The sequence below is a fragment of the Zingiber officinale genome, chromosome 2B (assembly GCF_018446385.1).
Source record: "Zingiber officinale cultivar Zhangliang chromosome 2B, Zo_v1.1, whole genome shotgun sequence".
In the NCBI taxonomy this organism is placed as follows: Eukaryota; Viridiplantae; Streptophyta; class Magnoliopsida; order Zingiberales; family Zingiberaceae; genus Zingiber; species Zingiber officinale.
In genome coordinates, this window is record NC_055989.1 from 155,136,833 (window position 1) to 155,205,326 (window position 68,494).

General features: G+C 37.4%; 2 protein-coding genes across 2 annotated transcripts; one reads left to right on the plus strand and one right to left on the minus strand.

Moving 5' to 3' along the window:
• Positions 1 to 28,181: 28,181 nt before the first annotated feature.
• Positions 28,182 to 28,890, minus strand: LOC122049704 (dirigent protein 22-like). The gene has a single exon (XM_042611060.1). The coding sequence runs from the start codon at positions 28,813 to 28,815 to the stop codon at positions 28,306 to 28,308; it is 510 nt and encodes a 169-aa protein (XP_042466994.1). The 5' UTR covers positions 28,816 to 28,890; the 3' UTR covers positions 28,182 to 28,305.
• A 5,769-nt stretch (positions 28,891 to 34,659) lies between these two features.
• Positions 34,660 to 35,212, plus strand: LOC122049705 (dirigent protein 22-like). The gene has a single exon (XM_042611062.1). The coding sequence runs from the start codon at positions 34,661 to 34,663 to the stop codon at positions 35,171 to 35,173; it is 513 nt and encodes a 170-aa protein (XP_042466996.1). The 5' UTR covers position 34,660; the 3' UTR covers positions 35,174 to 35,212.
• The last annotated feature ends 33,282 nt before the right edge of the window (positions 35,213 to 68,494 follow it).

The window sequence follows — 68,494 nt, forward strand, 5'->3', positions numbered from 1 at the left end:
TTTGAAAATATGAAGTATTTTCATAGAAAACTAGTTTTCCTTGATAGTAAATGCCCTAAATAATGCCTACACGAAATTTCGTGATTTTTGGATTTTTGTAGAATTTTCTAGGGATTTCTGAAGTTGGCTGATGTTGAAATTCAGCAACTATCAGAGCTCCGATCGATCCATGGATCGATTGGAGTGCCTGAATCGATCCGTGGATTGATTCAGAAGGCAAGTCTCCCGCGAGCAGAAGCTCGCTGGATCGATCAGCCGATCGATCCAGGAAGTCTGAATCGATCAGTGGATCGATTCAGAAAGGTTCAATCGATTGGAACCCAACTCCAATCGATCCAAGTTGCTGATTTTGGCTGGGAAAGCCTGATTTCGGCATCTTTAAACCTATTTTAGTTTAGGTAACCTTTCCAAACCCCTAAAAATACATTTGTATACATTCAAAGGGTGTTTTCATGTGAAAACAAGGATGGATTGGTTAAGGAAGGCTAAGTTGAAGTTTAGGTTGAGGTTTGGTTCAAATTTTGAATATTTGAACCTCAAAACTTCTACAATGGGGTTTCCTAAAGTTTTAGGGATTCCAAGTCATTGTTGGTGCAATGACAGAAGTTACCACCATGTCTTTAGGGGGAGGGACTCTTTAAAGGCATGAAAACTATTTTTTTTCATAAACCTTGGAAGGTGGTTAATCTTCCGTTAAGTGAATAATGCTCAAGGATGTGCATTTGCCTACATTGAGGAAGAATGTAGGGTTAAGGATAAATGAAGGGTATGGGACCTTCATTATCGTTGTTGGTCACAACGAGTGATGTTGTGAACAACGATGAGCAACTCTTCAGGGGGAGAGTTTTTCAACAATGGGGCATTTGTTGAAATGTGTCCAAAATTGAGGCACGAGTTTATGTGTGCTCAGAGATGGGTTGATGTGTGCCAATAGGGGGAGAATGTGTTGTTTAAGTTAGGCCTTCATTACCTATGGGGGAGGTCATAGGGGGAGAATGAAGGGAACCAACATTCATACTTTGGCATGAATGGAGTTAAGGCTATGGGATTAGCTTAACTCAGAATGGTCCAAACTTAAAGGTATTGTCAAACATCAAAAAGGGGGAGATTGCTAGTGCAATATCCCTTAGGTCAAGGTTGACTGGTTTGACCAAGCTTGAGTCTTGGTCATAGTTTCGATGTTTGACAATACATGTAGACACATGGACAATGCAGGTGCAGTTGTTCATATGGGGAGATTCTGATCAGGGACTGATCAGTGTGAATGAAGAAGAGTCAAGTAGGTATACCTGACTGGAAGGAAACCCTGGTGAGTGAAGCCAGGTGAAAGTCCTAGTGAGTGAAGCTAGGCAGATGGAAATCCTGGTGAGTGAAGCCAGGTGAAAGTCCTAGTGAGTGAAGCTAGGCAGTATGGAAATCCTGGTGAGTGAAGCCAGGTGAAAGTCCTAGTGAGTGAAGCTAGGCAGTATGGAAATCCTGGTGAGTGAAGCCAGGTGAAAGTCCTAGTGAGTGAAGCTAGGCAGATTGAAAACCCTAGTGAGTGAAGCTAGGTAAAAGTCCAAGTAGGTCAAGAGAGTGACCGGATACTTGGCATGAAAGAAAAGTCCAAGTAGGTCAAGAGAATGACCGGATACTTGGCATGAAAGAAAAGTCTAAGTGGGTCAAAGGGATTGACCGGACACTTGGTGAGAGAGTCCTAGCAGGTCAAGGGAGTGACTAGATGCTAGGCATGACGTACCAACAGGTTAAGGTTGACCGGATGTTGGTTTGGGAGGTTTGGGACTTGGTTTTGGGCAAAAACCAAGTGCTGGATCGATCAGTGGATCGATCCAGGCTCTGGATCGATCAGTGGATCGATCCAGACCTTTCCCAGCGAACAGAAAGCTTCTGGATCGATCAGTGGATCGATCCAGAGGTCTCAATCGATCAGTGGATCGATTGGGACGCTGCTGCTTCGCGCGATAAGCGCTGGATCGATCCGTGGATCGATCCAGGCACTTTTCCAGAGCACAGAGGCGCTCTGGATCGATCCGTGGATCGATCCAAAGCCTCCCCGATCGATTGGGAAAAATCGAATCGATCGGGATCCGACCGTTGAGTCGTATTTGAGCCGCAGGCGAGCGTTGTCTTCGGCACTTCTTCACCGATTCATTTCAGATCTTCACCAGCTCCTCCACAGCTCTTCTCAAGCTCGAGATCGCCAGTTCTTGAAGGTTCTTGGAGGCTCTTCCAAGTCAAGAGGCGGATCAAAGCAAGAAGAAGAAACTAGGGTTAGGGTTTGTGCACTCATTGTAAGCTTGTAAGCTTGTATTTCTTTACTACCCTTTCTTCTTCTTGTATTGAGTCTTGTAGGGCTTCTCCGCCCTTGGTAGTTACCATAAAGGAGAGTTTCATTAGTGGAGGGTGTGTGTGTTGGTGTGGATCCTTGGACTAGTCACCTCTTGTGAGGTGGATACCAAATAAATCAACCGTGTTAGCGTTGTGTGATTTGTTTCTGTATTTTCCGCTGCACATCTTCGAAGGAACAAGCAACGCCGAACACCGGGCACGCGACGAGCTATTCCCCCCCCCCCCCCCCCCCCTCTAGCTACTTTTGGTCCTAACAAAACTAGCATTGAGCGAAATAATTTTACTTACAATATCGGTTGGCATAACTTTAGCTATAATAGATAAGTATAACATCGGCCGGGATAACTTTGTTTGTGATAAACAAGCGAATATCGATCGGCATAACGTCAGCTATAATAGGTAAGTATAACATCGGTCAGGATAGCCTTGTATATGATAAACGAGAGAATATTTGTCGAAATGACAATGTTTATAATATACAAGTGGATATTGGGCAAAGCATCACGTCTATTCTTATGAATTAGAGGGATTCAATAAAGTTACCCAATTCAATATAAAAGATTGTTTGAATTTACATTTAGAATATGATTAAATACATAACATTACATTTCCCCCTCAAAACATTAAACCTTGAAAGGTCAACAAAAATTACAAACATAAGCTCTCGGGATGCTTAGCAAATTTCAATCCCACCGGAGCCAAACTTACCAGGGAGCAGAAGTGGAAATATTTTACCTGGCACGAAGGAAGCTTGCCCAGGCAATAGAAGTGACAATATTTTGCCCGGGACGAAGGAAACTATGAAGCAGGGTAGTCTCAAGGGCAAGGGGAAGGGGACAGATCTATTCACGCCCTGGTGCAAAGGTGACTAAAAGAGTCTCTCCCCTGTTTGAGCCCTAGAGCTCTGCTTCCAGAGCAACCAAGCATAGCCCGAAGGTAACATGGGCTACACGTTCGTAGCGACACCCATGGGCTATTCAGTTGGCCCTCCATGAGTAGTGGAAACTCTTCTGAAACCCGTCGGGTTTGCAAAACAGTCTTGCCTCTGAATGGAGATCCTAGATCTCGAAAAACTTCATCCCTTGGGATAGTTTCTTGAACCATGGAGTTAGCTAAAGCAAAAACTTGAATGAACTCATGTATAGATCTCTCCTTGTCCAACAAGAGTCGCCCCCAAAGAGGGGGATCTAAGGCCATACTCTTAGCAGGAAAAGTTAGCGAGGAGGGAAAAGAACTGAGGTAGGTGATGAATGAAGAGAGGGTTGTAGCCCTATTTAAAGGACTCAAGGAATCACTGTACTAAGGTTCACAGGATCACTGTACTCAGGATAGCTACACAAAAAAATTTGTAAGGCCACTTCAGTACCCGTGGCAGAGTCACGGGTAAAGAAAAAATAAAATCAGACCTATGTCTAGTCAGTCGGCTACACCTCCTTCGACTAGACTTGAAGGAAAGGCTAGTGATATGGGTTAGGTTTTGTGGATCCCCGGTGAGGAAGGGAAAAGAGATAGCCGAGTTGAGAAGATAGATTAATATCGACCGAGACATACTGTTGGATCGTGAGAGTTCGATAGAGGGGGGTTGAATATCGATTCGAAAAGACAGCGTTAAAAAGAGTTAAGCGCAGCGGAATAAAAAAAATTTTAGACAAATGGACACGATGTTTTTTACTTCGTTCGGAGCCTGTGACGACTCCTACTCGAAGGCCCGTACTCCGTGAGTACTTTCGTTGGGCAATCACTAGCAGTTCGAAAACTATTACAATTTAAAGTACAGGAATGCTAATGAAAATAAAGCAAATACCGAAAAGAATTAAGGAAAAAGTAAAGGAGCGTATTGTCGGATCTTTGTTAGCGTCGCAGGAGCGCAGAGCAGTAGAGCAAGCAGTGGAAGACTTTCTTTTCGTTGTTGTTCTGAAGCTCCCCTCTGACCCTTCTTTTATATGAGGCTCGGGGTGCCCCGGATCCCTTCCGGGTGCCCTGGTGGGACGTGGCAGGTCCAACCAGCAAGCTCCACGTGGCAACGCGCAAGTTTGGATAAAACTTACCTCCGGGCGCCTGGACCTCCGGGCGCCCGGATCCCTTCTGGGCGCCCGGACCTCCTATTTCCAGGAACTCCTTCTCCTGCAAAATAGAGTTAGTCCGAGGCAAATATATATCCTGTAAAACAGATTGTTAGCACAGTTAAAGTTCAACAATGTAATAGAAAAGAGTATGACTTAGATTCCGTCTTTCAGAGACCGGAATCTAGTCACGATCTCGACTTAGATATCCAAAATGGATCTAAGTCGGATCGACGCCTAATATTCCCTTCCCGGGAACGCATTCTCGCAGTCACTCCCCTCCAGTGACTTACCTTACTTACCTGCCAGACGTCCGGTCAGCCCGTCGACCCGTCTGGACTTCGTGCCAGCTATCCGGTCAGCCCGTCGACCTAGCTGGACTTCGTGCCTAAGCGTCCGGTTAGCCCGTCGACCCGCTTGGACTTCGTGCCAGCTATCCGGTCAGCTCGTCGACCTAGATGGACTTCGTGCCTAAGCGTCCGGTCAGCTTGTCGACCCGCTTGGACTTCGTGCCAACTATCCGGTCAGCCCGTCGACCTAGCTGGGCTCGTGCCAGACATCCGGTCAGCCCGTCGACCTGTCTGGACTTCTCCTGCACACTCGATCAAAGTGTCAGACAACAATAAACTAACTTAACCTGATTTGTCATTCATCAAAACCTGGGTTAAATCGTTAGTGCTAACCGCACCAACAATCTCCCTCTTTTTGATGGAATGACAACCTGGTTAAGTTAGTGAAAACATATGCAAGAAACAACATGCATTTTATGTGGTTTTAAAGTTAGTTTGTATTTTCAAATTGGTTTAGCTAACTTAACCACCTAACCCTCCCCCTTTGGCATTCATCAAAAATAAGCATGGAGTAAGTAAGCATAAACATAGGCTTCAGACAAAGTAAGAAATAATGTCAAGTTAATCTGGGGGAGTTTAAAACATAGATTATTTTGCTTTTATTTCTTAAATCTTTGAAAAAAAAACTAAGTCTTGAAACATAACTGATTTATAACTTTGTAATTTTGAAAGATAGCTAATTTTTCAAGTATAGTTTTTAAGGTCAAAGTTAAGTTTTCAAACATAATTTTTCAAAATCAAAATTCCAAAACTAAGTTTGAAAGATAGCTAATTTTTCAGGTATAGTTTTTAAGGTCAAAGTTAAAAGTTCAAGTTTTCAAACATAAGTTTTCAAAATCCAAAACTGAGTTTGAAAGATCTATTTTTCAAAACTGATTGAAATTTATTTTTCAACACTAAGTTTGTAAAAGATTCAATTTTCAAAATTAAGGAAAATGATTTTGAGAAGCTTAGTTTGTAAACTTAAGTTTTGAAAGAAATCTAATTTCCATAATTTTCAATAACAAAGCAATTTTTAAAACTAATTTTTGTAAAATTTTAACTTTCAAATTAAAATGTCAAAATTAAGTAAAATCAAATTTTAAGAACTAGAGTTTTAAATTCAATTTTCAAAAACTAAGTTAAATCTAATCAATTTTCAATAAAAAGTAAAACAGCTTAGTTTTTCAAAAATAGGTTTAGGAAATTTTTAAGAAAACATTTTCCAAACATAAATTTAAAATATTTTTAAATAAAGGAAAATTTTTAATTAATTCCTCCCTCTGAACTTGACATAAAATTTTGAAAGTATTTGCTAAAAATATTCAAAGTAGAATTTTTTTTTTTAAAAAAAAATGAGGTAGAATTTTCTAGAGAGATTTTAAAGAGAAGATTAAAAAATAACGCTTAAAGAGATAATTAAAAAATAAACCTCCCCCTGAATTTGATACTCCTTTAATTTATTAATCCTCCTTATTTATTACTCCCCCTTAATATAAAATTTTACAACCGTAACATATTTTCGTACCTAAGTGCTTTAGGCGATTGTATAATTATCGTTATAAAATTGTTCATTTAAATTTGACTAAACGTAATTAACGTTAGATTCAGTTGAAATAAGTTAACCTTTAGTGTAATGTTAAGTAAGATAAGTTGTTATTAATTCAATAATTGATCAATATTAATAATTTATTGATTAAATTTTGCTTGATTCAATAAATTAATATAATCTAAATTTTGTATTAATTGATGAAGGTGTTAGTTATAATTTAACTTTTCATTTACTTCCTTTTAAGTTGGATTAACTTAGTTTAAAGTTGGTAGTAATTTGAAGTTAAACTCGTTATTAAACAAGGTTAAGTAAGGTTCAATTTAAGTCAAACTTTAATTATGTTTTAATAAAAATAATTAATATTTTAAAGGTTGATTAAAAAAATGACTTAGAGTAATTTTAATATTTTTACTAAGGTTAAACCTAGGTTCTAATCAAATCAAGCTTAGTTCTCAAATAAGGTTAGATTTAAAAAATTAGTTATTTACTTATTAATTACTTGATTAAGGTTAAAGTTAAAATTTTTAGTTTTAAATTTTATCTTAGGTAAGAATTTAAAGTTTTAATTCTAAGTTATATTAAGTCTTAAATTTAAGTTTTAAATTTAAGTTTTAAGTAATTTAAGTGCCTTAGTATTAAAATAATTTTTAACTAGATAATTTAAAATTGATTTTTAAAAGTTTTGAAATAATTTTTAAAAGTATTTTTTAAAATAATTTTGAGAGAATTTAAAATAATTTTGAAATAATTTTTAAAATAATTTTTAAAAGAAATTTTAAATTAATTTTTTAAAAAATAATTTTTAAAGGATTTTTAAAAGATTTTTAAAATAGTTTTAAAGTAATTGTTTAAAAAGTCTTTAAAAGAATTTTTAAATTTTTTAAAATGATTTTGAAAAGAATTTTTAAAATAAATTTTAAAATATTTTAAACTAATTTTAAAAAGAATTTTTAAAGTTTTTAAAATGATTTTTAAAAGAGTTTTTAAAATAATTTTAAAAATGTTTTAAAATAATTTTTAAAAGAATTTTTTAAAATACTTTTTAAAAGAGTTTTTAAAATAGTTTTTAAAGAATTTTGAAAATAATTTTAAAATAATTTTTAAGTTTAGAATAAAATTTTTAAAGTTTAATTTTTAAGTTAAATATAAAATTTTTAAAGTTAAAATTTTCAGTTAAATTTTTTCGTTTAAAATAATTTTTAAAGTTAAATTTTAAAATAATTTTTAAAGTTAATTTAGTTTTTAAAATAATTTTTAATGTTAATTTAATTTTTAAAATAATTTTTAAAGTTAATTTAATTTTAAAATAATTTTTAAAGTTAATTTAATTAAAATAATTTTTAAAGTTAATTTAATTAAAATAATTTTTAAAGTTAAATTAATTAAAATAAATTTTTCGTAATTAAAATTAATTTTAAGTTTAATTTAATTAATTTAATTCGAAAGTTAATTTAATTTAAAATAATTTTTAAAGTTAATTTAATTAAAATAATTTTTTTTATAAAAAAAATAGTTTTTAATGTTAATTTAATTTTTAAAATAATTTTTAAAGTTAATTTAATTTTAAAATAATTTTTAAAGTTAATTTAATTAAAATAATTTTTAAAGTTAATTTAATTAAAATAATTTTTTTAAAAAAAAAAAATTAATTTTAAAAAATAATAATTTAGTTTTAATTTAATTTTTAATTAATTCGAAATTTAATTTTAATTTGAAATTCAATTTGAAATTCGAAATTTAATTTTAATTAATTTTAATTTAATTTGAAATTCAAAATTTAATTTTAATTTGAAATTCAAAATTTAATTTTAATTTGAAATTTGAAATTCAAAATTTAATTTTAATTTGAAATTTGAAATTTAATTTTAATTTGAAATTCAAAATTTAATTTTAATTAATTTTAATTTAATTTGAAATTTGAAATTTAATTTTAATTTGAAATTCAAAATCTAATTTTAATTAATTTTAATTTAATTTGAAAATTAATTAATTTAATCCTTATTCATCTCACCCGATCTAGATTATCAATCAGGGAATCCTATAATTTTGTAAGATGAATTAGATTTAATTACAGAGTTTGGTTTAGCTTGTGTTAGATTCAGGTTTAGCTTGGTCTCAACAAATAGACATTCTTCGGATAAACTTCTAAGCTTGGTGAGTCACCTGGACATCATTAGAAGTAACCAACCCTTCGAGGTTTTCCGAATAGTCCTATCCACGGAGCTTAGTACTAAACCTTAGTCTACCTAGTTAGGATCCGTAAGGGGTAGCTTAAGTCAGTTCCACTTTGCCAAATGCACCAGATCGAAGCCATATCTTTCTAGACATGCGATGCCCAAGCTTCCCCAATGTACTATCATCCAAAACTTCACCAGTACTACTTGTCAAGTTAAACTTTTGTCCCTATTTATTCTATTCCTAACTACCCTGCCAGGTAGTCTACTCTTATTTTACCCTTGTCGGGTAGATTAATTTTGGAGGTGCCAGCTATTCTGGAGTCTCCCCTGAATTATTGGCCTTTAATTTAAGATTTTTGTATAATTAGAGTTGGTTTTAGTTAAGTTTTAATGTTTAATTTGTAATTTAAATTTAAGTTTTTAATTTTGAATTAATTAAATTGGTCAAATTGTCTTTCTTTAAGAGAGTGTATTTAATATTTGAATTTTCTTTCAATTTCAATTTTATTGGGTTAATTGAATTATCTTTCTTTAATAGCTTATTTTTAAAGTTTAAGTTTTTATTTATTTTTAAATTTGAATTAACTAAATTGTTTGAATTATATTTTCTTAACAGTTTATCTTTTAGCTTTTTATTAATTGTTAATTTTGAAATTTCTAGATTATTTTTGTTTAATATGTTATCTTTAACATTTAATTTTAAGTTTGTTAAATTTCGTTTTGATTTTATCAAAGTGTTGATTTTATCCTTATATTTTCTTTGTCTTTTAAATTGATATGGTTAATTGAATTTATTAGATTAGTTTTATCTTTAAAGTTTAATTTTTTATTAATTAAATTATCTTGGTTTTGGATAGCATTTTCTAGACTGATTTTATCTTGATTATTAAATATTTTATCAAGGTATTTATTGATTTTATCCATTTTCTCATTTTTAGCATTTAAATTCAAATTTATTTTAATGTTTGACTTATTTATATCTAAATGCTCACCTAATTTTAAATTTTCTGAATTAATTAAATTATTTGAATTGATTTGGTCATTGTTCTATTTGACCAAGTCAAGGTTGATGCCAAATTGATCAGAGTCTTGATTGACTTGATCAGAGTCTAGATTATCATGCACCATACTTGGACTAATTTCATACTTATCATCATGCTGATTATTTAAACTACTATTAGCAGGTGTATTTTGGTAAATATTACTAACCTTGAGCGCAACCCCTAATTCAGTAGGCTTCTCCGTTGGATTTGACTCGAGTCCATATTTGACTTTAACTTGATCTTCTAGCTCCATCGGTGTCTCGTGAAGCTTGATCAACTAGTTCCTCAGCTCATATGCATTTTTGTACTTTTCTAATCTACATAAAATATTGTTAGGTAAACATTACAAATAATGTTACTTACCTTTTTGTTCAGTTCCGAGTTTTGAGAAGGTTTCCTCAAAATTAGCATATAATCGATGTCTACGCTTCCTAAGAAGCATTCCATTAATCGTTTCCAGTAATTGAAGTCTTCATGATCGTAGGGTGGTGGTTCGCAGGGGTTCCGTCCTTCTAGAAGAGTCATAATTTCTTACACACAGAGAAACAAACAAAAGATCCCAAGACTTGGTCTTGGATTAGCAGTGCTGAAAAAAAATAATATTTCACTATTTTCGAAAAAACTAATAAAATATTATTAAAATATTAATAAAAAATATTATTTCAAATTTTTGAAAATGTAATATCTTGTCAATACTAAGCAATGGTGAAGAGATGACAATGTAATTTTCAAAAACGAAAGGTGTAAAGTTTTATTTTAAAGACAAACGATATTTAATTTTTCTTTCAAAAAGTCCCCCTTTGCCTGATTGGTGGTTGCACCAAATCAGAGCGGTACCTGCTCTGATACCACTTGTTGGATCGTGAGAGTTCGATAGAGGGGGGTGAATATCGATTCGAAAAGATAGCGTTAAAAAGAGTTAAGCGCAGCGGAATAAAAAAAACTTTAGACAAATGGACACGATGTTTTTTACTTTGTTCGGAGCCTGTGACGACTCCTACTCGAAGGCCCGTACTCCGTGAGTACTTTTGTTGGGAAATCACTAGCAGTTCGAAAACTATTACAATTTAAAGTACAGGAATGCTAATGAAAATAAAGCAAATACCGACAAGAATTAAGGAAAAAGGAAAGGAGCGTATTGTCGGATCTTTGTTAGCGTCGCAGGAACGCAGAGCAGTAGAGCAAGCAGTGGAAGACTTTCTTTTCGTTGTTGTTCTGAAGCTCCCCTCTGACCCTTCTTTTATATGAGGCTCGGGGCGCCCCGGATCCCTTCCTGGCGCCATGGTGGGACGTGGTAGGTCCAACCAGCAAGCTCCACGTGGCGACGCACAAGTTTGGATAAAACTTAGATCCGGGCGCTCGGACCTCCTATTTCCAGGAACTCCTTCTCCTGCAAAATAGAGTTAGTCCGAGGCAAATATATATCCTGTAAAACAGATTGTTAGCACAGTTAAAGTTCAACAATGTAATAGAAAAGAGTATGACTTAGATTCCGTCTTTCCGAGACCGGAATCTAGTCACGATCTCGACTTAGATATCCGAAATAGATCTAAGTCGGATCGACGCCTAATGTTCCCTTCCCGGGAACGCGTCCTCGCAGTCACTCCCCTCCAGTGACTTACCTTACTTACCTGCCAGACGTCCTGTCAGCCCGTCGACCCGTCTGGACTTCGTGCCAGCTATCCGGTCAGCCCGTCGACCTAGCTGGACTTCGTGCCTAAGCGTCCGGTCAGCCCGTCGACCTAGCTGGACTTCTTGCCTAAGCGTCCGGTCAGCCCGTCGACCCGCTTGGACTTCGTGCCAGCTATCCGGTCAGCCCGTCGACCTAGCTGGGCTTCGTTCCAGACATCCGGTCAGCCCGTCGACCTGTCTGGACTTCTCCTGCACACTCGATCAAAGTGTCAGACAACAATAAACTAACTTAACCTGATTTGTCATTCATCAAAACCTGGGTTAAATCATTAGTGCTAACCGCACCAACACATACCTCCGGGGAGGAAGACCAATACCGGTCAGAATATACTTCTGGAGAGGAAGGCCAATATCGGCCGAGATATACTTCCAAGTAGATAGGCCAGTATCGACCAAGATATACCTCCAAGGAGGTAGGATAATATCGGCCGGGATATACCTCAAATAAGGTAGGCCAATATCAATCGGAATATACCTCCAGAGAGGCAGGCCAATATCGGCCGGTATATGCCTCCAGGGAGGCAGACCAATATCGGCCGGTATATGCCTCCAGGGAGGCAGACCAATATTGACCGGTATATACCTTCAAGGAGGCAGACCAATATCGATCGAGATATACCTTCAGGGAGGAAGACAGACCAATATCGGCCGGTGTATACCTCCAAGGAGGCAGGGCAATATCGATCGAGATATATCTTCAAGGAGGAAGGCATGCCAATATCGGTTGGTATATGCCTTTAGGGAAGCAGACCAATATCGAACAAGATATACCTCCAAGGAGGTAGGCTAGTATCGGCTGGAATATACCTCAAAGGAGGTAGGCCAATATCGATCAGGATATACTTCCAAGGAGGTAGGATAATATCAGCCAAAATATACTTCCAAGTAAGTAGGGCAATATCGACCGAGATATACCTTGAAAGAAGTAGACCAATCTAGGCTGGATAATACCTTGAAAAGGATAAACCGATATTGATCAAGATTACATACTTGATAAAATATAGCCCAGTACTAGCTGGGATAATAAACTTAGAGGGGTACGGATAGGTATTGCCCAAGGAGCCTCATGAGAAGTAATAATAATCGACCAGACCAAGTTTAAGTTCAGTTTCGACCGATGCAAGGAACAATGTTATATTAGGCTATCTATGATATAGTAAAAATAAGAGGGGCAAGTAGGAACGATAGATACACTTTGAAATAACTTGTGAAACAGGACAGAAGTAAATATTTCAAATAAAATAGTTTAATAAAGATATGTGCGGTGTATGATTGTATAATAGGTTTTACATATTTGGCGGGAAATGTGTTTTTAGACTTTTCTGCAGGTACTAGACGACAAAGAAGGTACATCTGGGGTACAAAAAAGATTCCTTAAAAGTCATTTACCACAAGTACGTAGCTTACGTCATCTCATAACAAACTCTAACAAACCGGGGTCCACTTCATGACTACGGAGGTTATATGAAGTGGTATAAAAAAGGGAATCCTCTTCGTTGGTCAGGTAAGTTCACATCATTGCACACATTCATTACCCCAATTCTCAACTACTGTTCATCTTCTTCTTCTTCCTTCTTCCACACCGAGAGAGATCACTGACTTGAGCGTCGGAGGGCCTAGCCAGGGATTCCCACCCCTGTCTTAGGTCACTGACGATAGTGTTAGTTGGTTTCTTGTGTGCAGGAAGCCTTGGAAGTTCCGGATCTAGGTTCTCTTCGATTGGATTTCTTTATTGCCATTGGAACTTTGCATCAGAAGGACATTCCAGGGTTTCATCTTCTTGGATCCGCTTTGAGTTTCTCGGATCGGCGTTCCATAGGTATTATTCTTCACCAGCAGTAGGTTTTTTCTCCCAGCTCTCCGTTTTGTCAAGCTTCTCAGACAGGATCACATAGTAAAATATAATTTCAATAATGACTTAAAAGGAATTATTAATTGAGATACTTAGGAGTTATGAGAATATAGATGTTCTATTCATACTTAAGCGTAAAATCCTCAGAAAAAAACATAGTCATTGGAATGATGTGTTGCGGTGTTGGCTTCAGTAGATTGACATCTAGATCTAACTGTTGAGTTCGGAGCGCAGCGAAAGACATATAATGAATCATGGATCTTTCGTGGTACATATAGTTTTACACAAAAAAAACATACCTCGAGTCCTCGATAGGTGTGAATAATATCACGGACAAATAAGACAGATAAGAGCCCCATGTGTGACTCCTCTAGCGGTATCCACGCGCACTAGGTCACGAACTTGACACGATCCGTTAGGTGCTAGCCACTTGGATCGACAACGTCTTGGAAGCACTACCGATCTCTTCCGGTGGAAGACGAAGTTGACGAAGGAGAAACGGAGAGAATGAAATCCTTCCATTGATTCTTTCCGAGGATGGCTATTTATAGCTTCCAAGGAATACGAAGAGTTAAGCTTTCAATTAATTCATCATTTATGATCTTCATTAATAAGGAAGATGAAGAGTTATAGGCTCCATAAATTCTTCATTTATAACATTCATTATGATAACTCTTCAAATTCTTCATTAATTATCATTATGATGACTCTTCGAATTCTCCATTAATCATCATGATTATGGCTATTCGAATTCTCTCTTCTTTGTATCAAATAAATCTATATTTGATCTTGATTTCGACTAGCTTCCGATACCATTGTTCATGTCTACGTGCTATGCATGCGACCCTCTAGGTTTTATACATGAAGGCAGTGTAAATCCATACACAGACTAAGGTAACCGTCTAGCAACAGTTTTTAGCCACCCAACGCGATAAAATTAATATCAGTCATAAACTGTAAACCACTATGAACCGATTACTGTGTAATTCAATCTCTTCATCTAAAGCCTACATCCCAAATAATTCGATACATTATGCATCATTACCAAATTAATTGTTTTACTTGATTTCAAGATATAATAGACTCCTCTTGAATGATAAATCATTCCTCCCATGGCCATGGATTTTGAGTCACTAATATCTCTATCAAGCGGCCAGGATGTTAACTCCTAATCCAAGAGAGAAATGAATCCTCTATTGACTCAACACTATTCTCTCTACGTTTTGTCATACACCCAACTACCGTATTAATCACAATCCGATTAAAGACTGCTTTTAACGGTGTCAAAGCACATAACTCCACGCATAGAATAAATGAAGGTCTCAAGTCAAAAGATTAGTTACACTCGTTCATAAGAGGAATAACCAATGATGCTTAATATGTGGTCTCCTCTTGAGCGGGTCGTGTTCAGTGTACCTCTAAACTCAAGGAACCCCCAAGTACAACTTGGATATCCATCCCACCGGTCTATCTCGACCTAGTCATACTCAGCGTTGATCTAGATATCCATGTCCCCTCTAGATATCTATTCGATCAAGGACTGTTTTCAGATTAATATACTCATTAATCTGTGGGACTTTATCATTAATCATATACGTACAGAAAAGTAAATAATTAATGATAAATTCTTGCCTTAAGTAAATAATTATCCGCAAAATACATAAGGAGTGTCTTGGCACATAAGTGCACACACTAACAATCTCCCACTTGCACTATTGCCAAACACTAAGGACTCTCAGTCCTAGGCTCCTCACATGGGTCTCATGTTTCTGTAGAGGTAAGGCCTTTGTGAGTGGGTCTGCGATATTCTCGCTGGTATCTACTCTGCTAATCAACACATCACCCCTATGAACAATCTCCCTAAGGAGGTGATACTTTCTTAGTACATGCTTGGATCGTTGGTGAGACCTTGGCTCCTTAGCCTGTGCTATGGCCGCATTATTGTCACAGTATAGCACAACTGGATCAACAATGCTAGGAACCACTTCAAGCTCCGCTATGAAGTTCTTGATCCACACAGCTTCCTTTGCTGCCTCTTAAGCTGCTATATACTCGGACTCAGCTGTTGAATCTGCAATTGTCTCCTGCTTGGAACTCCTCCAGCAAACAGCTGCACCATTCAGACAAAACACATATCCTTGTTGCGACTTCAGATCATCCCGATCTGTTTGAAAACTTGCGTCAGTATATCCTCTGACGACTAATTCCTCGTCTCCTCCAAAAATTAAGAACATGTTCTTTGTTCTTCTAAGATACTTGAGGATAGTCTTTACCGCAGTCCAATGACCCTCTCCAGGATCTGACTGATATCTACTCGTCATGCTTAATGCATACGAGACATCTGGTCGAGTGCATATCATAGTATACATTATGGACCCTATAGCCGAAACATAAGGTATCTTGTCCATTCTACTTCTTTCCTCATGTGTTCCTGGACACATAGCTTTGAAAAGATGCACACCATGTGACACTGGTAAATATCCTCTTTTGGAGTCCTGCATACCAAATCTATTCAGCATTTTATCAATGTATACACCTTGACTCAACCCTAGTAACCTGCTTTGTCTATCTCGGTATATTCTAATACCTAAGACATAGGTTGGATCTCCAAGATCTTTCATTGAGAAACACTCTCCCAACCAAGTCTTGGTAGATTCTAGGCTAGGGATGTCATTGCCTATAAGAAGTATGTCATCAACATACAACACTAGGAACGTAATCTTGCTCCCACTAACCTTCTTGTAAACGCAAGGTTCTTCTGGATTCTTGACAAAAGAAAAATCTTTAATGACTTCGTCAAATCGCAGATTCCAACTCTGAGATACTTGCTTTAGTCCATAAATGGACTTCTTGAGCTTACATACTTTATTGGCGTTCTCGGATTTTATAAAACCGGGAGGTTGTACCATATATACTTCCTCCTGTAACCTTCCATTTAGGAAAGCAATTTTAACATCCATTTGTTGGAACTCCAAGGTGTTTTGATGTGATCAAACAAGCTAAGTTAGGTCCTGCGTTTGTTTAACCCTTGTGTCTAAGTGTGCAGGAGCTTAGGAACACAGGAAGTCGAGCGGAAGACGCGGCTAGCGAGAAAGACGTCACGGGAGAGAGCCGACGGGCTCGGTGCGTCCGAGGGACGAGGTGTCCGCGGAAGAGTACACCGGTGGACGAGAAGAACGTGTGCGGCGTTCGAGGGACGAGAAACCGGGAAGGAAGGCTGCTCGAGGAGAAGGCCGGAACATGGGTTCGGGTGAGCCCTATTCCGGAAGGCCGAGATCACCCAAGCTAAGGGAGCCGGAGCGAATAGACCCAGACCGAAACGAGCTAAACCGGAGCAGTGGAACCGGACCACAAAAAGTCAACAAAGTTGACTTGAGGGGTCCGGGCGCCCTGGGTGCTATTGAGGGTCCGGACGCCCGGAACCCCTCCGGGCGCCCGGAGCTGACTTTTGACCAGGATTGTGTCAAACGCGATCTGATCATTGGGGGATAAAATTTTATCCCCCAGGGCGCCCGGAACCCCTTCCAGGCGCCCGGACCAGTACTATAAATATAGTACTGGTCTGCACAGATAATTTAACTCACTTGTAATCAATTCCTTCTGTGCTTTCAATTCTGTTCTTTTCATTTGTGCTGTCAACGTTGTAAAGAGGTTACTCTGCCCAGAGGAGAATCAGATAGTGCGCTTACATTCCTTGGATTAGTAATCTCCTGATTGCAAACCAAGTAAAACTCTGGTGTCTGCTTTTCTTTACTTAGTCTCTTTTATTTATTTATTACAAGTGTTCATTATATAGTTGAAATCCGAGAAAGGTTCGAGTTTTATTTTGTAGGGCAATTCACCCCTCCCCTCTTGCCGGCCTCCAAAGGGACCAACAAGTGGTATCAGAGCAAGGCGCTTCAGGAGGACTAACCGCCGATCGAAGCAACAAAGATGGTCGGACTAAGCATTGTTCCACCAAAATTCGAGGGGAACTTCGCAAACTGGAAGCGTCGTATGGAGGTATTCCTAAAAACAGATTTTGAAATTCAGTTTATTATGAAATATGATTTTTTAGCTCTAATAGATAAAGATGGAAAAGAAAAAGAAGAGAGCGATTGGGCAAAGAAGGAGCAGAATGAGTCGGTAGCAAACAGCCGTGCGGAACATCACCTGCTGAGCGTGTTACCGCCTCAAGAGGTCAACCGCATCGGAAACTATTTATCTGCTAAAGAACTTTGGGAGAAGTTCTTGGAACTCCACGAAGGCACGTCCGAAGCGAAGCTCGCTAGAAGGGACATCCTCCGCAACAAACTGATGAACATCCGTCTGGAGAAAGGTGAGAAAGTAGCCAGTCTACATGCAAAGGTAAAAGAACTAGTTACTGGTCTCGAAAACCTTGGTGAAACGGTAACAAACCGGGACACTATACGCTACGCGCTCAACGCGTTTCCAAGAACTCCGGAGTGGACATCAATCGTCGATGCTTACTACATCTCAAAAGACCTGGAGGTAAGTACTTTAGAAGAGTTGTTTTCTATCTTTGAATTACACGAAACTAGATATGCAGAGATATCAAAGGACAAAACCCAGACTATGGCGCTGAACGCAACCAACAAGGATGAACCCGAGTCAGACTTCGAAGACGATCAAGAAGCGTACATGGTAAGAAACTTTAAAAAGTTTTTTAGATCTAATAAATTTAAAATATAGAATAAAAAGAATCAAAAAGGTAGAAGAAAGGTACGATGCTACCAGTGTCAGAAGGAGGGATACCTAAGGGAAGACTGCCCAGAACTCAAGAAGGTCAAAATGAAGACACCCAAGAAACACAACCTAAAAGCAACTTGGGACGACACTTCTTCATCCGAATCAGAAGCTCAAGAATATGCCGGGATAGCACTGATGGCAAGCTACGAAGGACAAAGTACATCAGAACCCAGCATCGATGAAGGGGGAGCGACCTCAGATGGAAGTAGCGAGGCAGGAGGAGATTCAGGCTTCAAGTCTGATATGGTAAGTGAGGTATGCCTCTTATCCCCTGATGAACTTTACTTTGGTATCAAAGCTATGACTAAATCCATGTATAAATTAGAAAATAAAAATGCCAAATTAGAAAATGAAATTTTAGAAACAAAGAGAATTTTGGCAAAATCATGTCTTATAGAGGATTTTGAAAAATTGAAAATTGAAATGAAAAACTAAAAGAAGAAATAGAAAGATTGATAAAATCTAATGGTTCAAATTTTTCTAGTTTTAGAAATTATAGAGGTTTAAATTGGTATTATAGATTTCATCAAAGTCAAATTAGAAATATATCAAAAATCTATATACCTAGGAAATACTTGGTTAATCCTGTAGGTAGGAACCTCTACTGGGTTCCAAAAACCTGTTTAATTTAAAATTAAAGTCAAACTTAGCATTTTCAGCAAGGAAATTAAACAACTAATTTCTTTATGAGATTTTGTCTAAGGAAGTGGTTGTTGCTCCAATAACCAAGAAGGCCTAGTGCCTCGCCACGACCTGGAAGCCAAGTATCGAAATGAAAAGTTTAATTGACTAACTGAAAAAGTATTAATTTTAATTACTTAATGCTTTAAAAGATTTATTCAATTTGTGTTAGAAAATATTTTTTTAAAAAAAAATTCTTAGAAATTTTTTATCTTAGAAATTTTTATAAAAATTGACTTAGAATTTTTTTTTATGAAAGTTATCTTAGAATTTTTTATGATAATATTGCCTTATAATTTTTCTTAAAATTGACTTCGAATTGTTTCTTATGAATATTAACTTAGGATTTTTTTTAGAAATTTTTTTTTTGGGGAATGTTAAGATAAGTTTCAAACTTAAAATTTTTTTTAACACTTATGACTGTTTTTATCTGAAAAATATTTTACTTAAATTTTTCTCGAAAGAAAAATTCTGAAGAGTGTCTTTACTTAGACATTTTTTACACTCAAAGTTTTGCTTGAATTTACCTTAGACTTGTTTATAACCCCAATTTTTATGTGATCAAAGGGGGAGAAGTATGTTAAGTCTAGGGGAGGTAATATATAATTTTTCAATTGAAAAATATTTGGACTTATTTGAATATAAATTGTTTATATTGCATATGTTTACCCTAACTTAACTTGGGTTGCTCACATCAAAAAGGGGGAGAATGTTGGAACCCCAAGGTGTTTTGATGTGATCAAACAAACTAAGTTAGGTCCTGCATTTGTTTAACCCTTGTGTCTAAGTGTGCAGGAGCTTAGGAACACAGGAAGTCGAGCGGAAGACGCGGCTAGCGAGAAGGACGTCACGGGAGAGAGCCGACGGGCTCGGTGCGTCCGAGGGACGAGGTGTCCGCGAAAGAGTACACCAGTGGACGAGAAGAACGTGCGCGGCGTTTGAGGGACGAGAAACCGGGAAGGAAGGCTGCTCGAGGAGAAGGCCGGAACATGGATTCGGGTGAGCCCTATTCCGGAAGGCCGAGATCACCCAAGCTAACGGAGCCGGAGCGAACAGACCCGGACCGAAACGAGCTAAACCGGAGCAGTGGAACCGGACCACAAAAAGTCAACAAAGTTGACTTGAGGGGTCCGGGCGCCCGGAATCATTCCGGGCGCCCTGGGCGATATTGAGGGTCCGGGCGCTCGGAGCTGACTTTTGACCAGGATTGCGTCAAACGCGATCTGATCATTGGGGGATAAAATTTTATCCCCCAGGGCGCCCGGAACCCCTTCCAGGCGCCCGGACCAGTACTATAAATATAGTACTGGTCTGCACAGATAATTTAACTCACTTGTAATCAATTCCTTCTGTGCTTTCAATTCTGTTCTTTTCATTTGTGCTGTCAACTTTGTAAAGAGGCTACTCCGCCCAGAGGAGAATCAGATAGTGCGCTTACATTCCTTGGATTAGCAATCCCCTGATTGCAAACCAAGTAAAACTCTGGTGTCTGCTTTTCTTTACTTAGTCTCTTTTATTTATTTATTACAAGTGTTCATTATATAGTTGAAATCCGAGAAAGGTTCGAGTTTTATTTTGTAGGGCAATTCACCCCTCCCCTCTTGCCGGCCTCCAAAGGGACCAACACCATTTGCCAAATCTCGTAGTTCTTGTAAGCTGCTATAGCTAGCAAAATTCTAATGGACTTAAGCATTACAACGGGCGAAAATGTTTCATCATAGTCAATTCCATGACGTTGATTGAAATCCTTTGCCACAAGCCTAGCTTTATAGGTACTTATGTTCCCATCCATGTCAATCTTTTTCTTGAAGATCCATTTGCACCCTATGGGTTTTACCCCAACTGGTACATCAACCAACTCCCAAACTTGGTTGGTGTACATGGAGTCCATTTCAGATTTCATGGCTTCCAGCCATTTCTCAGAATCATTTGAAGCAACTGCTTCCTCGTAAGTCGACGGTTCATCATCTTCGATGAGTAGCACTTCCTCATCTTGGGTTACCAGCCAACCATATCTGTTTGGCTCTCGGTGTATTCTTGTAGACTTACGTTGATCTCGCGTTTCTTGAGCAGTCCCGGATGAAGGAGACACTTGTGCTTGTGGCACTGTCTCATTGTCCAACTGTTCATCTTCCAACCTGTTTGTAGAGTCTATAATTTCTTCAAGACTTACTTTACTCCTACTATTTTCTTTAGAAATAAATTCTTTTTCCAAGAAAGTAGCATACCGAGCAACAATAACTTTGTGCTCACTTGGGAGATAAAAATAATATCCCATTGTAGCTTTGGGATAACCTACAAACATACATTTTATGGATCTTGCTGCAAGCTTATTAGAATTTTCATTCTTCACATAAGCATCACAACCCCATATCTTTAGATAAGACAAATTTGGTTTCTTTCCAAACCATAACTCATAAGGAGTCTTATCTACTGTCTTGGTAGGAACTTGGTTAAGTGTGTATGCTGCTGTTTCTAAGGCATAGCCCCAAAATGACATTGGAAGACTTGCATGACTCATCATTGATCTAACCATATCCATGAGTGTGCGATTTCTCCTTTCCGAAACACCATTCCACTCTGGCGTCCTAGGAGGTGTAAGTTGGGAAATTATCCCACACTCTTTTAGGTAATCAATGAACTCTTGGCTTAGATACTCGCCACCTCGATCACTCCGAAGGGCCTTAATCTTCTTACCAAGTTGATTTTCTACCTCATTCTTGAACTCCTTAAACTTGTCTAGAGTTTCAGACTTATGTCTCATTAAGTAGACATATCCATATATACTTAAATCGTCAGTAAAAGTCACGAAATAGGTATACGCTCCTCTAGCCTGAACTTGCAATGGTCCACAAACATCACTATGTATGAGTTCTAGTGGTTCCTTTGCCCGTTAACCTATCTTGGTGAATGACTTCTTGGTCATTTTTCCATGTAAACACGCTTCGCATGTAGCTATGGGCTCTATTCAAAAGAGTCCAAATACCCATTATTGAGTAGTCTAGCGATGCGTTTCTGGGTTATATGACCAAGTCTACAGTGCCAGAGGTATGTTAAGTTTGAGTCATGTAATTTCTGTTTCTTACTTTCAATACAATAGATCAGTTCATCTAAGTTAAGAACATAAAGACCATTATTCAATGAACCATTCCCATAGAATATATTATTCAAATAAAAGGAACATAACTTGTCCTTGAAGTGAAATACAAATCCCTTGGTGTCTAAACTTGACACCGAAATGATATTCTTTGAGAAACTAGGAACAAAATAACAATTTTCTAAGTTCAAAACAAGTCCGCTAGGTAAATTTATTGAATATGTTCCTACAACTAACGCAGCAACTCTCGCTCCATTAGCTACTCGTAGGTCTATTTCGCCCTTGGACAACCGTCTGCAGTCATTTAGACCCTGCATGTTCGCACAAATGTGAGAACTACTTCCAGAATCTATGACCCATGATGAAGAAACAGAAAGATTGCACTCTATCATAAAGATACCTGAAGCATCCGCTCCACTGGCATTCTTCTTCATGAAAATATAGCAGTTTTTCTTCCAGTGACCTTTCTTGCCACAATGGAAGCACATGGCCTCCTTCTCATTGGATTGGGGTACCTGCACCCCTTTCTTAAGCTTCTTTTGAGCTTGATATTTAGGATTCTTCATTGCATTAGCCTTAGGATTAAACTTCCCGGTGCCAGAGCGCTTGTTGGTCTTTCTGACCATCATTGCTTGCAGTGAAGGATTTACCTTCATATCCTTCTCAGCGGTTTTCAACATTACCATCAGATCAGTCAAACTCTTGTCCATGTTGTTCATGTTGAAATTCAACACAAACTGAGAAAATGATGGAGGTAGTGACGACAAGATTAGGTCAACAGCCAAGTCTTGGTCCAACTTGGAACCTAAGCTCTCGAGCCTCTCTATGTACCCGATCATCTTGAGTACATGAGACCCAACTTGGTTTCCTTCCTCCAGCATGGTACGAAATAGTGCTCGAGAGGTTTCATACCTCTCTACTCTCGCACTCTCTTGGAAGAGCTCACGCAAGTGCTGATCAATCTCCCTAGCACTCATGTTCTCATGTTGTCTCTGCAACTCGGGAGACATAGAAGACAACATGATGCATTGCACATCCAGTGCATCTTCCATATATTGTGAATAATATGACTGATCTTCCTCTGAAGCATCGGGTGTAGGCTCTTTCAGTGGTTCGTCTTCTAGCACATAAAATTTTCTCTCATGTCTTAAGACGATTTTCAGTTTCCTATACCAATCTAGGTAGTTGGAACCGAGGAGGATATTCTCTTTCTCGAGAATGCTTCGCAGTGATAAGGTACTTGTGTTTGCCATCTAAAATTTAAAGCAGAATTTTAGTATTTGTGAAATTATTTAATAAAAGTCTTTTATAACTCCTATTATTTTATTCAAGTCCAACAACCCTCACTATCATAATCGGGAATTAGTTGGTAACAATTCCTAATAGGACCGAAACCCTGAATCATATAAAATGCACACAGCTGAGCTGTACCTACATGCTACATTCATCAAGTAGGCCTTAACTTGCCAATCACAAATCTATGTGACTTTCGGTATATTCTTATTGAGCCTTATATTCTCAACACTTGCCCCTCAAATCAGTTAACCTTAGCTGCGCTAAACAAGTCAACGAATTTGAGTTAAGTCAACCCACTAATAATCATGATAAATTATAGATGTTTTGACACGAGCCCACAGTTGAGCTGTACCGACTTATGTAAAAACTCTAACTATCATCATAGTTATTAGCGGAGGGCATTTAACAAATCTTGACTTTAATATATTTAAGAGATTTTATAATTATTAAAAATGTCTCACCATAATTAACTTCTTGTGCATTTGCACAATCTCATTATGAGATTTATCTCCATTAATCCTCTTAGTCTTTTAAGACAAATAGATCTCAGAGATGTTAACATGTTAATATACTTATGCCATAAGGAATTTATATCTAAATTGCAACACGTATTACTTTACAGGTTTTAGATAAAATTCATTTCTATCATGAAATGTTACGGCATATAATTTGCAATAAAGAAATTAAGATTTCTTTGAAATCTCTTGAAACACTAATTCTTCAAATAAATTTTGAAGAATCGGCTTCGTACTATATGATCCAACCACGAACTCGCTTTGATACCACTGTTGAGTTCGGAGCGCAGCGGAAGACATATAATGAATCATGGATCTTTCGTGGTACATATAGTTTTGCACAAAAAAAACATACCTCGAGTCCTCGATAGGTGTGAATAATATCACGGACAAATAAGACATATAAGAGCCCCATGTGTGACTCCTCTAGCGGTATCCACGCGCACTAGATCACGAACTTGACACGATCCGTTAGGTGCTAGCCACTTGGATCGACAACGTCTTGGAAGCACTACCGATCTCTTCCGGTGGAAGACGAAGTTGACGAAGGAGAAACGGAGAGAATGAAATCCTTCCATTGATTCTTTCCGAGGATGACTATTTATAGCTTCCAAGGAATACGAAGAGTTAAGCTTTCAATTAATTCATCATTTATGATCTTCATTAATAAGGAAGATGAAGAGTTATAGGCTCCATAAATTCTTCATTTATAACCTTATTATGATAACTCTTCAAATTCTTCATTAATTATCATTATGATAACTCTTCGAATTCTCCATTAATCATCATGATTATGGCTATTCGAATTCTCTCTTCTTTGTATCAAATAAATCCATATTTGATCTTGATTTCGACTAGCTTCCGATACCATTGTTCATGTCTACGTGCTATGCGTGCGACCCTCTAGGTTTTATACACGAAGGCAGTATAAATCCATACACAGACTAAGGTAACCGTCTAGCAACAGTTTTTAGCCACCCAACGTGATAAAATTAATATCAGTCATAAACTGTAAACCACTATGAACCGATTACTATGTAATTCAATCTCTTCATCTAAAGCCTACATCCCAATTAATTCGATACATTATGCATCATTACCAAATTAATTGTTTTACTTGATTTTCAAGATATAATAGACTCCTCTTGAATGATAAATCATTCCTCCCATGGCCATGGATTTTGAGTCACTAATATCTTTATCAAGCGGCCAGGATGTTAACTCCTAATCCAAGAGAGCGATGGATCCTCTATTGACTCAACACTATTCTCTCTACGTTTTGTCATACACCCAACTACCGTATTAATCACAATCCGATTAAAGACTGCTTTTAACGGCGTCAAAACACATAAGTCCACGCATAGAATAAATGAAGGTCTCAAGTCAAAAGATTAGTTACACTTGTTCATAAGAGGAATAACCAATGATGCTTAATATGTGGTCTCCTCTTGAGCGGGTCGTGTTCAGTGTACCTCTAAACTCAAGGCACCCCAAGTACAACTTGGATATCCATCCCACCGGTCTATCTCGACTTAGTCATACTCAGTGTTGATCTAGATATCTATGTCCCCTCTAGATATCTATCCGATCAAGGACTGTTTTCAGATTAATATACCCATTAATTTGTGGGACTTTATCATTAATCATATACGTACAGAAAAGTAAATAATTAATGATAAATTCTTACCTTAAGTAAATAATTATCCATAAAATACATAAGGAGTGTCTTGGCACATAAGTGCACACACTAACACTAACACTAACACTAACACTAACAAGGGAATTAATCAAATAAGGAAAAGAATGATTTGCACATGAGAAAAAAGAAAACTTACCTAGGCATAGTGATTGAGAGAAAGAGAGACTTTTAACTTGAGGCACGAATTGAAGATCAGCTTAGAATCGAGATTAATAGGAAGAAAATCGAGGTTTGGATGAAGATTTTGAGATTGTATATTATGGCAAAAGTGAATACGTTTGTCCCTAGTATTTCTGTCAATTCGTCTCAGAGTCAACACGGAGAAAGTAAATCAGATTTTAAGATTATATATGATTATATATATGAGGGTCATATGGTGGACCGAATATGTTATCGATCGACTATATTTCTAAAAATTTATAAAATTTTATGGAATTAATTTAACGGTATTAATATGGTCGACCGTAGATAGATGTGATCAATTGAATCTGAGTTTTGTCGGGGTTTGAATAATTCAGTTCGAATTTTGCATGATATAATAGTCGGGCGCCTGTATACCATATGAGCAACCGAAGAGTCAACGTACTATATTGACTTTTTAATTTTTTTTCCTTTTTAGCTAAGTTTTTCTGTCTTACCTTAATTTGTGTGTCAAGTATATGAAAATAAGTTAACACACAATTAAAAAAAAACGCAATGATAATACTTATATTTTTTTTATCAAAATAAAATTTTCAAACTATCTTCGAAATGTTTAACTTTGATTTCAGACTTAACTATCTATAAGGTGACAGTTTCAATCTGTTAGTCAAGTTAAGAAGAATTTATAGCTCAATCATATAAAAATTAAGTTGTTAACATGTAAAAATTTACCTAACTTGATTAATGTAATATTTTTAGTCTCGATACATATGTATGCATGATCTTAAGTATCTCATTCCTTTCTATTTCTTTTAAATATAAATAAATTATCTCTTAGTGTATTTGTAAGTTGTCGACTGCCTAGATATATAGGTACATATAATTTACAGTCAAACTTTGGCTAAGTCTATTGTGTAATGAACCTTGGCTAAGTCTATTGTGTAATGAATGAAATAAGGAAAACATATCAATTTTGAAATCACAGTATAACGATATTAATTTTGAAATTATAATATAATAATATTATTTTTGAATGACAAATATGCAAGTATGATTTGAATTATTCTTAGTCTAAGAGATCTAAAATTATCTCCCCCTAACATATTCAAAGTGAGGAGCACATTGAAATCAGGCGTAGTGTTTACTTTGAAGAAGAAAAATTAAACAAATAAGATCTTTTTATATAATTTAAAAATAAATTCATGACGATTTATACCTAAAGTAAATAATATCATAAGATATATTAATTCTTTTAGTCCTAACCACTATAACAAAAATAACTTTTCGCAACGTGCTAAATCATCTTCCGTAGCACGCATTGCACGCTGCATAGTTTAAAGCGGTTGAAAGTCATTAGTATTGACTTCGTGCATTGCATGCCGTAGAAAAGATCATCGACAGTGTGCAATGCACGCTGCGAAAAGTAATTTATTATTAATGCAATATTTAAATGTTATCAGAGTCATGATTTAGACCGGATGTCATGTGGAGTGACCTTACACGAAGTTGAGGGGAGGCCCAAAGTAGGTCAAGTGTGATCGGATACTTAGAAAAAGTCTGGAACAAGTCAAGAGTGACCAAATGCTTAGGGGGTCCGAAATAAATCAAGAGTGATTGGATACTTATGAGGAGGTCCGGAGCAAGTCAAGAATGACCTGATGTTTATGGGGAGGCCCAGAATATGTCAAAAGTGACCATATAATTAAAATAAACCCGGACCATGAGAGTAATATTAACTGTTCTTAGTTTGAGCAGAGGATTGTTGAGAATATAATTAAAATTCTATATTAAAAATACATAGAAGTTTAAAAAGATGAAAGATATCTATATTAGTATTAGACTTTCAGACTGACTCTAAAAAAACAAAGTATCTATGAAAATTTAAATCTAAAATAAATAATATCATACTATTATAAGGCCTAAATACTGCATATAAGAAAAAACATAAAAAAAAAAAATTAAAAACGTAAAAAATAAACAAATAATTAAAAAATGTAAAAAAAAAACATAAAAAAATAAAAATAGAAACATAAAAAAATGGAAAAACACGTTAAAAAATTTTAAAAACATAAAAAATAAAAACATTAAAAACATAAAAATAAAATAAAATAGAAAAAATAAAAAAGTAAAAAAATAAAATAAAATAATATAAATTAAAACGTAAAAAAAAATAAAAAACGTAAAAACTAAAAAAAAACATAAAATTTTTTTTTTAAAAAAAGTAAAAATTTAAAAAAAATGGAAAAAAAACGTAAAATTTTAAAAAAAGAAACATATAAAAATTTAAAAAAACATGAAAAAGAAAAAGTAAAAAAACACATAAAGTTTAAATAATAATAATAATAATAATAATAATAATAATAATATTATTATTATTATTATTATGTATGATAAGTTTTGTTACTAGGAGTAATATAGTAAAATATTAAAGTAAGTTATTTGTTAAATCTTCAAACAAATAAATTTTTGTTGTATTAACTATGTTGAACCAAACAACATTTGATTATGTTTTATTCCCCATAACGATGATTATTTGATTACCAGGTAATCAAATAACAAAAGTTATACATGATAACTTGAACCAAATGCATTCTTAGTATATTTGTAAGATGTCGACTGCCTAGATCTATAGATACATACAATTTACGAAGCAGGTCAAGAATGACCTGATGTTTATGGGGAGATTCAGAACATGTCATAAGTGACCAGATACTTAAAAGGAAATTCGGACCACGAGAATAATATTAATTGTTCTTAGTTTGAGCAGAGAATTATTGGGAATATAATCAAAATTCTATATTAAAAATACATAGAGGTTTAAAAAGATGGAAGATATCTATATTAGTATTAAACTTTTATACCGACTTACAAAAAAAAAAAAAATCTATGAAAGTTTAAATCTAAAATAAATAACATCATACTATTATAAGGCCTAAATACTGCATATAAGAGAATACTTATTATTAATCCAAGCATCTTATTATTAATAATTCGATCGATAATGTAAACATTACATGCTAGCTCATAATTAAGAATTGAGATGGCAACCACAACAACACACTCTTATTAATTAATGCACGATATAAGCATCATACTCGGCGATTACGTGTCCTGCCAAAGGACCATATTGCAATGTATTGATGGTGTAGCCCCTCGCCATTCGAAATTTTCCGGTGCCGCCGATGATGCTGCGCTCGATGGGTCCCCCCAACGTCGCCCGGCCCACCACCGTGAGCGAGCTACCGTTATACTCTCCGTCTGTGAAGACGAAGTCGATCAGTACGGACCAAGCCCTCTGGCCAAGCGACACCTCGGGAGCCATGCCTTGGGCCCTCCCAATGAGCTTCGAGTTGGCGCTCGAGCCTTCTCGTAGTTCATCGTCGAAGATCCAGATGCTGCCGAAGCCGCCGGGGTTGTTGTTGGTGGAGTTGACGACGGTTATAGTGGTGGCGTTGGGGCTGATATCGTTCTCGTGGATGAAGAAATGGAGGTGAGTGGTGATGGAGTCTCTAGCCTGAGAGGTAGCGATGAAGAAAAGGAGAATGAGTAGCCAAGGCTTGAATGAACACTCATAAGCCATATCTATTTCTGAATAATATAGGAGACGATAGATAACACATATATATAATAGATGATTGATATTGGAGGAGATATTTTGAGGTGAGTGTTGATGGAGAAGACACGATTAATTAGGAGATGATTGATATTGGAGGAGATGATTGATGTTGGAAGAGATGTTTTAAGATGAGTGGTGATGGAGTATCTATATGATTGAATGAATAATAATATAAATCTTTAATATATAAATATATCTCCTAAATATATTAGGATACTTCGTAAATACTTAAATTTATTTCATCTTTAATTTTTCTTTTTACTAAACAATATAACTCAATTGAAAAGCCTGAACCCTAGAGGTTAAAAAAAAACTTGAAAATTATAATCCAATTGGAAAACATGAACCTTAGAAATAAAATCTTAAAAAAATATTTTAATTAATTTTTTAATTCAAAGTTTTTTGAAAAAATAAAAAATAAAATAAATAAATTTAAAAAATGTATTACTTTTTTTTAGATTCTAAATTAAAAAAATTAATATTTCCTTATATAAATCCCTAATACATTAATATATCCTCTAAATACATTACAATTCTATATAAATACTTAAATTTAATTTTTTATTATTATTATTTTTTTACCAAATACTATAATTTAATCATGGAGTCTGAACTCAAAATCTTTAAAAAAATTTATATAATTTAATAGACGTAAATGATTGTTGGAATGTACTTTTCATTAGCGTTTCAAATTTAATATTTGACGTGATTGATAGTTGGAAAGTACTTTTCAATAATTACTGCATCAAATTTAATCTTTCCAATGCATTCATTCAGTTATAAGTACAATTTAATAGACGTAAATGATTGTTGGAATGTCCTTTTCAATTATTGCTTCAATTAATATAATATTTGACGTTATTGATAGTTGGAATGTACTTATTTTTTTTTAATAATTATTACATCAAATTTCTTTCCCATGCATTCATTCAGTTATATATAGAGATTTGATATGTTAAACAATATTTTATAAGTGATCATGAGTGAAATTTAACATGACCTATCTAACAAAGTAAAAATCTAAGGGTGCGTTTGGTTTGATATTTTCCCATTTTCATTTTCTTTTTTTCTGGAAATAGCTGTTTGTTGTGTGTTTTCCATTTTCGTTTTCTAGAAAATGAAAAGTCATTTTCTAGAAAAATAGAAAATGATATTTTATCATTTTCTAACGAAAATGGGAAAAGGCGCTGAAATATGGAAAATGAGAAAACGCGCTGCCTCCATGAGAAAACGCGCTGCCCGTTACCATTTTCCCTTATTTCCTTTTCTTTCTTTCTTTCTCCCCTCTCTCGCGACGCCGATTACCCTTTCCCCTTCTTCATCGCGGCGCCGGCGACGCTCGAGCCGATCTAGCTCCTCATTCACGATTTCGTCGCTTCGTGCTCGAGCCCGTTCCGCCGTCTTCTCCGATTCGTGCTCATGTTCTTCGTCGTCTTCTCCTCCTCTTCGCTGCTTCCTGCTCCAGGCTTTTCCAAACCAATCTGAGTTCGCCGATTCGTGCCCACTTCGCTGTGACTCGACCTCTTCGTTCCCTTGGCGTAAGCTTCTTCACATGATTTCCTTTGTTTTCTTTTGGTTCTTCTTTAAGGGAAAATTTTCTTTTTGTTCTTCTATTTGCTTCCTTTATTTTCTTTTTGTTCTTGTGCAAACGAACCCTTTCTGTTCGCTGGGATTCATTCTCCTATTTTGATCCCAAAATTCTAGGTTTGGGATGAAGATGCAAGGCACATTACATTTTCTTACGAATCTCAACTTGCTTCTGCTTTCGTTCATATTCTTGCTTGATCTTCTTTTTATCAGCCTCAAGAAGTTGCAGTTTTTCAATGTAAATTCCTAATACAACCAAAAAGGTATCAAATTATTAATTTAATAAAAGGAAACATTTTACCAAGTAGCACACAAACTAGAACAGGCATGCAACAATATTTTGAGATGGAAGGAGAGTACCAAGTGAAGAGCAAGTGATTATAAACTAAATTCTCTCACATTTAAATACTTCTTATCTTTTTCAGTAGCATTGCTTATTTACTTTATATCTAACAATGCATATCACAAGTACCATTGTCTATTGCAACTCAATCTCAGGGCCTTGTTTTCTCTACATTGGGGCATCAACTTACTAGATGAAAAGGTTAAAACTTGGATGTACATACCAATTTTTTTTTTCTCTACATGCATGTAACTTGCTTAGGGTATTGCTTTGGGTATTACATTTTCTAATATATGTTACCAAACACATTTTTATGTCGGCTTTAATATTGGCAATTTTTAGAGATTACATTATGGGAGGGCATAATCCAAGTATCGAAATTGAGAAGTATGATTGGTCAAAGACAAATGTTGCCATGTTTGTCGATATCATTTATGAAAAAGTGAAGCACAATAAGTTACAAACATCTACCTTCACTAATACGGTTTGGGAGGAGATCAACAAAGAATTATATCAGGTTACGAACAAGAATTATGGTGTAGAAAGGCTCAAAGGTAAATGGAATCGTCTACGCACAAGACAACGTCTTTTTGCAGCATTGCTTGCGCATACTGGTGTGACAATGGATCCTTACACCGATAAAGTGAATGCTCCAGAGGAAGTGTGGGCAGAATTTTATCTAGTAAATACTTATATCTAATCAAATATATAATTTTATTGTATGTTTATGTATAATAAAATGCATTTTTTTTGTAATCAATGGAACAGAAAAATAGAAAGGAGTATAAGTCAATACGAAAGGAAGGATGTGATCATTTTCACATTCTTAGTGAAATTTTTGGCAGGACAACTGCAACTAGTGATATGCATAGAGCTTCTACTCAATTACCTCTCACATCTGATGAAGAGAGAGAGCTCGAAGAAGCATTCATTATCAGAGGTGTCAGCTCATATGTTGAAGTTGTCGATGACGAGAATGAGGACGTTGGAGGGGAACCTAACAATCGGCGACATCGTAGTACAGAATCAACTGAGAGTCATCGACGTAAAGATCCTAAACGTTCAAAAACTGAAAAATATGATGCTTATATGGACAAGTGGAGTGATACCTTGCAACACCTGAGTCAAGAATCTATTGCTAGGCAAAAATACCTGGATTTGAGGGCTGCTAAGTTAGAATGCGAACAAGAAATTTCTTCCTCTACTGGAACGAGCGGGTTCAGTGATCCTTACTCTATAGACATGTGCATGCAGATTTTAAATCAGATGGATGACTTATCTACTCAAGTTTACACAAAAGCTATAGAAGCTTTCGGTAAACCTTGGCTACGAGAGGTTTTCATGAAAATTCCATCAAATAGGAGAGCTGAATGGTTGGATTGCATCAATCTCGACCATGTGTAGGGTCATATGTTGACAAGTTCATGGGGATTGCTTTTATTACCTAGCCGGAGACTTTTTAAGTAATGATGGTTTTTGATTTTGTGACTTGAATGTGTAAGACATGTTTGCTATTTTGTGGATTGAATGTTTAAGACATATTTGATATTTTGAAATTTAATGTTTATGACTATGTCATGCTTTTTAAATTTTAATTATTTATTGGTTTGCCTCAATTCATAATTAATTCTATACATGTGTGCTGAGTTTAATATCGATTTATTGCAGATCATGTTAAACTCTGATGATGAATATGATGAATTAGGCCCAGATATCAATTTGCTTCTTATTTTGAGTCATGCAAATGATTTTTTTTCATGAAATGACTCAGTTTCATAGATCTATTAATCGGATGCCTTGTCGAACGTCATCTCTTACTGGGAGGATGTATATTCAAGAAATACTTGATGGGCACCCTCAAGTTTGCTTTGATAATTTTCGTATGTCGAAACATGTGTTCGTGAATTTTTGTAGGACATTAAAAGAGATGAATCTATTACAAGATGGAAAGAAAGTTACTGTTGAAGAAGGTGTCGCTATGTTCTTACTAATCATCAGGCACAACACACGACATCGAATATGTGCAGATCGATTTCAACATTCATTGTACACTTGTAGCAAGTGGTTCAAACGAATTTTACGAGCTGTTTGTACATTGGGCACACATATTATTCGACCATATGAACACAATGGCGTCCATCCTCACATATTGCATAATCCAAAGTGGTTTCCATATTTTAAGGTATATATTTTACCCTAATGTATCTAGTTACATTAACAACATATCTTTACAAGACATTGTGTATTTTTAGAATTGTCTTGGAGCTATCGATGGAACTCACGTATCGGCATGGGCATCGACATCAATTCAAACATCTTTTCGTAGTAGAAAGGTTATTATCACACAAAATGTGATGCTTGTATGCGATTTCGATATGTTTTTTACATTTGTGTATACGGGTTGGGAGGGGACATCAAATGATTCAAGGGTGTTCATAGACGCTTTGACTAGACATGAAAATCATTTTCCTAAACCTTGCGGTGGTAAGTAATAGGAAAAAAATTCTCTATATATATTCATTTATGTTGGTATTTTACATTATTAATTAATATGAAAATACTATCACAGATCAATTTTATTTGGTTGATTCTGGTTACCCAAATATGCCGGGGTTTCTTGCTCCGTATCGAGGTCAACGGTATCACTTGAGAGATTATCGACGGCAAGGCAGACCAAGGGGGAAGGAAGAGTTGTTCAATTATAGGCATAGCACATGTCGTAATATTATTGAGCGATGCATTTGGGTGCTTAAGGCAAGATTTCGAATTTTAAAAGATATGTCAAACTATCCAATTACTAGCCAAAGATTAATTCCACTTGTATGTTGTGCGGTGCATAATTTCATACATCGACATCATGCAATGGATAATTTATTTATAGAGTATTCATCTGAAGATATGCTCATGTCTGGAGTTGAAGATAGTTTTGGTGATCAAGAGTCGATTCCAATTGATCCAAGCCAAACAGCTCAGATGAGACACATTCGTGATGACATTGCAAGCCATATGTGGAATGATTATGTGGAGCATCATCCGTAATTAGCTAATGTCTGGGTTCAGCCTTTTATGGCTCTTGATTTTGTTATGAATGACTGTTATAATTGGCTATTTTTTGTTTTTGAATTTTGGTTGGGAAGCTTTTTGTTACAATCTGTAATTAGCTCAGATGGGAAGCTTTTTGTTACAATCTGTGGCTCTTGATTTTTATGAAGGAATAGAAAAGAAAGCTTTACCATTGAATATTGTGTTACAATCTGTTTTATATTTGTTTTATAATTTCATTGTTCAATACCATTTCCTTAGTTAGTATAATTTTTGTTTTCTGATTACATCACGTGGAAGAAACATCTATCACATTATTATTGTAAATTATGCATGCCTTTGCTTTAATGTTATGTATTGAACTGTTTGTTCTATTCTGATTAGTGTTGATCATGCACTATTTGAACTCTTCACTTGACTTATGAGTTAACTGAACTCTCTAGTAGATTAAGGTCCCCTTTTGCGATACAGAGAGTTTGGTAATCGATCAGGTGATCGATTACCAAGTTCTCTGTGATTCTGGAAATGACACAGAGAGTTTGGTAATCGATCAGGTGATCGATTACCTCGTTCTCTGTGATTACGATATGTGATAATCGATTACGGCACGTATAAGATTGTCAATGATGAAGCTGTTATAACGGTACAGAAGCTGCTACAACGGTGCAGAAGCTGCTACAACGGTACAGTAACTATTATAACGGTGCAGAAACTACTATAACGATGCACATTAAATTTAATCTTTCCAATGCATTCATTTAGTTATAAATATACCTTAAAATATCTTTCCAATATCAATCATCCTCTAATTCTCTACTTCTCCATATTTACATAGATATGGCTTATTATTGTTCATTCAAGCCTTTGCTCCTCTTTCTCTTTTTCCTTATCGCAACAACTCAGGGGAGAGACTTTATAACCAGTCACCTCCATTTCTTCCTCCACGAGAACTATAACAGCCCCAACGCCACCTCTATAACCGTCATCAACTCCACCAACAGCAACCCCGGAGACTTCGGCAGCATAGGGATCTTCGACGACGAACTACGAGAAGGCTCGACCGTGGACTCGAAGCTCATTGGGAGGGCCCAAGGCATAGCTCCCGGGGTATCGCTTAGACAGACGACTTGGCTCGTGTTACTCAACTTTGTCTTTACAGAAGGAGAGTATAACGGTAGCTCTCTGACGGTGGTGGGCCGGGCAACGTTAGAGGGAACCACCGAGCGCAGCATCATCGGTGGCACCGGAAAATTTCGAATGGCCAGAGGCTACACCATTAATACATTTCTGATTAGTGGTGGTCCGGCAATACACCTTATCGCCGAGTATGATGCTTATATCGTGCATTAAATTATGTCTCTTATCTTTATCACAATAAAGTGAGCTGTGTTGTGGTTGGGATCTCAATTTCTTACGTGTATGTTTTTACATTATCGATAGAATTATAATAATAAGATTGATTGATTTGCTATATATAAACATATACTTATATAATTAGGAGAGATTTTTTAAAGTCTAGGAGGTTATAAAATTTTTTATTATTATTTTAAATAATTTTTATTTGTTTTTATAGTCAGCATATTTTTGATAATTTTCATCATTTGTATTTTTAGATTTTAAATTAGTTTAAGGATTTTAGGATTGTTAGTCTGTTAAAAGAATTTTCCTTTCTATTAGGATTTGTTTTAATTTTTTTTACTGTTAAGAATTATAATAATATGTTAGTGCTTCTTTCTTTTCTTTGTATCTTAGGATTTGAAGTTTATATAAATAAATGTTTAGGTTGATGTAAAGAAAGTTTTTGGATTAATAATATTTGTAATACTATCGTTTATTGTTCTGTTTCTTGGTATTTTCTTCGAATTAACATGTTGTAGAAGATTACTTTTAGTATTCGTATGCGAATCAACAGATTCAATACTCCGTAGGATAATCGCTATCCCGCCTAGCTTCAGTTGGTATCATATTTTTCTAATGGCAAAAAAAAGGTGAAGCACTCACCCCCAATGGCCCCGTCAATCCGCCCCATGGCTAATACGGAGAAGACAAATCATGTTCACTGAGGAGGTAAGTGAATGTGGAGGTAAGTTATACGAGGTGCAGGGATTTACGCTCCTCGATCCATCCCCGAGGTTTGACCTCTCGACTTCAAGTGGCGAACCTCCATCCACTTACATTCTCAGCTATGCCCCTGTAAGCGGTATCAGATCTCTGTATATCCCATAGATGGTTGTCGTGGCCGCATGAGTCTTGGTATACCTCTTGCAAAATATAGTCCACATCCTCCGAACCAACACATTTGAGCAGAGGCCTGGAGAACGCTTTTTTTGTAGAGCTGGTCGCCAATGAGGACGAACCGACCAGCTCTCTTCCTAAGCAGATGCACTTCCTCCCGATCGGAAGGTGTTACCCTTGACCTAAGAAATTCTGCTATAGCCGTCCGCCAGTCATTTGGGAATGTGAGCCCTTCCATCCGGTCGATGTGGGCGACCAGAGATACCAGCTCGATTGACTGTTGGATGACAGTTGGTGACATCGAGCTGGCTAGCTTAGCCAGCTCATCTGCAGCCTGATTATCCGCTCGGGGGATCTTCTGGATGGGCACCTCTTGAAAATTGGCTTTTAGTTTTTCGAAGGCTTCCGCATAGAGCTTGAGCCTGACGTCGCTTATCTCGAATGCTCCTGAGAGTTGCTGAGCCGCCAATTGTGAATCTGAATGAATCAAGACCTTGTTGGCTCCCACATACCGAGCGGCCTTCAGGCCCGCTATCAACGCCTCATTTTCTGCTTCATTATTGGTCGCTCGATAATCCAGCCGTACGGACAAATGCATCCGTTCCCCGTGGGGGGAGATTAACAGCACACCGATCCCACTTCCTTGCCGAGTGGACGATCCATCCACGTAGACCCTCCAGGTGGCTTCGGGCTCGGGATCTGGTACCTCAGTGACAAAATCTACTAATGACTGCGCCTTGATGGTCGTCCGGGGATAATACCGTATGTCGAATTCGCTAAGTTCTATGATCCATTTGATTAGCCGACGGGACACCTTTGGATTGAGAAGGACCCTCCCCAAGGGATTGTTCATCATCACTGTTAGGATGTATACTAAAAGCCTAGCTTTTGGTATAAATATTTATCTAGAAATAAGAATCACATTGGTCAAGTGTCTATATTTATATATACCAAATGTAGATGTTCAATTAATTTATATTGTAGATAACATAGTGTGTGGTGTCACACACAGAAGATCGTGTTATCGGTTCTTTATAAATTATAAACAGTAGCTCACGACCAAGATGGAAAGGAACAAACCATTGGAAGGTCGTAGTGTAATTAAGTATTAGTTTATCTTAACTATATAATTACACTAGTACACTTAGAGTGTATTGAGTAGGATCATTAGAGGTCGTTTCTTTTTATACTGACTTTATAAAGGAACAAAGACCTCAGTTATTATGGAAGTGTGTGCTCTTAATCCTAATATAATAACAAACACATATATTTGATATTTATTTCTTTAATTTATCAATGGGTGAGATTTAGTTCGATAAATCAATAAGCCTGATAAGTTGGGAAATGATATCACTTATAGTGTGTGTTGTTGATTATAAAAGGAAATTGTGTCCTAGTGATCTAGGTTGATAATGTCCCCAAGAGGAGCTCATAAGGATTGTCATGTTAAACCCTGCAGGTGGACTTAGTCCGACATGACGATGAGGTTGAGTGGTACTACTCTTAAACTAAGATATTAATTAAGTGAGTTGTCAGTAACTCATTTAATTAGTGGACATTCGATATCTTAAACACAGGAAGACTAACACACTCATAATAAGAAGGAGCCCAAAATGTAATTTGGGATTGGTGCGGTAGTTCAATAATAGTTCTTTAGTGGAATGAATTATTATTGATGAAATCAAGTTATGTGTTCGGGGCGAACACGGGAAGCTTAATTTCATCGGGAGACCAAAACCAATTCCTCCTCTCGGTCCCTATCTTAGCCTCTTGTATATAGAGAATTATACCCACCTATACCCACCTTCTTACCCAACCTATAGGGGTCGGCCAAGCCAAGCTTGAAGCTCAAGCTTAGGGTTGGCCAAGCCTAAAGGTTGAGCCTTAAGGTGGCCGACCAATTGCTTGGAGCCCAAGCTTAGGTGGCCGGCCACATCATATTAAAAAGGGATTTTTATTAAAATTATTTCTTATGTGGATATCATGGTTTTAAAAGAGAGTTTGAAATTTAAAATTTTCTTTTTATAGCTTTCTACGAAAGATTAAGAAAAGATTTGAAATCTTTCCTTATTTGTACATTGAAAGGTAGATTTTAATTTTGATAAAACTTTCATTTTTTAACCATGTTCATGATTTAAAAGAGAGTTTAAAAATTAAATATCTCTTTTATAAGTTTCTACAAGAGATTAAGAAGAGATTTGATATCTTTCCTTATTTGTAGATTAAAAGGAGATTTTAATTTTTTAAAGATAACTTTCCTTTTTGGAAATTATCCACATGTTTAAAAGAATGATTTTAATTTATAAAATTTCTTTTTTATAATCCACCATGAAGGGAAAAAATTATTGGAGAAATTTTTTATAAAATATTCAGAATCAAATAAGGAAGTTTTAATTTGTGTTTAAAATTTTATTTGCTTGGAGATTTGGTTGTGGCCGGCCATATGATTTAAGAAAAGGTTTTTAATTTTAATTAATTAAATTTTCCTTTTCATGGCAAAGGAATTAATGAAGTTTTTATTAAAATTTCCTTATTTGCCAAGACCAAGGAATATAAAAGAGGGGGTAGAGGTGCCTTCATGGCTAACGACTCTATTCTATTCTTCCTCTCTTTTCCTCCTTGTGGCCGGCGGCAACTTCTCTAGGAACTTGGTTGGTGGTCGGATTTTACTTGAAGAAGAAGAAGGAGGAGGAGGCTTTGTTTCCTAGCATCCCTTGGAGCTTGGTGGTGGCCGAACCTCATCCTTTCATGGAGCTATTGTGGTGGTCGAATATTGCTTGGAGAAGAAGGTGGCTTAGGTGGATTCTCATCTCGGTAGATCATTGCCCACACAACGTCCGGGATAAGAAGAGGAATACTGTAGAAGATCAAGAGGTTATTTACTTACAAAGAAAGGTATAACTAGTAATTATTTTCCGCATCATACTAGTTTTCTTTGTATAGTTATTTTTGGAAATACCAAACACAAGAGGCATATGATTCTAGAGTTTTCAGATTTATTTCGAATTTGTGTTTCTTTTGTTTTATTTTTCGAATTTGTGATTCGATTGTTCTTTTTGGTTAAACCTAGAGTTATTTATGGAAATTAAATATTAGCTTTCCTTAAAAGGCTTTGTCTAGGCGGTGGTGGTTGCTCCCATATCCAAGAAGGTCATGTGCCTCGCCATGCAGTCTTGGAAGTCAATTTTGGAAATTAATATTTAATGGAATTAATAACATAGGTGGATTTGAATCAATAGTGTTAAGTTCCGCTTGCGATTCAAATCTAAACCATTAAGAACAGATAAGTTAAATTTGGAATCAATGATGTTAAGTTCCGTCTGCGATTCCTAATTTAACTTCTAAAGAACACAATAGGTTATTTAAGGAAAGGTTCGACACTTGTACAAAAAATTTTGTACATTGGAGCCGGTACGATTTTCCTAGGACTAACCAGTAATCACAACGATCGGGTGCGCCAAAAAATAAGGGCGGAGCCTCCGAGCGACAAGAACCAGCGCAAAGGCTAACTTCTCGAGACCAGTATAGCGAGACTCATCATCCTTTAGTATGTGGCTCAAGAAGTTCACAGGTTGTTCTTCACCGTCCGGCCTCACAAGAGCCGATCCGACGACATATTCAGTTGAGGACAAGTAAACTCTAAGGGCTTCCCCGGCAACCGGTTTGGCTAACACAGGTAAGGAATTGAGGTATACTTTGAGCTCCTCGAAGGCTTTGTTGCACTCTGCGTCCCATTGGAACTTAGTGGCTCGGCGCAGAATCTTGAAAAAGGGCAAGCTCCGGTCGACGGTCTTCGAGATGAATCTGGACAGCGCGGTTATTCATCCCGTAAGGCGTTGAGCTTCCTTCAGATTTCTGGGAGGCAGCATGTCGTGCAACGCTTTCACTTTATTGGAATTTGCCTCTATGCCTCGCTCAGTCACGATATACCCCAGGAAGCGCCCGCTTTTTGCTCCGAACAGACACTTCTGGGGATTTAGCTTGACCCCGTATGTCCTCAGCATCTCGAAGGTTTCCTCTATATCTGCACAAAGGTTGACCGCTCAGACTGATTTAATAAGTATATCATCAACGTATACCTCCAGGTTTCGCCCGATCTGCTTCCGGAACACTTTGTTCATGAGCCTCTGGTATGTAGCACCCGCATTTTTCAATCCGAACGACATCACGTTGTAGCAGTAAGTGTCGTCCGCAGTTATGAAGCTTACTTTCTCCTGATCGTCACTGGCGAGCGGCACTTGATAATACCCCTGATATGCATCCAACATGCATATCAGCTCGCACCCAGCCGTCGAATCCACCATTTGATCAATCTGGGGCAAAGGGTAAAAATCCTTCGGGCATGTCTTGTTCAGATCTCGAAAGTCGATGCAGACTCTCCACTTGTTACCCGGCTTGGAGAGCAGCACCACATTCACGAGTCAGCTCGGGAATTGCACTTCCCGTATATGTCCGGCTTCCAGAAGCTTCTTGACTTCTGCTCGGATGATGACATTCTGTTCCGTGCTGAAGTCCCTCTTCCTCTGCTTGACGGGTCGAGCGTCCGGTCGGACATGAAGCTCGTGTTGTGCGACGCTCGGCGAGATGCCTGGTAGCTCGTGTGTCAACCACGCGAAGACGTCATTGTTGCACTGTAGGCATCTGATCAGCTCCTCCTTTGGGCTGGCTTCCAGGTCGAATGCAATGAAGGTGGTGGCTTCCGGTCGGCCATCCTGGATATGCACTTCTTCTTTTTCTTCATAAACTAAGGTGGGAGGCTTTTCAGCTATAGCATTTACCTTGATCCGTGGGGCCTTCCGAGCGGACCTTGACTCGGCTCGGATCATTTCCACATAGCAGTGCCGCGCTGCCAACTGATCACCTCTGACCTCTCCCACTTGGTCCTCGACGGGGAACTTGACCTTCTGATAAAATGTTGAGATGACAGCCCAGAATTCACTGAGGGCTGGTCGGCCCAAAATGAGGTTGTACGCCAGGGCGCGTCCACTACGATGATGTTGGTGGTCCGCGTCCTTCTGAGCGGCTCTTCGCCGAGCAAAATGGCCAATTCCATCTGGCAGACCGGCTGAACCTCGTTGCCAGTGAATCCAAACAAGGGCGTTGTCATAGGCAGCAGCTCAGCCCTGTCGATCTGAAACTGGTCGAACGTCCTCTTGAAGATAATGTTGACCAAGCTCCCTGTGTCAATAAAGATGCGATGAATAGTGTAGTTTGCTATTACGGCTCGGATAATGAGGGCGTCGTCATGAGGCATTTCAACTCCGTCGAGGTCGCTAGGGCCGAAGCTGATCTCGGGCCCGTTCGCCTTCTCTCGACTGCATCCTACGGCATAGATCTCCAACCGTCGGGCGTACGACTTACGGGCTTGGTTGGAGTCTCCATTGGTTGGCCCTCCAGCAATGATGTTGATTTTCCCCCCCAGCGGTGTTGCTTCTATTTTCTTCCTCCCGAGCAGACGGTCTGGCTCGCTCTTGAGAGGCTCGGGGGTTGCTTCTTGGTTGATCTGGATGTCGCTGCTCGGGTGACCGTCTGGTTGTTCGCCGTCTAGCGTTTTGGTGATTATGATGCCGGTCAGGCGAAGGCGATCGGTGGCGATAGTTCCTTAGCTTAGTGACCGGGGCGAGACTCCGACAGTCGCCGGTGTTGTGGGTTGCCGACTGATGAAGTGAGCAAAACATGCGAGTCCATACCTTTCCTCTCGGCTTAGACTGTTCGGCCTCCACGTGTTGGACAACGTGCGGCCTTAACTCCTGATGCAGCCTCATCCCCTCGACCCGGGGTCCTCTGGGTGGTTGATGAATGGCTTGAGGCCGCCGCTCGGCCGGTGCTGCTAACTCTGCCGGTGTTTCCTTTTTACGTGCCGCTTGCGCTTCCTCCACGTTGATGTATTCGCTCGCCTTTTTCAACATATGGTCATAATCGCGTGGCGGCTTCCTGATGAGCAAGCGGAAGAAGTCGTCATCCATCAGCCCCTGGGTGAAGGCATGCATCATGGTTTCAGATGAGATTGCGGGAATGTCCAGAGCGGCCTGGTTGAATCGCTGGAAGTACGCTCGGAGAGTCTCTCTGACCCCCTACTTCATGGAGAACAGACTAACGCTGGTCTTTTGGTAGCGCCTGCTTCTTTCAAAGTGGTGGAGGAAAACCGTTCGGAAATCCTTAAAACTTCGAATTGATCCATCCGACAGCCTCTGGAACCAACGTTGTGCGGAGCCGGACAGGGTGGTGAGGAAGACCCTGCATTTTACTCCGTCGGTGTATTGATGAAGAGTGGCAGCGTTGTCGAACTTACCGAGGTGGTCGTCCGGGTCGATTGTACCATTATACTCTCCGATCGCTAGCGGGGCGTAATGCTTTGGGAGCGGGTCTTGTAGAATCGCCTCAGAGAACTGGCGATTGATCTGCTCGGGAGATGACTCGAATCGAGGCGCCTTTCCTTTCCTAGCATCCTGCACGGGCGCTTCATCGAATGATCCCTGGTTGGCTTGGGCCAATTCGGACGGAGTCTGGAATAGGGCCCGATGGAAGGGAATAGGGGCAGCGGGTGCTTCTGCTGGCGTGCCGGTCTGCCCTCTATTCTGCACCCACATGGAAAATTGCTTCGGTCGGTCTTCTAGTGCCGCTCGACCCCCTGATGCTGAGGTGGCCTGCTGTACCAACCGCTCGGCGTGAGTCTTTTGCTGCTGCTCCACTATCTTCGCTGCTCGCGCCTGAATGAGCGCATCAAGCTCTTCTTGGGAGAGCGTCACGGTATGTTGACGTCCAGCTTCTTCCATCGTCTCGGCTCCGGATTCAGGTGCGTTCCCATAGACGACGCTAATTTGATCTTGTCCGGGCGCTGAGTCGACAGACGGTGGAGACGTGGCGCTCTTGTTAACGGCGTATGAATCACTGACTGGTGTGAGCCTCTGGTGAGAACCTGCAAACACAAAACCGAGCCGAGAAGGGGTTCCCGACGACGGCCCTCCGACGCTCAAGTCAGCTCCGGCGAGAAGAAATCGAGGCAAAATAACGAGCGTGAAGACTAGCTACAGTAGATGAGAATGCATACCTCCGTTGAAGCCTGGGGTCTTTATATATGACCCCTGGGAGGCGCGTGCATGCTTCTTGAGGTGTGCGCGCTTCCCAAGACATACCTAAAAATGGATGTGTCAGAAAAGTACGTCTGGCGTCATACTGCAACCGTCCGAGCATATCTCTGCATTGACAGTGGAAACTTCCACCGTATGATTCTCTGTCCGGCCCGACCGCCGACCATGCTGTTTGTCGGCGGCACATGTCTCGAGAAGGATATCACCAGCTATCCCCTTCGTCTTCTTTTGCACCTTTTGTCTGCTAATAATCTGAACGGGAGAGATGCTTGGACTCACTGCCGTCCGGGAAGGGACATGTACTGGACTGAAAGGAAGAGATGCTCGGCCCGTCGGTCACCCAGTAGTTCAGTGGACATCCTGGCTGAGCCGAGCGGGCCGTCCGCTCGGCTGAGGGCGACTGGCGCGGTCTTCTGAACAAAAGGAGTCCTGCTTGGCTTGTGAGCGCCGGAAGCTCGGCATAACGGTCGAGCTGTCAAAGCGCCGGCTCGGGCGCTATCTGCGCCGATCGCGCAGATAGGTTAACTTTGACTTCGATCGCCACCGGGCCGTTGACCATCCTCCGGGCGGGCCCCCCTTTTTACCACCTGATCATTTATAATTAAGGGTATGAGTTCTAATATAAATGTAGGTCTAAATATGGAAATTAATATAATATTTAAAGCTTCTATATCAGATATCCTATCTAACTATTTTATCCTAAATTTTAGATAGGACAGCTAAAAAATCTTTGCAAGTTACCCTATCTATTTCTTAAATTTAAATTTTATAAATAATGATTTTCTAAATTTAGTAAATTAAACCTCTATTTGAAAGTAAAATAATATTTCTTTTTAATCTTTCTCCTCCCACTCATTTTTTTTTCAGTTATTCTCCTTCCACTCATTTAATAAATATAATAATAAAAAATAGAAGAATGGAAAGAAAATAAAAAAAAATTAAAGATAATAAAAATTTAGGATAGTTGATATAGTGTGTAGTGAAATGTGATTATTTAAATTTAATAAAATGAGTTATTTGTCCTAAATTTTAGTTATAGTAATAGAAAAAAATGACATGGATGCTTTACACTTTAATTGAGTAAATATAGTTGCAATTCACATTTAAAATTGTCAACTAATCCTTTTACACTTTAATTGAGTAAATTAAATATAATTGTAATTCACATTTAAAATTGTCAACTAATTAAAGATTTGATGAAATTACATAACTTTACTTATTCAACTTTAAATTCTTATTAACTTCACATAAACATTAGAATATAATTAGCATTTTTTTTTTTACATCAAACAATTCATCGTCTTAATCCATTTATTGAGGTCTTTTGACGAAGAAGAGTTTGAATTTGTAATTATTCATTAGTAATAGGCCGGGGTCAAGAGAAGTTAGTTATGAACAAATTTCAATTAAACAAATGATATTTTACCATTCAAATTTGACTTTCAGAGTGGACTTTGTTATAGGTAGAGGCAAATAATTGACACTTCTTCATGGGCCGATAATGGTGGTAAAAAAAAGTGAATATATTCGTTCTGTCAATTCGTCCCAGGGTCAACACGGAAGAGATAAATTATACACGACTACTAGTATTTGGAATAGTGACTAACACATAAGGGAGGTATTTATCTCAATTTTGCCGAGATTTAAATCCTAGATCTCATGATGACAACACCTCATGCGCTAGCCATTAGATCCATCCGAAGGGAAAAAATAAATAATAATAAAAATATTCATGGGACAATTATTGTTTGACCTCCTCAAGGTTTTTATAATCGATTTATTTCACAAATTATTGCAAGAGAATTTTTTTTTAATTCTCTCCAAATTACATGTTTATTAATACTTCCATAATGTAAACATGGTCATAAGAAATTGAGATCGCAACCACAGCAGCACACTTATTAATGCACGATATAAACATCATACTCGGCGATTAAGCGTCCTGCCGGAGCGCCACTTAGCAATTTATTAATGGTGTAGCCCCTCGCCATTCGAAATTTTCCGGTGCCGCCGATGATGCTGCGCTCGGTGGGGCCCTCGAATGTCGTCCCGCCCACCACCATGAGCGAGCTACCGTTATACTCTCCGTCCGTGAAGACGAAGTCGATTAGTACGAGCCAAGCCGTTTGGCTAAGCGACACCTCGGGAGCCATGCCTTGGGCCCGTCCAATGAGCTTCGAGTCAACGCTCGAGCCTTCTCGGAGTTATTGTCGAAGATCCCGATGTTGCCGAAGCCGCCGGGGTTGCTGGTGGTGGAGTTGACGACGGTGATAGCAGTGGCGTTTGGGCTAATATTCTTCTCGTTATGGCAAAAGGAGAAACGCTCGCCTCAGTGCTTCTGCCGCACCCGATCCAAGGCCATCACAAGGGAGATAAATCGTAGCATCTGAACGGGCATGTGACAGTCAAAGTGTAATACGGCTGATATTCTTCTCGTGGATGAAGAAATGGAGGTGAGTGGTGATGGAGTCTCTAGCCTGAGAGGCTGCGATGAAGAAAAGGAGAAAGAGGAGCGAAGGCTTGAATGAACAATAATAAGCCATATCGATTTCTGAGTAATAGATGTTGGAGGAGAAATTGGGAGGTGGGTGGTGATGAGTCTCTCGATGATTGAATATTGATATTGGAGCAGATATTTTGGAGCAAGTGGTGGTGGACTCTGTCGGTGATTGAATGAACAATAATAAGAGCATTAAAGGTTTATAAAATTAAAAAACTTTAATAAAATTTTTTTTATGACGGCATAGGTGAAGTTTGAGATTTTTATGATTTGAGTTTTTAAATCTATTTTTTTTCTTTGAAAGATGAAGCAGTAATTAATAAATATGATTGGATCTCTCCAAATAATTAAAAATATATATCTGTGATGAAGCATTTAATTATAAATGTTTCATTTCATAAATAGTTAGTAATAATTAGTCATCATTAAAGTGGTATTTTTTCTTTAAAAAATAAATATATTTGAGTTAAGTTAGAAAATATAAATGATTATATTTTTCTTTGTACTGACCTTCTTTTAGGATTTTTATGACGGTTTGGAGAGCATCTCCACGTGGACATTGCATATCCCTCGCTATCATCCTTATATGAATAAGTGAGGAGACTCTTAAGCTTGAAATGTATCATAAGGTAATTACCTTATGATTTGTACTATTTAATTCGATAAATAAAATTTCATTATTTAAGTGCACATTACTTATGTGCTTGAATGGTCTAAAATTAATTTACTGAATATCCGTAATACAATTCATAGTATGCATGAGAAAATATGTGATTGGATCACTACTAGTGAGAATCTCTACATATATAATTTATGAAAGTATTGAAATATTTCATAGTCAATGAATTGATGCATTTGTTACTCAGTAGCTGAAGGCATTATTGAGATGTTGATAGTTAAACATGAATGCTAGTTATGGTAACTAATTTATTGGAGTGATCTGTTGTAAATCTTCATATGGTTCTCTACATATATGAATATGTTTGTGAAGTACTTATTGTAACTTGAGTCGAAGTTTCATTCGACTTGAAGTATTCAAGTCACATTGGTCATAAAGGCTTATACTTTGACATCTTAAGCAAAGCATCTCCTTGGAGATGTGGACCTGAAATGATTGGGTATAAGTCAAAGTGTCTGAAAGTGTTTGGATAGCTCACAGAGAATTCACCGCTCCTTGCGAGGAGGCATATACCCTATGACCACTTGTCAGGATTGTTACTCAAAGTCTTTGTAAAGTATCACATGTTAATAGTATGAGACTTTTAGACATATGTAGGAGTAATTTGAATCCATAGGACGAGTTAATATTACTTAGGCTAAGTGTGACGTAGTCAGCCTAGTGGGACAGACACGTAAACCATGTCCTGAACCAGGTGGGTATAAGATGAGTGAAAGTAACAATACACGACTCATTGTAACTGCTAAAGGGTTCAGAACTAATTTTGAAATTAACTATGATTTCTCGATTAATTGGGGATCATAATGTACTACTAGGTGTTACTCATAATCGATTCATAATTAAATAGTTAATTATGGATGATCAAGATAAATCGGGAACCTATTATTGGTTGGTCCTAGGAAGATCGTACCGGTTCCACTGTACAAAAATTTTGTACAAGTGTCGAACCTTTCCTAAACAACATATTGTGTTCTTTAGAAGTTAAATTAGGAATCACAAACGAAATTTAACATTATTGATTCCAAATTTAACTTATCTATTCTTAATGGTTTAGATTTGGATCGCAAGCGGAACTTAACACTATTGATTCAAATCAACCTATGTTATAAATTTAATTAAATATTAATTTCCAAAATTAGCTTCCAGGACTGCATGGCGAGGCACATGGCCTTCTTGGGTATGGGAGCATCCACCACCGCCTAGACAAAGCCTTTTAAGGAAAGCTAATATTTAATTTCCTTATATAACTCTAGGTTTAACCAAAAGCAACAATCGAATTACAAATTCGAAAAATAAAAAAAAAACACAAACTCGAATAACAAATTCGAAAAACTAGAATCTAATACCTCTTGTGTTTCGAATTCATACAAAGAAAAACTAGTATGATGCGAAAAATAATTACTAGTTATCCCTTCCTTTGTATGCAACGACCTCTTGATCTTCTACCGTATTCCTATTCTTATCCCGGACGTTGTGTGGGCAATGATCTACCGAGATAAGAACCACCCAAGCCCTTCTCCTTCCTCCTTGCAAGTTTCAGCCAACCCAAGAATCCTCCAAGGATGTAGAATTTCGGTCACCACCACCAAGCTCTAAGGAATGCAAGAAACAAAGCCTCTTTTATCTCCTTCTTCTCCTAGCTAGAATCGGCCACCATCAAAAGCTCCAAGAGAAGGATGAAACCGACCACTAAAGAAGAAGAGAAGAGGAGAGGGAGAACCTCTAGGGCCGGCCACACCAAGGAGGAAAAGAGAGGAAGAAATAGAATAGGGTCGTTACCCTTGAAGGCACCTCTACCCTCTCTTTTATAATCCTTGGCCATGACAAATAAGAAAATTTAAATAAAAACTTCCTTAATTCCTTTGTCATGAAAAGGAAATTTTTTTTTTAATTAAAAATAATTTTCTCTTCTTAATTATAATGGTCGGTCACCTATAAGCTCTAAACAAGGAGAGTTTTAATTAACACAAGAATTAAAACTTCCTAATTTGTTTCCGGAAATTTATAAAAAATTTCTCCAATAATTTTTCCCTTCATGGTGGGTTATAAAAGGAAATTTTATAAATTAAAATCTTTCTTTTAAACATGTAGATGGTTTCCAAAAAGGAAAGTTTTATCTAAAATTAAAATCTCCTTTCAATCTACAAATAAGGAAAGATATCAAATCTTCTCTTAATCTTTTGTAGATACTTATAAAAGAAAATTTTTAATTTTAAAACTCTCTTTTTAAATCATGAACATGGTTACAAAAAAGGAAAGTTTTATCAAAATTAAAATCTTCTTTCAATCTACAAATAAGGAAAGATTTCAAATCTTTTCTTAATCTTTTGTAGACACTATAAAAGGAAAGATTTAAATTTTAAACTTCTCTTTTATAAAACCATGTTAACCACATAAGAGAAGATTTTAAATAAAATCCTTTTAATTTTATTAGGGCCGGCCACATCATGCTTGGGCTCCAAGTATTGGCCGGCCCCTCCATCTTTGCTCAACCCTTTGCTTGGTCGGCCTAAGCTTGCTCTCCAAGCTTTCTTGGCCGACCCCTTTGGATTGGGTAAGGAGTGAGTATGCGGTGGGTATAAATCTCTATATACAAGAGGCTATGATAGGGACCGAGAGGAGGAACTGGTTTTGGTCTCCCGATGAAAATTAAGCTTCCCGTGTTCGCCCCGAACACACAACTTAACTTCATCAATAATAATTCATTATTGAACTACCACACCAATCCCAAATTACATTTTGGGCTCCTTCTTATTATGAGTGTGTTAGTCTCCCTGTGTTTAAGATGTCGAATGCCCACTAATTAAATGAGTTACCGACAACTCTCTTTAATTAATATCTTAGTCCAAGAGTAGTACCACTCAACCTTATCGTCATGTCGGACTAAATCCACCTGCAGGGTTTAACATGACAATCCTTATGAGCTTCTCTTGGGGACATTATCAACCTAGATTACTAGGACACAGTTTCCTTCTATAATCAACAACACACACTATAAGTAATATCATTTCCCAACTTATCGGGCCTTTTGATTTATCAAGCTAAATCTCACCCTTTGATAAGTTAAAGAAATGAATACTAAATATATGTGCTTGTTATTATATTAGGATTAAGACCACACACTTCAATAATAACTAAGGACTTGTTTTTTTATTAAGTCAGTATAAAAAGAACTTTCCTTAAATGGTCCTGCTCAATACACTTAGAGTGTACTAGTGTAATTTATTAGTCAAGATAAACTAATATCAAATTACACTACGACTATTCCAATGGTTTGTTCCTTTCCATCTTAGTCATGAGCTACTGTTTATAATTTATAAAGAACCGATAACACGATCTCCTGTGTGACACCACACACCGTGTTATCTACAATATAAATTAATTGAACGACTACACTCAGTATATATAAATGTAGATACTTGACCAATGTGATTCTTATTTCTAAATAAATATTTATACAAAATCTAGGCTTTTAGTATATACTCTAACAATCTCCCACTTATATTAAAAGACTATGCTGCCATAAATGCTGTCATACATCCGATTCCCAACCCTTCAACATGTCCATCAAAAGATCTTGCCTTAAGGACCTTAGTGAAAAGATCTACAGGTTATCACCTGATGCAATCTAGGCGGTAACAACTTCTCCTCGTTATATGATGTCTCGTATTGGGTGGTACTTGCGCTCTATTGTGTTTACTTGCCTTATAGACTCGTGGTTCCTTCGAGTTTGCTATTGAACCAAAAATTGTAATAATTTTTGGACAAACCAGAAATCATGTCTAAGTCCATCATGAAGTTTCTGAGTTATATAACTTCTATGGCTGCCTCAGAGACTGCTACATACTCAGCTTCTATGGTGGAGTCTGAAAAACATCTATGCTTAACACTCCTCTATTGTTATGACTTTACTTCCTAAAATAAACACAAAACCCTGAGGTTGACTTACTATTGTCCCTATCTGATTAGAAGTCAAAATTCTTGTAACCCACAGGGATTAAATTATCTGCCTTAGCATATAATCTCTAGTCTCTTTAAGCTACTTTAATATATGCTTTACGGCAGTCTAGTGTCCTGGTCCTGGGTTACTTCGATATCTGCTAACTATGCACTGGGCAAAACAGATATCCGATCTCGTGCATAGCATACATTAGGCTTTCCAACAACCGAAGTATAAGGAACTTGCTTTCATGTCATTTATCTGCTTTGATGTCTTCGGAGTCATCTCTTTAGATAAAGTTACTCCATGCCTGAAAGGTAGAAAAACCTTTCATGGAGTCTTGTATGCTAAAACGAGCTAGGATAGTATGAAGCTTGGGATAAACACAACATTCTTTTCTTGTGATCCCTTTGATCCCGAGAATATGTGCGCATTCTCCCAAGTCCATCATATCGAATTGCTTGGACAACCATACCCTTACTTCTGACAACACTTTGATATTGTTTCCAACTACCAAAAATGTCATCTACGTATAGTACAAGAAATATCACCACGCTTCTATCACACTACTTGTATACACAAGACTCATCTGGACACTGAATAAATCCATAGGTCTGGATTACTTCATTAAACCTTATGAACCAAGACCTTGAAGCTTTTCTTCAGTCCATAGACTGATTGAGCTTGCACACAAGATGCTCTTTGCCCTTTGCGATGAACCCTTCTGGTTGCTTTATATGGATATTTTCTTCAAGACTTCCATTAAAAAGAACTGTCTTGACATCCACTTACCAAATCTCATAGTCCATATAGATAAAAGAATCCAGATAGACTTAAGCATGACTACCGGCGAAAAAGTTTCATTTTCAACAAGCCTTGCTTTGAAAATTTCCACCTTCCTATCTACCCCTCTTTTTCTATTGTAGACTTATTTACACCCAATAGCTTTTACACCATTTGGTGGTTCTACAAGCTCTCAAACTTTATTAGAATACATATATTCTAATTCTGTATTCATTGATCTTTACAAAGATGCTGCATCTTTATTTTTGAGCGCTTTTTCATATGTCCCGGGATTAGGTTCATGTTCACCAGGGATCAAGTCCAAAGACTCTCCATGAATATTTTAGGTTGCCTAACAACCCTCCCACTATGACGAGACACTTTCTGTAATTGTGTATCATCTGTGATACGTGTTGTAGTTTCTTGTGATATTTCATCTTGTACAGTTGGTACTAGATTAGACGTGTCATTTATTATTTCCTTAAGAACAAATTTACTTATGGGCTTGTGGTTCATTACATAGTTCTCTTATAAAAATCGGGCATTGGTGCTTACAATGACCTTCTAATTTTTAGGACTATAAACCTACTTTCGTTTCTCTAGGATAACCCACAAATAAGTGAACTCCTGTCCAACTTATCATTGTCTCTCTTCAGCACATGTGCTGGACTACCCGAATCCGAATATGTTTCAAAATAGGCTTACGCCTATTCTGCAATTCTATGTGAGTAGAGAATTCTGACTTATAAAGTACTATGTTCACTTCCGTTTCTAGAGTATATCCTCAAAATGAATTTGGTAATTTTTTGAATAACTCATCATCGATCTAATCATTTCCATAAGAGCCCTATGCTTTCTTTCTACTACACCATTCTGTTGGGGTGTACCAAGTGCAGTTAGTTGGGATTGAATCCCGACTTCTGATAAGTGACTCCTAAACTCTCCTAAGAGGTACTTGTCACTGCGATCTTACCATAGTGTCTTGATACTTTTACTTTGATGTTTCTCCACATCAGCCTCGTAATCAAAGCACTTAGACTTGTGGCGCATCAAGTAAATGTATCTGTATCTAGAATAGTCGTCTAAAAGAGATGAAATATTCGAAACCACCTCTTGCCTGGATAGTCATAGATTCACACAAATTAGAATGAACCAATTTCAATCCATCTTTGGCTCTATACCTCTTAGACTAAAAAGCCCTCTAGGTCTTTTTTCCTTCCAAATAAGATTCGCAGGTTGGAAAGTTTTCCACCACCAATGAACCCAAAAGTTCATCAGCTATTATCCTTTGAATCCTACTCAAGTTAATATGACCTAGCTTTAGATGCCAAAGATATAATTGGTTCATTTCCGAAGGTAGCTTTCTCTTATTAGATTTAGAAGATGTGTTATTAATTTTCATTTGTTGCATCGTGGGAGTTATTAGATTTTAAATTACTAACTAACGTACCAGAACAGATAACTTCCCTATTTTTCTTGATAACAACTTTGTTATCAAAATAGCCAGAATATCTATTTTTTAATAGTTTAGAAATCGAAAAATAAGTTTCTTCTAAACTTGGTACGTAGAGATAATTTCTCAAAATCCATGTCTTATTCCTATCGAAGGATAAACACCTCCCACTGCAACAGCTGCTACTTTTGCAGCAGTGCCCATGTAGACGGTGATTTCCCTTTCATATAGTTGTTGGGTTTCCTGGAACTCCTGCAATGAATTGCAGACATGATCAGCGGCTCCCGTATCTACACACCAGGTACCGGTAGATAACACCACTAAACATGTATTAACTAATGAATAAAGTACACCTCTATTGTTCTCAGTTCTGAGAGGACAGTCCACCTTAATGTCCAAGTCTTATTTCCAATCATTATAATAGGGACAACTAAGTCTATTCTATAGTATAACAACTAGAGGATTGACTAACATTTGAAATCCTAAGAATCACAAAAATATTTGGTCAAGACCAACACCTTAAAATCCCCGTGAATTTTGTATGCCACGATAGTGTGGACGTATACAAAAAAAAAAGATTTTATCCATTAATTTTATTGTCTTGTCAATGTATCTTTTTGACAAATAAAATTAATAGTTGGTCTTTCTTTGATCAAATATTTGGTCAAAACTTTGAATTTAAAATAATATTGATTCCTCAAAACAATATCATTTAAATTCACCAATACCTCAAACACCGTGAATTTTGCATGCCACGATAGTGTGGACGTATACAAAATTGAGCATTTGTAAGAGGAGGGTTATACCCATTAATAACCTTGTCAACCTATCTTTATGACAAATAAAATTACCTCAAACACCGTGAATATTGTATGCTACGATAGTGCGGACGTATACAAATTCAACATTTGTAAGAGGGGGTTTTAATTTTATTATCTTGTCAATTTATCTTTATGACAAATTAATTAATAGTTGGTTTTCTTCGGTCACACAAATAATAGCAGTGACTCCGATGGAGAGGATACTATTAAGTGTGCCTAAGTGTATACCATTACTTGATACTTAGTCCATTAAGTAAGATTGTGCCCCTTCCGATGGGGAAGATCACACGCTCCTAAATAATTTCCTATAACCATCGAAATATGGAAGATCTAGTGATCCGCAAACAAACTCATCCGATATGCAGGAAGGCACTCAGAGCCAACGCGCAAGCTTGTTGCATCACTTACAAACCAGTAATGGAGACCATGAGATTCATATACTAATCCCTCTCCCACTTAGTTATTTATGGTGAGGAATTTTAACCTATACTAGCATACATCACATGCACACACACATCATAGTAAATAAAAGCAATAAATATGAAAATTAATTTTTCAACTATTATGGCTTCCTCCATCACTGTCCTTCGTGTGCTGCCAGCTCTCAGGTTTATACCGTTGGGTCCATCGAGCTTCTATTTTCAGCTGCGCCTCTGGTCCTCCGATAGCACCACGCCTCGCAAGGATACGATCCGCGATAAAAATAGAATTTTTACATATATCGATCCTATATTCCATAAAGGAATGTACATGTAATCTAGATCGAAACAAAAATGTAAAATTCTAATAACTAATACAGCTCCTACTGTATTTAATTTTACAATCATGCACACACAATAAAATGCCCTTGACATGTCCAAGGGTCCAATCACACACAATATCTATATGCCATAATAGTTGGAGCCTGTAATCACAAAGTTAGCACATCCTACTATTATCCTGCCTAAATTATGTATGACATGTGCATAATCTATTTGAAAACCAAAACACACAAAGGCAAACTCTAGCTCTGATACCAATTGTTGGTTGGTCCTAGGAAGATCGTACCGGTTCCACTGTACAAAAATTTTGTACAAGTGTTGAACCTTTCCTAAACAACCTATTGTGTTCTTTAGAAGTTAAATTAGAAATCGCAAATGAAACTTAACATTATTGATTCCAAATTTAACTTATCTGTTCTGAATGGTTTAGATTTGGATCGCAGGCGGAACTTAACACTATTGATCCAAATCAACCTATGTTATAAATTCAATTAAATATTAATTCCCAAAATTAGCTTCCAGGACTGCATGGCGAGGCACATGGCCTTCTTGGGTATGGGAGCATCCACCACCGCCTAGACAAAGCATTTTAAGGAAAGCTAATATTTAATTTCCTTATATAACTCTAGGTTTAACAAAAAAGAACAATCAAATCACAAATTCGAAAAATAAAAAAAAACACAAACTCGAATAACAAATTCGAAAAACTAGAATCTAATGCCTCTTGTGTTTCGAATTCATACAAAGAAAAATTAGTATGATGCGGAAAATAATTACTAGTTATACCTTCCTTTGTATGCAACAACCTCTTGATCTTCTACCGTATTCCTCTTTTTATCCCGGACGTTGTGTGAGCAACGATCTACCGAGATGAGAACCACCCAAGCCCTTCTCCTTCCTCCTTGCAAGTTTCGGCCAAACCAAGAATCCTCCAAGGATGTAGAATTTCGGCAACCACCACCAAGCTCCAAGGGATGCAAGAAACAAAGCCTCCTTTCTCTCCTTCTTCTCCTAGCTAGAACCGGCCACCATCAAAAGCTCCAAGAGAAGGATGAAACTGGCCACTAAAGAAGAAGAGAAGAGGAGAGGGAGAACCTCTAGGGTCGGCCACACCAAGGAGGAAAAGAGAGGAAGAAATAGAATAGGGTCGTTACCCTTGAAGGCATCTCTACCCTCTCTTTTATAATCCTTGGTCATGACAAATAAAGAAATTTAAATAAAAACTTCCTTAATTCCTTTGCCATGAAAAGGAATTTTTTTTAAATTAAAAACAATTTCCTTTTCTTAATTATAATGGCCGACCACCTATAAGCTCTAAACAAGGAGAGTTTTAATTAACACAAGAATTAAAACTTCCTAATTTGTTTCCGGAAATTTATAAAAAATTTCTCAAATAATTTTTCCCTTCATGGAGGGCTATAAAAGGAAATTTTATAAATTAAAATCTTTCTTTTAAATATGTGGATGATTTCCAAAAAGGAAAATTTTATCTAAAATTAAAATCTCCTTTCAATCTACAAATAAGGAAAGATATCAAATCTTCTCTTAATCTTTTGTAGATACTTATAAAAGAAAATTTTTAATTTTAAAACTCTCTTTTTAAATCATGAACATGATTACAAAAAAGGAAAGTTTTATCAAAATTAAAATCTTCTTTCAATCTACAAATAAGGAAAGATTTCAAATCTTTTCTTAATCTTTTGTAGACACTATAAAAGGAAAGATTTAAATTTTAAACTTCTGTTTAATAAAACCATGTTATCCACATAAGAAAAGATTTTAAATAAAATCCTTTTAATTTTATTAGGGCATGCCACATCATGCCTGGGCTCCAAGCATTGGCCGACCCCTCCATCTTTGCTCAACCCTTTGCTTGGTCGGCCTAAGCTTGGTCTCCAAGCTTGCTTGGCTGGCCCCATTGGATTGGGTAAGGAGTGAGTATGCGGTGGGTATAAATCTCTATATACAAGAGGCTACGATAGGGATCGAGAGGAGGAACTGGTTTTGGTCTCCCGATGAAAATTAAGCTTCCCGTGTTCGCCCCGAACACACAACTTAACTTCATCAATAATAATTCATACCACTAAAGAATTATTATTGAACTACCACACCAATCCCAAATTATATTTTGGGCTCCTTCTTATTATGAGTGTGTTAGTCTCCCTGTGTTTAAGATGTCGAATGTCCACTAATTAAATGAGTTACCGACAACTCTCTTTAATTAATATCTTAGTTCAAGAGTAGTACCACTCAACCTTATCGTCATGTCGGACTAAGTCCACCTGCAAGGTTTAACATGACAATCCTTATGAGCTTCTCTTGGGGACATTATCAACCTAGATTACTAGGACACAGTTTCCTTCTATAATCAACAACACACACTATAAGTAATATCATTTCCCAACTTATCGGACCTCTTGATTTATCAAGCTAAATCTCACCCTTTGATAAGTTAAAGAAATGAATACTAAATATATGTGCTTGTTATTATATTAGGATTAAGAGCACACACTTCCATAATAACTAAGGACTTGTTCTTTTATTAAGTCAGTATAAAAAGAACTTTCCTTAAATGGTCATGCTCAATACACTTAGAGTGTACTAGTATAATTTATTAGTCAAGATAAACTAATACCTAATTACATTACGACTATTCCAATAGTTTGTTCCTTTCCATCTTAGTCATGAGCTACTGTTTATAATTTATAAAGAATCGATAACAGATCTCCTGTGTGTGACACCACATACCGTGTTATCTACAATATAAATTAATTGAACAACTACACTCAGTATATATGAATGTAGATACTTGACCAATGTGATTCTTATTTCTAAATAAATATTTATACAAAAGCTTGGCTTTTAGTATATACTCTAACACCTATTGGGTCACATGTACTACGAGCATCTGAAAGACGTAAAACAAGTTTAAGAATTTGATTCTTAGAAGAGATTAAGAGATAAGATATTTGGTTGGACCAGATGAAGGTCAAATATGAAAGATATTTTATCAGAACGAAAGTGTGGATGGACCACATCTCCTAATATTATAGCAGCTAACCGAAGAATTAGCTACTATAACATTGTAATAGCTAACATTCCAAGTAACTGCTATATCGTTGTAGCAGCTAATCATCAAATTAGCTGCTGCAATATTGTAGCAGCTATTATTCCAAGTAGTTGCTATAACGTTGTAGTAACTATCATTCCAAGTAACTACTACAATATTGTAGCAGCTAATCGTCGAATTAGCTGCTACAATATTATAGCAGTTATCATTCCAAGTAGTTGCTACAATATTATAACAGTTAATATTCCAAGCAACTGCTACAATGTTGTAGCAACTAATCGACGAATTAGTTGCTACAGTGCTGTAGCAACTAACATTCTAAGTAACTACTACAATGTTATAGTAGCTAACCGTCGAATTAGCTGCTATAGCTTTGTAGTAGCTAACATTCCAAGTAACTGCTACAGCATTATAGCAACTAACATTCTAAGTAATTGCTACAACGTTATAGCAGCTAACATTCCAAGTAACTGCTACAATGTTGTAGTAGCTAGCTATAAAATTAATTAACAGTTTAACACCCAGGACGTCCAAAGGATCACATATAAACAATATATAATAGGAATAGAGGAAATTATAACTTAAAATTAAACTAAAATAAATAGTTAGCTGCTACGGTGTAGCAGTTAACTGGTGAAGTAGCTGCTACAACGTGTAGCAGCAAAGTAAAGGCACCGCAACAGACGTTTAATATATAACTTAAAATGAAATGAATTACCATTAGTTTATTCAATATGGGAATTGATGTTTTACAAGTTCCTTGCAAATTATATAAGCAAAAACTGGTAAGAAAGCAGCTAGGGCTTGTGCATTATATAATCTATTAGGGCTAAAAATTATTGTACAAAGCTGAAGAACAGACAGTGGAGTGGAAAGACTTACGATGTGGAATGGAGAGGGGTGCTTAGCAAACCAGCGTCGACTATGTGTTCGGTGACAGTTTGGGGAGTTGCAAGCCAGCTAGTGGACAAGCTGTTGGACCCCGTGGATATTTTGATGTGATAAATCAAGTTGGTTAGGTCTTGCTTTGTGTTTGATCCCTGTGTCTGAGTGTGCAGGAGCTTAGGAGCACAGGAAGTCGAGAGGAAGATGCAGCTAGCGAGAAGGATGACACGGGAAGGGAGCCGACGGGCTCAGTGCGTCCGAAGGACGAGAGAGTTGCGGAAGAGTACTCCAGTGGACGAGAAGAACATGCGCGGCATTCGAGGGACGAGAAGCTGGACGGAAGTCTGCTCGAGGAGAAGGCCGGAAATTGGGTTCAGGTGAGCCCTATTTTAGTTGGCCGAATCACCCAAACTATCAGAGCATCGGAAGCCAACGCAATGGAGCTGGAAAAGAAGCACAAGCTAGAAAACCAGCTTGAAGGCGCCTTCATGAAGCATGAAGGCGCCCTCAACATGAAGGCGCCTTAAAGCTTGATGAAGGTGCCTTCAGCAGGTCAGTTTTGACCGTTTGCGCTGCGGATAAATTTTTATCCGCTGACCGAGTTGGAGGCGCCTTGAACCTTGTTGGAGGCACTTTGGACCCTCGAGATAGACTTTTCAGGAGCTATATAAAGGCTCCTGGAGCTTGGAATTATTGATTCAACTCAGTATTAGATTTCCTAGCAACTGTTGAGCTTTCTAAGTGTGTAAAAGGCTTCTTCGCCTTAAGAGAAGGAGTTTTCTTATTACGCTTTTCATCACCTTGAATTAACAACCATCTTGGTTGTAACCAAGTTAATTCTGGGTCTTCTTTATTTCTTTTTCTTAATTGTTTTAGTTTAGTGTTGCTATTTTTGAATTGAAAGTTTGAGGAGGGTATAATTTTTATTTGCAGGCAATTCACCCCCCTCTTGCCGGCCTCCGCTGCACCTACAATTGGTATCAGAGCCAGACCACCTCAGAAGGACTAACTGCCGACTGAAGCACAACGATCAAGACGATGGCTGGAGCAAATATTCATCCTCCAAAGTTCGACGGAGATTTCACTACATGGAAGCAAAAAATGGAGGTATTTTTTAAAACTAAATTTGATATACTTTTAATAATGAAATATGGATATGCAGCGCCGAAAGATAAAGAAGAAAACACGTGGAGCAAGAAGGAGCAAGCCGATTTTGTCGCCAACGGAAAGGCTGATTCCACCTGCTCAGCGTTCTGCCACCTCAGGAGGTAAATCAGATCAGAAGCTATGACTCCGCGAAAGATCTCTGGGAAAAATTTCTGGAGCTTCACGAAGGTACCTCCGAAGCGAAGCTAGCGAGGCGCGACATCCTCCGACCCAGTTGACGAACCTCCGGATGAACCAAGGCGAGAAAGTAGCGCAACTCCAAGCGAGGATTAAAGAGCTGATCACGCAATTAAGCAACCTTGGAGAAGAAGTAAAGAACCGGGACTCGATCGGTATACACTCAACGCCTTCCCCAGAACTCCAGAGTGGGCCTCCTTAGTAGATGTGTACTACATCTATAAGGATTTCGAGGTAAGTACTCTAGAACAATTGTTTTCTACTTTTGAACTTCACGAATCTCGAGTTGCATAGCCCAATGGAGTAGAGAAGTCTAGTCAGAACATTGCCTTAAAGGCAAGAATAAACGGTTCTGACTCCAAAGCCTCGGTCGACGAATCCGAAGCGGCACTATTGGTAAGACGCTTCAATAAATTTTTTAAATCTAATAAATTTAGATCGCAGAAAAAGAGGCATCAGCAAAGAAAAAGGAAGGTTCGTTGCTACAACTGCAACGAAGAAGGGCACATCAAAGATGACTGCCCGGACTTGAAGAAAAAGGGGAAGGAGAAGGAAAAGACAAAGTACAAAAAACCAGAATCATCCAAGCACAAGAACCTGGAGGTCACTTGGTCAGATTCGTCTTCTTCTGAATCAGACGTCGAAGCCTTCTCCGAGTTAGTGATGATGGCTAACCATCTTCCCGAAGATGACTCAAGCTCCGAGATGAGCATAGATGAAGGGGGAGAAACATCAGAAGAAGAAAGCTGCAGTGAAGGGGGAGCATCACCAAGTCAGATAAGTAATGTGCGTAATCTAACCCCTACTCAGAAATTTCTATTTATCAAGTCTCTTTCTAAAGAGTTAGATCAATTAGAAAAAGAAAATGAACATTTAAAATTAGAGAATGCAAAATTGAAAAATGAAATTGAAAAATTGAAATCTGCTGCATGTTCAAATGTTTTTCAAAAATCTAAATTAATTTTTTTTGATAAATTAAACTGGTATATTAGAAAGCATCAAGGTCAACTTAGGAAAATTCCTAAAACTTATGTACCCCCTAGATTTTTAATTAACCCAGTAGGAAGGAATCTATACTGGATTCCAAAGTCTTTGATAAATTAGAATTATTGAAGTTAGAGCTTACAGCGAGTAAATTAAACAATGAATTTCTTTATGAAGCTTTGTCTAAGGAAGTGGTTGTTGCTCCAATAACCAAGAAGGCATAATGCCTCGCCACGACCTGGAAGTCGAAATATCGAAATAAAATGTGTAATCAACTTTCTGGTAAAAGCATTTAAAGTTAGAAATTAAATAATGCTTTGAAAGTTTTTCAAACTGTTTCTTGAAAACTCAAAAAAAAATTCATTTTTTTTATTATGGAAATATTTTAAAAATTCAGGTTACTTAGATTTTTTTTTAATTTCTAAAAATTCATTTTTACCTAGAATTTTTACTTGGATATTCTTTCTGTCTTAAACTTATAAATATTTTTTCAGTTTACTTGAAATTTTCAAAAAATTCAGTTTACCTCGTTTTTGCTGTGATCAAAGGGGGAGAAATAGGTACAAGTTTAGGGGGAGTTAGGAATATTTAAGAATTTCAAAATTCTTTTAGTATTGCAAATTTTTATTGCAATTTTTAAGCTTAAACTGTTAGTTAGTAATTTCCTTAAAATTACTATTTGTTTTTATACCCTAACTTGAACTCGGGTTGATGCACATCAAAAAGGGGGAGATTGTTGGACCCCGTGGATGTTTTGATGTGATCAACCAAGTTGATTAGGTCCTGCTTTGTGTTTGATCCCTGTGTCTGAGTGTGCAGGAGCTTAGGAGCACAGGGAGTCGAGAGGAAGACGTAGCTAGCGAGAAGGACGACACGGGAAGGGAGCCGACGGGCTCAGTGCGTCCGAAGAACGAGAGAGATGCGGAAGAGTACTCCGGTGGACGAGAAGAACATGCGCGGCGTTCGAGGGATGAGAAGCCGGACGAAAGTCTGCTGGAGGAGAAGGCCGGAAATTGGGTTCGGGTGAGTACTATTTCGGTTGGCCGAATCACCCAAACTATCGAAGCATCGAAAGCCAACGCAATGGAGGTGGAAAAGAAGCACAAGCTGGAAAACCAGCTTGAAGGTGCCTTCATGAAGCATGAAGGCGCCCTCAACATGAAGGCGCCTTAAAGCTTGATGAAGGCACCTTCAACAGGTCAATTTTGACCGTTTGCGCTGCGAATAAAATTTTATGTGCTGACCGAGTTGGAGGCGCCTTGAACCTTGTTAGAGGCGTCTTGGACCCTCGGGATAGACTTTCCAGGAGCTATATAAAGGCTCCTGGAGCTAGGAATTATTGATTCAACTCAGTATTAGATTTCCTAGCAACTGTTGAGCTTTCTAAGTGTGTAAAAGGCTTCTCCGCCTTCAGAGAAGGAGTTTTCTTATTGCGCTTTTCATTGCTTTGGATTAACAATCGTCTTGGTTGTAACCAAGTTAATTCTGGGTCTTCTCTATTTCTTTTTCTTAATTGTTTTAGTTTAGTGTTGCTATTTTTGAGTTGAAAGTTTGAGGAGGGTATAATTTTTATTTGCAGGCAATTCACCCCCTCTTGTCGGCCTCCGCTGCACCTACACAAGCAAGCGACTGTAACATGGGTTTAGCTTGCAGTGCCTTTACTTTGCTTTCCCAGTAGGAGTGCGAGGTCCGACGGACGACAGCGGTGAAGAAAGGAGCAAATGCGAGAGAGAGAGAGCGAGGAAAATTTAGATTTGGCCAAATTCACAAAGTGTTGCTATTTTGAATAAAAGGCGGAAGGAGTGAGAGAATAAAGGAATATTTTTATGCAATGAAATCAAGCTAGCAATGTCATATATACGTGTCGCTCACGGTCGCGCACAAACTGTCGTTTGGCATGTCAAATCTCTCTCTATATATATACATATATATTCTTCATATTCTATTTATTTCATGGTGTTCATAATTTTTTCTGAATTATTTTTTTTAAAAAAATTTAGCTTAAATATTATAACTCAAACTCTAAATTTAAATTCTAAATTTTTAACCTAAGCTCTAAAAAAAATACTTGGTGCTCACCAGGTGAGTAGCATAAAAGAAGTGTTGGATCAGGTGGACCAGTTAGAGGGGATAAATAACCTGCAATAAGAAATTCAAACTTTTCTTTTGTTTCTAGCTTATTAAGGACATACAAATTAATTATTTAAAAATAAATGACAAAATATACAGTAAGAGGTTCGATCCATTAGACTCTATGAAGGCCTCGAGTTCTTTGTGGTATACCGGGTTGCACTTTCATATCTAACTCTCTGTGTTTCAATTTTCTACCAATCGAAAGGTCAGGTTTTCCTTTCAGTTTATCTCCAAACCCTCAGGGGATACAAATCTCATACTTTTGACATCGAGATCATATTAATATGGAAGATTCAGACCATAATTTGACATATTATAAAAATAAGAAAAACATACATGCATAGATCAATGAAATAATATTTACATCACACTAGGCCAAAAGAGACATCAGCCTAGTGGACATCAGTCTTTTCTTCTAGTCCACAGTAGCACCTATTTCTCCTTTACCTGGTGGACATTGTCGTTGTCATCGGACAACAAGGTTCCAGTGTTGAATATTATTTCCAGTCGTCGAAAATTCTTCCAGCAAGGTCTATTACTATCAAGGGACGAGTTATTTATTTTCGATGTCAAATACTAAACGACATTAAGATGGACAAAAGTAAAGTTTAGAGCGATGTCAAATTTGTCATATCATTAGTCATATTGGTATTTTTGTTCTAGAAGATTTGAATGGTCTTATTATCAAAGATGTCAAATTTGTCTCAAGAGTTGGACATATTGATATTCAATGTCCTAAAAGATTTGACTCAAATTTTACTGGTGGTCCTGCAACATTAGGACATTTAACTATTACACAAGGAGAACCTGTATCTTTAAATCGATCATCACCTTCTTGGCAATCTACAGCTCAGTCATCTCATTCAGGAGCATTCTCATTTTCTATCTCTCCTAATATAGTTTCATCGACTCCTGACAACCTAGGATGACATCCGGATTCTGAAGCAACTCATCATGTTACACCGGAGTATGATATTCTCATAGAAGCTTTGCTTTATCATGGACCTGACATGGTACAAATAGGTAATGACTTAGGTTTGCACATTGCTCACCTTGGAAACATATCCTTTCACTCATGTGGTCAAACTTTTGTATGCGCAACACTCTTCATGTTCCTTCTATCACCAAAAAATTACTTTCTATGCGTCAATTTTCTTTTGATAATAATGTGTTCTTTGAATTTCATTCTCATTATTGTCTTGTGAAGGATCCGATAATAGGAACTACTCTACTCCAAGGAAACATTCAAGACGATCTTTGTCATCTTCAACCCACTTATACTAACACTTTTGTTAGAGAACACACCGACAAATTCTTTTGGCATGCACTTCTTGGTCATCCATCTCTACGTCTTGTTCAGAATATCATTAATCAATATGGTTTACCAATTTCTTTAGCATTCTCATCTCATTTATGTGAAACTTGCATGAAAGCAAAATCTTATAAATTACATTTTATGTCTTTTACTCGAACCTCTAGTTTTTCTTAAGAAATTATTCACTTGTGTGTTGGTGCAATATTCCCTCGGTCAAGGTTGACCAGGTTGACTAGACTTGAGTTGGCTCAAGCTTGAGTCTTGATGTCTTGATGTTTGAGTTTCGATGTTTGACAATACATGGAGATTGCAGATGCAATCATCCATTTGGGGAGATTGCTGGTGCAATTCCCCTTCGGTCAAGGTTGACCAGTTAGAAGTGAAGAAGAGTCAAATAGGTTAAAGGGTTGATCGGATACTTGACTATGAAAGTCCTAGTGAGTGAAGCTAGGTGAAAGTCCTGGTGAGTGAAGCCAGGCAGATGGGAAACTCTAGTGAGTGAAGCTAGGTGAAAATCCTGGTGAGTGAAGCTAGACAAATGGGAAGTCCTACTGAGTGAAGCTAGGCATAAGTTAAAGTCCTAGTGAGTGAAGCCAGCCACGAGAAATCCAGGTGGGTCAAGGTTGATCGGACACTTGGTGTTAGTAAGTCCAAGTGGGTCTAGGCTGACTAGACACTTGACACGAGAAGAAAAAAATCCAAGTGGGTCAAAGGGATCGATCGGGTGATCAATTGGGTGAGCCCCGCGATAACTCTTCCTCCCAATCGATCAATGGATCGATTGGGAGGGAATCGTCGTCGCACAGAAGCCTTCCCAATCGATCAGCCGATCGATTGGGAGCCTCCAATCGATCAGGTGATCGATTGGGAGGCTGGAAATTATAGGAGAGCCTTGAATCGATCGGGCAATCGATTCTGACTCTTTCCATAGAGCACAGAGGCGCTCTGAATCGATCGATTCAAAGCCTCCCCAATCAATTGAGAGCAATTCAATCGATTGGGATCCGACCGTTGCGCAGGTTATAGCCGTTGGCGAGCGATTTCCTCAGAGCTCTTCGATTCCTTCTCCACGCGATCATAGCGATTTCTCCACAGAGACTCACGCTAGTTCTTGAAGCATTCTTGAAGCAAGGGTTGCTGTCCTTACAAGATCGGGAGGTGTTCAACACAAGAAGAAGAAGCTAGGATTTTATGCTGTAAATTTTGTAAGATCTTACTTGTATTCGTTACCCTTTCTTTCTTCTTGTACTGAGAGTGTTGTAAGGCTTCTCCGCCTTTGGTAGTAACCGTAAAGGAGTATTTTCATAGTGGAGAGTGCTCGTGTGTGTGGATCCTTGGATTAGTCACCTCTTCTTGAGGTGGATGCCAAGTAAATCCTTTGTGTTAGCGTTGTATTTTTGCTTCTTGTTCTTTTCACTGCATATCATCACCAAGAAGCAAGCAACGACGAGCGCGATGAGCTATTCATCCCCCCTCTATCACATTTCGACCCTAATAAGTGGTATCAGAGCGAGGTCACTCTTCATCGGAATCATCGCCGGAAGGGGCAACAAGGCTAGAGGGTGAAGAAGTTGGAGCAAAATTCTTCAAGTCAAAGATTTCATCAAGTTCAACTTCAAATGGAATTCGGAGATGGATTCAGATTCGACACGAGGGTGCCTCCACCATTTGTATCCACAAGTTTCGATCTTTGGAGATCAAGGATCTAAAATTTTCTTATAATAGAGATAGAGCAATGGTTTGCTATAATGGAAGGTTTTGAAGCTCCAACAAATTCAAAGGGTAAAATTCTCAAAAAGAGCAAATGGAGTCAAGAGCAAATTCAAAGGAGCGAGGCAAATGACAAAGTGACCAAGCTATTGGTCAATCTGTTGCCAAGCAAAATTTTGGCTTAAGTTGGAGAATTCAAGGATGCCAAGGAGCTTTGGAGCAAATTGGCAAAAATTCATGAGATCCCCTCCACTGTTCCAAATCAAGAAAAATCCAAACAGGGCGACTCAGTGGATCAAGATCAAGAGCAAGAGGACTCCGAAGTTGAGAGATGTTCAACTTCCGAAGAAGAAGTCCAAGAAGCCTCATCTTCAAAGGAATGCAATGAAAATGGCAAGGAGCGAACATACTTCTTGTCCCATATACAAGATGAAGATGAAGAAGCCTCCACCTCTAGGATTGAGGGGGAGCGACCTTCGTTGACACTGAATCAAGAAGAAGGAGAAGCTTCTACATTTGGGTCAAACGGAGAAGAAGATGATGCATCCTCCAAAAATCAAGAGACATTAAATGGAAGATCAAGTGTCATCCCTACATGAGAAGGTAAAAATATTTTAATTAAAAATAAAAATCATATTATATGTTTTGAGTGTAGGGAACATGGGTACTACAAGAGTCAGTGCCCAAAATTGACCAAGAAAAAGAGCCAAATGGCACCAAGGGGCAAGGATAAGCCCAAGGAGACCGCCCCCACAACAAAGAAGAACAAGGAGCACATTGTGTGCTTCTTGTGTAATCAAAAAGGACATTATCGGAGCCAATGTCCAAAGGGGAAGAAAGCGGTCAAAGTCAAAGGAGGAAGTACAAGTCAAGGAGGAACTTCCAAGATAAAACCCAAGGTATCATTTATTAAACCAATTCCTTTAACAAATGATAAAAAACATGCTAGTTCAAGTTTTTATTATTTTAATGTCATTTACCATAAAAATAGAAAGCATGATAGCATTAAGGAAAAACATGTAGCTCTTCATGCTAAAACTATCACACCTAAGGTTAGGAAGATAGATAACAACTTAGGCAATAACACTAAAAACCTTAGGTATAAGCCTAAAAAAAAATGCTCAAGGATTTAATGAAAAACCAAAGTCTAGATATTTATGGGAATAAAATCAAGTCTTAAGGTCAAGGCTTGATAAAATTGAAAACACCCTAAAAAGGATGAAAAATATCCTAAAAGGGCAAAAAGATCATAAAATAGGTCTAGGAGCACATAAGTCATCAAATGATTATAGGGGTTTGAGATACAAATCTAAAACCAAGAAGGATGTGCCTTCTTATCATAGGGTTCCGTATAGCTATAGAACCAACCCTGGGTTTAGAGGTCAAATCAAAGATATAAGGGAAGCTATCCCTAGGAGTATCTTTATAACGACAAATGTGACTAAGACTTTTAAGAAGTCTAAGAAAGTCACTAAAAAGGTCACGAGGGAGGCAATCCCTAGAGTTGACCTAGAGGAAGTGACCAAGGCTTCTAAGAAGCCTAAAAAGGTCACTAGGAAGGTATCTAGAGAAGTTATCTCTAGTGAGTATCTAGGACATCCAAGGAGCACCAATAGGTTTTGGGTTCCTAGGAGTATTTTTTTTACTCCATAGATGGGTTAGAGAGTGTCAACTCTAATTAGAAGGATAGTTAATCCAACCTTGATGAAGTTGACACTCGAAGAGCATTTTCAAGGTTTTTATTAACCTTTGAAAATGAAATAGATTACTTGTTTACTCTTTGGAAGAGTAAAATGTGTCAAAATTTGAGGAATTAGATATAATTTAAATTGACACATTTAGAAAATGATAAGAAATGTTAAGTTGGGGTTTTGATATTTTCTTAGAAAGTTAAGGACAAGTTAGGTCTTAATTTAAAATGATTACTCTTTGAAAAAGTAAAGTATGCCAAACCTTGAGGAATTATGTGTAATTTTAATTGGCACAACAAATTAAGAGTAAAAGAAATGTCAATTTGGGGTTGGGCATTTTCTTAAGAAAATATGGGCAATCTAGGATTATTCTTAGGTTTAGATAAGGATTTAAGGACACTTAGATAGATAATTTAGGTATTTTATTTAAGCTAAATTACCATGCTTTGTTTGCTCATCACATGTTATGACATCATTTTTGCATTCATGCTTATTATGAAAAATAAACAAAAAAGTCATGTGATGTCATACATACATCATGTAGTTATAACAAATTTTCTTTTGAAAATTATTCATTTTGATATATGCCATAACTCATCATCAATTATTTTTAATTCCTTGCAACTAAGGACAAATGATATTTACTAACAAATAACATCCTAAGTGGATGTTCATAATCCAAAATGCCTAGATAGATATGTATGATCCCTAGTTTAAGGACAAAACCAAACTTTACATCTCACAAAGACCTATAAGGTGACTTGTATGTGTTTTAGTATACATTAGATACAAGTGAGATGTTAGGATGATAAACGAAACTCAAGATGTTTATTTAGTGCATTCTTTTGAGATTTAGATTCATCAAAACATATAATTATGTATTTTCCTATCATTGGGAAAGTTAATGTACAAGTCATGTGCATTGAGCCCAAAGAACATGGTTGGATATTGGTTTTGAAAATCATTTTAAAATACTTTTGGAAAACCTTGGTGAAGACTATCTTTTGGTAGTAATCATCATTAAAAAATTTAGACACAAAATAGAAGAAAATACTAAAGTTTTTACAACCTTTCAAGTTGTTGGTTGCTACTCGGAAAACCTAATGGTTCCACTGTACAAAAATTTTGTACAAAGGTCTGAACATTTTCCTAGCTACCATGTGTTCTTTTAAATTAAACTTGGATCGCCTGCGGAACTTAACACGTTTGATCCTAAGTTTAATTTATTTGTTCTTTTAGGTTTAGACTTGGATCTCCTATGGAACTTAACACGTTC

What these genes read in the sequence shown, in the direction of transcription:
- LOC122049705 (XM_042611062.1), top strand. Translation starts at nt 34,661, where the DNA reads ATGGCTTATTATTGTTCATTCAAGCCTTTGCTCCTCTTTCTCTTTTTC.
- LOC122049704 (XM_042611060.1), bottom strand. Translation starts at nt 28,815, where the DNA reads ATGGCTTATGAGTGTTCATTCAAGCCTTGGCTACTCATTCTCCTTTTC.